Raw genomic sequence first — 72,089 nt, forward strand, 5'->3', positions numbered from 1 at the left:
GCCCCCTGGATCCCACCTTCCCACACCCTAGCATGCAATCAAGCCCTCCACCACAACACACACGCAAAAAAATAAAATAATCCACACACCTCGTAGAGTAGTAAACTTTAATAATGATGAGTGGCCACTAGAGGTGTTCCTTGGCAGTAATGTAAATACTGCCTTTTTATCTGAAAAGGCAGTGTTTACATTGAAAAGCTTGCAGAGACATGCTATAGACACCAGAACTACTACGTTTAGCTCTTGTGGTTCTGGTGACTATAGTGTCCCTTAATATACCGTAGAGAGAAAAAAAGAATCAGCACAAAAGTATCAAATAAAATGGCTCTATCATTATTCTAAAAATTAAAAAAGCACAACTTCTGACACAAATATATAGTATTTTGCAGATTACTTTTTTTATTTTTTTGAATCTGCAGATAGTACTGTACTACTAACCCCTCCATCCACCTCTACATACAGGGTAATACAGCACCACTTACCTCTTACATCCAGTGAGGTCTCTTTGATGTAGATGTTCTCTTTCCTCATCTTCTCCTTTCAGACCTTCAGACCAGACCACCATTTTTCATTTCTCGTCTCTGCAATTTGACAAACAAATTCTTAGTTTACTACTCTTCCATCATCCTTCCATCTTCTGGACAAATCATCCTACCACCCCCAATACTGTGCCGCTGTGCTCCCCAATACTATACTGCAGAAACAGATAAACCCCCTGATAATAGTAGTACCATGCAGATAGTGCCCTTCAATAATTATTGGCACACAGTGCCCTAAAATAACTGTGCCCTGCAAATAGTGCCCCTGACACTAATAGTGTAAACATAACGTCCCCCAAAAATAATTGTAGTAAGCTGATACTGTGCCAAGGTGCCCCCACAGTAATAGTGCTCCCAAAAGTCCCACCAATAGGAATAATTCTCTGCTAAAGCACACATGGTAGTAATAGTGCTCCCAACATGTCCCCACTGTGCCCCAGAAGTAATAATGCTCCCATAGTGCCCATACTAGTAATCATGTTCCCCATAGACCCCCAGTAGTGATAAAGCCCATCATAATGCCCCCAGTAGTCATATTTCTCCTTATAATGTGGCAGTGCAAAAAATACCCAATTTTAATACCCCAGTTGAGCTAATGTCCCCATAGTGCCCCCATAGTGCCCCCATAATGTGCCAGTATAAAATGCCCCTAAATAGTGCCCCAGTAAATGCCCCCATAGTGCTCCTCTCCCCCTTATTCCTAGTGCACCCCATAATGTACCAGTATAAAATGCCCCATATAGTGCCCCAGTAAATGCCCTCAGTGTCCCCCATAATTTGCAAGTGAAAAATACCCCTTCTTAGTGCCCCCCATAGATAAGCCCATAGTGCTCCTCTGTCCCCTTCCCCATAGTACCCACCATAATGTGCCCCAGTATAAAATACCCCTATACAGAGCCCACCATATAAAATACCCCTTTTTTGTTGCCTCAGTAGATGCCCCCATAGTGCCCCAAATAATGTGCCAGTAAGATGTGCCACCAATAATGTGCCAGTAAGATGTGCCACCAATAATGTGCCAGTAAGTGCCACCATAGATGCCCCCCAATAATGTGCCAGTAAGATGTTTCCCCAAAGATGCCCTCCCCAATCATGTGCCAATAACAAATGCCCCCATAGATGCCCCCCAATCATGTGCCAGTAAGAAGTGCCCCCATAGATGCCCCAATCATGTGCCAGTAACAAGTGCCCCATAGATGCCCCCAATCATGTGCCAGTAGCAAGTGCCCCCATAGATACCCCCCAATCATGTGCCAGTAACAATTGCCCCCATAGATGCCCCCAATCATGTGCCAGTAACAAATGGCCCCATAGATGCCCCCAATCATGTGCCAGTAACAAGTACCCCATAGATGACCCCCAATCATGTGCCAGTAACAAGTGCCCCCATAGATGCCCCTAATCATGTTCCAGTAACAAGTACCCTCATAGATGCCCCCCAATCATATGCGAATAACAAGTGCCCCCATAGATGCCCCCCAATTATGTGCCAGTAACAAGTGCCCCCATAGATGACCCCCTAATTATTTGCCAGTAAGAACTGCCTCCATAGATGCCCCCAATCATGTGCCAGTAACAGAAGCCCCCATAGATGCCCCTCAATCATATGCCAATAACAAGTGCCCCCATAGATGCCCCCAATCATGTGCCAGTAACAAGTGCACCCATAGATGCCCCACAATCGTGCCAGTAACAAGTGCACCCATAGATGCCCCACAATCTTGTGCCAGTAACAAGTTATCCTATAGATGCCCCCCAATAATGTACCAGTAACAAGTACCCCCATAGATTCCCCCCAATCATGTGCCAGTAACAAGTGCCCCCATAGATGCCCCCCAATAATGTGCCAGTAACAAGTGCCCCCATAGATGCCCCCCAATCATGTGCCAGTAACAAGTGCACCCATAGATGCCCCCCAATCATGTGCCAGTAACAAGTTATCCTATAGATGCCCCCCAATAATGTGCCAGTAATAAGTGCTCCCATAGATGTCCCCCAATCATATGCCAATAACAAGTGCCCCCATACATGCCCCACAATCATATGCCAGTAAGAAGTGCCCCCATAGATGCCCCACAATCATGTGGCAGTAATAAGTGCCCCCATAGATGCCCCCCAATCATGTGCCAGTAAGAAGTGCCCCCCTAGATGCCCCCCAATCATGTGCCAGTAAGAAGTGCCCCCATAGATGCCTCCCCAATCATGTGCCAGTAAGAAGTGCCCCATAGATGCCCCCAATCATGTGCCAGTAAGAAGTGCCCCATAGATGCCACACAATAATGTGCCAGTAAGAAGTGCCTCATAGATGCCACACAATAATGTGCCAGGAACAAGTGCCCCTATAGATGTCCCCCAATCATATGCCAATAACAAGTGCCCTCATAGATGCCCCCCAATCATGTGCCAGTAAGGAGTGCCCCTTTAGAGGCCCCCCATTTATGTGCCAGTAAAAATTGCCCCATAGATGCCCCCAATCATGTGCCAGTAAAAAGTGCCCCTAAAGATGCCCCCCAACCATGTGCCAGTAAGATGTGCCCCCAATTATGTGCCAGTAAGAAGTGCCTCTATAGATGCCCCCAATCATGTGCCAGTAACAGGAGCACCCATAGATGCCCCCCAATCATGTGCCAATAACAAGTGCCCTCATAGATGCCCCCCAATCATATGCCAATTACAAGTGCCTCCATAGATGCCCCCCCAATCATGTGCCAGTAAGGCGTGCCCCTATAGAGGCCCCCCATTTATGTGCCAGTAAAAAGTGCCCTCATAGATGCCCCCAATCATGTGCCAGTAAAAAGTGCCCCCATAGATGCCCCCCAATCATGTGCCAGTAACAGGAGCCCCATAGATGCCCCCAAATCATGTGCCAATAACAAGTGCCCCCATAGATGCCCCCCAATCATGTGCCAGTTACAAGTGCCCCTATAGATGTCCCCCAATCATGTGCCAGTAACAAGAGCCCCTATAGATGTCCCCCAATCATATGCCAGTAGGTAGTACCATATAAAAAAATAAACACTTATACTTACCTCCATCAGGCTGGCAGCAATGCGATACAGGCCTCTTCCGGCCTGTGTCCCGCGCTGTACGGCTCAGGTGGTGCGATGATGTCGTCATGCCGCTTGCATCGGCCTCTGATAGGTCCCGCCGCAGCAGCACATCTGTCTGTATCACTGTCGTGAGGACGGCGTAACAGATGACTATGGAGATGAACGCTTCCACAATGGAAGCGCTCATCTCCCTGCAGCCGCCCCCCCCCCCACTTGTCACCAGGGCCGCGCAGCCTGGGGCAATCGCCTCACTTTGCCTAATTGGAGGTACGGCCCTGCTAGCGCCCCCCTGGAATTTTGTGCCTGGGGCAACGGCCCCCCTACGCTACGTCACTGGCCAGCAAGGCTCAAGAGGCTGCTGCCTTGGGCCCTTCAGGAGCAACTGGGCTCGGGTAAGCTGCCCCTTTTGCCCCGCGTTAAAGACGGCCCTGACCATAAGTATTTTTCTATTCCAGTGGTTTAACCTCAAGGCATTATGCACTAATGTATGCAGGCTTCTCCTAATCTCATTTAGGGTGTATAGCCATAATGAGAGGGGAGTAGCTGACAATTTTGATGTTTTTATTTTGTATGGTAATACCGTTGTTTAAAAATAAAAAATAAAATAAATAAAAACATTGGGAGAGGGGAGGAGCCTTCCTCTGGTGTGTGACTGAGGCTAAGCATTGCATTTCCTGGTCTGAGGAGAGCAGACTGCAGCTGGAGCTATGCTTCCCATCTCTTGGCTGTTTTCTTCCTTCCTTGAATCACAGATCCTTGTATACTTATTGCTCTTTGGACTAGCCGCTATTGCCATCCATACATGGATGAGAAACAAACATGTTGTGTTGGATCCACGGGGAAGAGCGGTGCTCATAACAGGCTGCGATTCAGGGTTTGGAAACCAGCTGGCACACCGTCTACTTGATATGGGCTTCACAGTCTTTGCTACCTGCCTGTTTCCAGATGGAGAAGGAGCTCAATCCCTGATGACTCATGCATCCCCCGGGCAGGTGAAAGTCATCAGGCTGGATGTAACCAGTGATAAGGAGGTGGAACAGGTGAAACAGTACGTGCTGGATAACCTCCCTGATAAAGGTAAGAGATTTATTAGGCTGCTGTCACATGCTCAGGGTATTTGATACAATTTTTGAAGTCAGAGGTGGATCACAAAAGGAAAGACTGTACAAGTCTATGGGGGAGATTTATCAAAAATGGTGCAAAGGAACACTGGCTTAGTTGCTCATATCATCCAAGGAGCTCTGAAAAATGAAAGGTGGACTCTGATTGATAGCTATGAGCAACTAAGCCAGTGTTCCTTTGCATCAGTTTTGATAACTCTCCCCCTGTGTTCCTCCACTCCAGTCGTCAGGACTGACTTGCTGATCATGTTGTCAGGATTTCCTTAGTACTAAGCAAGCAGGTGATCTATTTAATGTCAGTGCGTCAGGACTTACCACAGGTACTCATTCTGTGGGTCCTGAGGACTGGAGTTGAGGTCTGCAAAACACTGATGAAGGCGCTTTCAGCTTTTCCCTGGTAGCCATTTTAGAGAATCTGGTTCAAGACTGTATTTTGTGTTTAAATTTCCTAAGTGAAAAGCAATGAGAAGATGGTGACTGGCCATCTGCCAAGTTCAATGACTTGCTCAAAGTGTAGAAGTTAAGTAAGGCTGTACTGGGCTTCAGCCTAAGGGGAGGCCCCATGATTAAATTTTGGTGGGGATGGGTGATGCAAGGGTTAACGTTAGAGGGAGAGGGGAATGTGTCACTAGGGGAGGGGTTGAGGCTTTAAAAAGGGGATGATTAGGGTGACGGGCGCCATTTTATAATCGCACATTGAGAGGAGAAGCTTTCTCTCGCCTATGGAGTCCATGGAGGAAATGGTCCGGGGTGACTGCAGGAGCAGGTGGCAGACTTATTGCAGGGGAAGGAGGCGGGTCCGTCAGGCCCACATTTAAGAGGGAGACGGCCGAGGTGGGTACGTCTGCCAGTGCACCTTAGCCCTAATGAGACCCCGGTGTTCTACGGCTGGAGGCAAGATAGATTTGCCAGGTTGCTTGGGGGCCAATAATAATATTTTGGGGCTTCTAGGACCTCCCTTGTCTGGGTTAATTTATTGTTAACCCCTTCCCCACCAGCGGTGTAATAGTACGGCGCAGTGGGATGTGACTTGCTGACCAGCGTAGTACTATTATGGTGAGCTGCTCGGGCTGTTCCCATTAGACGGACACGTGCTATATGCACCGGCATCGGTGAAAACACTGATGCCGGTGCATTAACCCCTTCTATGCCGCATTCAGCTCTGACCGCTACATAGTAGGGGTTTGCTGCGGGTGAGGGAGCCCATTGGGTCCCCGCGTTGCTGTGGCGGTGTCACGGCTGAGGATGGGGATAACCCTCAGCCGTGCGATGCCAGAAGATGTTAGGCTGCTCGGCCAGGACAACAGGATTAGGGAGCAGGTCACCTCCTAAAGCGTCCCTAACCTGACCCTAACTCCTAGCTGCATGGGCCGACCTTGAAGGTAGGAGGGCCCATACTAAGGAACCTCGGATCCCTAACTCACCCTCCGACCGGTCTCTGAACTAGGAGTCAAGGTAAGACGGCCTGTTCCTTCTGGACACGGAGGAACAGGGGTCTCACTGGCCAAGCTACAAGGAATGGGGAAACACATACAACATACAGATATGACAGGCGAACTACTAGTTCCACACGTACCTGTCACAGCCACGCTGACTGGAACCCATGCATGCACTACTAATGTCCACAGAACAACTAGAGGACACTGCACACATAACACACAGGTAACCAGGACATCCGTAGTTGCAAATAAACAAAGACAAAGGAAAACATCAACTGAACATCAAGACATAAACTTCACAGATAAACCTATAACCACAAGGGTGGCCCCCACTGGCAGATTATATACGCAGGAGGCTGCTCCAGCTAAGCATGGCTGAAGCAACACACTGACACATGCCAAACACTGAGGCTATATAGGCCTAAGAGGCCACACCCACACAGACACACCCAGTGTCTCACACACACAGAAAGGGAGTTAACCCTTCCTACACCAGGCAGGGTAGTGAAGCCACACAAAGGGAAAAGCACACAAACACACTCACCTGTTACCGCCGGCAACGGCATACGTGGCAACCGTGTCCTGAAGAACAGCCAGCAGGCCGAGACACTGCCACCACATGCATACAACACCAGACGTTGCCGCGGACAACCGCAAGTGAAGGGAGGTGTCTAAGTGCATACACACATGACCTCGTGTACAACAAACAGACAAAGGAAGTGCACACAAACACACGTTGCCAAGGGCAACCGCACGCATGCCTGTTGTCCGCGGCAACCGCACCTGAGGCAAACCACTAAGTGCCCCCAGCTGCGGTTGACACAACACCAAACCGCGGACAACTGCATGCGGCTCCTAAGGAGTCACGACCATGACCAAGGGTCGTGACAGGCGGGGACCCAATGGGTGAGAAGGCAGCCCGATGCCGTGCAGACGCTGCCCAATGCCTTGCACGGCATCGGGACCTGCCTTCTACAGGTGCCCAGGAGATCTAGCCTCAGGCTGGGTCTCCTAGGCAACCTGTTAGTGTATTACTCTGTGTAATACACTAACAGGCAATGCATTACAATACAGATGCATTGCAGAGGGGATCAGACCCCCAAAAGTTAGTCAGAAATAAAGTTAAAAAAAAATGTTAAAAACTGTTTAAAAAAAATAAGTTTTAAGTGAAAAAAAGAAAAACGCCCCTTTTCCCCTGATTTTATAATAATAAAAAAAACACACATATTAGGTATCGCCGCGTCTGTAACGACCAGCTCTATAAATATATTACATGATCCACCCTGTCCGATAAACACCATAAAAAATAAAAACTGTCAAAAAAAGCAATTTTTGTCACCTTACATCACAAAAAGTGCAACACCAAGAGATCAAAAAGGCGTATGTCCCACAAAATGATACAAATAAAACCGTCACCTCATCCCGCAAAAAATGAGCCCCTGCAAAAGAAAATCGCTTAAAAAATAAAAAACTCGCTCTCAGAACATGACACTAAAACATAATTTGTATACATATTAGGTATTTACACGTCCATAACAACCAGCTCTATAAAAATATCACATGACCTAACCCCTCAGGTGAACACCGTAAAAAATAAAAACTGTATGCCCCCCAAAAATTACCACTCAAACAGTCACCTCATCCCGCAAAAAATGAGACCCTAACTAAGACAATCGGTCAAAAAATAAAAAAAGCTATCACTCTCAGACAATGGAGACACTAAAATGTAATTTTTTTGCTTCAAAATTGCTATTATTGTGCTAAAGTGCTAAAGACCCTACCTAAGACAATCGGTCAAAAAATAAAAAAGCTATGGCTCTCAGACTATGGATACACTAAAACATAATTTTTTGGGGTTTCAAAAATGCTATTATTGTGTGAAACTTAAATAAGAAAAAGTATACATATTAGGTATTTCCACGTCTGTAACGATCTGCTCTATAAAAATATCAGATGACCTAACCCCTCAGGTGAATACTGGAAAATAATTAAATAAAAACTGTGCCAAAATTACCAATTTTTTGGGTCACCTTACCCCATAAAGTGTAATAATGAATGATCAAAAAATCATATGTACACAAAAATGGTACCAATAAAAACATCAACTCTTCCTGCAAAAAACAAGCCCCTGCACAAGATGATCGGCAGAAAAATAAAAAAAATATGGCTTTCAGAAAATGGAGACACAAAAACATACTTTTTTTTTCATAAATGCTTTATTATGCAAAACTGAAAACAAACAAACCTGTAACAACCTGCTCTATAAAAATAGCACATGATCTAACCTGTCAGATGAATGTTGCAAAAAATAAAAACTGTGCCAAAACATCCATTTTTAGGTTACCTTGCCTCACAAAAAACTTAATATAGAGCAATTAAATATCATCTGTACCCCAAAATAGTACCAATAAAACTGGCACCTTATCCCTTAGTTTCCAAAATGGAGTCACTTTTTGGAAGTTTCTACTGTAAGGGTGCATCAGGAGCGAACGGCTCCTGCCTAAGTATTACAATCAGCTGTGGGCCGCCCAAGGCACTTGCCCAAGTATATCGGGAAAACTGGCTAAGGCCTCGTCCACATCTCCGTTTAGAGAGCCGGCAGGCTGTTACGGCACAGAGCAGTTTGCCGGAACTCACGTATCCGGTGTTGCTGGGTCCTCTGTTTCATCGCCAGATCCCCATTGACTGCAAAAAAATCCGGGTTTTGGGCGGACATAAACTGTTGCATGCAATGGTTTTAATACGGCCAAATCCTGGGGACCTGATGGCAGGGAAGGCAGCCTATAGCCTTCCTTAGGCATCGTGGCTGCCTTCCATGTAAGCCTGTGAGATCCAGCCCCCTTATAGCCAATGCATTACAATACAGAAGTATTGTAATGCATTGCACAGGGGATAAGACCCCCAAAAGCTGTGAAAAAAAAAAAAGTTAAATTTTTTTTTTACATAATTGAGTAATAGTTATATATTTTTTTTTAATAGGGAAAAAAAAAACATACATATTAGTTATTGCCACGTCCGTATCGACCAGCTATATAAAAATATCACATGGTGAATGCAGTAAAAGAAAAAAGCCAAAACAGCCATTTTTGGTCACCTTCCCTCACAAAAATCGTAATACCAAGACATCAAAAAGGCATATTTAGCCCAAAATGGTACCAAACTGTCATCTCATCACACAAAAAATGAGACTCTACCTAAGACAATCGCCCAAAAAATACTAAAAAATAGGGCAGTCAGAAAACACAAAAACAAGATTTAATTCTGTTCAAAAATGCATTTACTGTGTAAAACGTAACAAAATAAAAATGATTGATATATAAGGTATCGTCACATCCTGCTCTATAAAAATATCACATTGTATGCCCCCTAAGGTGAATACTGTAAAAAATAAATAAATTAAAAACTATGCCAAAACATTTTTTGTCACCTTGCATAACAAAAAGTGGAATACCAAGCAATCAAACAGTCTTATGTACTCTAAAATGGTACCAATTAAAAGGTCACCTCATCCGACAAAAAATGAGCCCCCACTCAAAAAATAAAAACCAATGGCGCCCATAAACCAATCCATCAAAATCTGTGCTGCAAAAGCCATATTGCGCTCCTTCCGTTCTGAGTCCAGTCATGTGCCCCCACAGCAGTTTACCACCACATATGGGGTGTTGTCGTATTCAGGAGAAAATGGGTAACAAATTATGGGGTGCTTTTTCTCCTGTTACCCCTTGTGAAAATGAAAAATTTGGGGCTAAAGCAACATTTTATTGGAAGAAATGAAACTTTTCATTTTCACAGCCAAGTGTTTTCAAATTCCATAAAACGCTTAGGGGGTCAAAGTGCTCAGTACTCCCTTATTATATTCTTTGGTGTAGTCACTTCTTTGAGGGTTTCCACTGTAGGGGTACGTCAAGGTCTCTAGCAATTCTAGCAAAATTTGCCTCCCAAATCCTTATGGCGCTCCTTTCCTTCTGACCACTGCCACGTGCCCATAGAGCAGTTTACCACCACATATGGGGCATTTCTGTAAACTGCAGAATCAGTAATGCATATTGAGGTTCAGTTTGCTGTTGACCCTTGCTGTGTTGCAAGAAAAAATTTACATGAAATATCTGCAAAAAAAAAAAAAACATTTCACCTCCATTTTCCATTGTTCTTGTGGAACACCTAAAGGGTTAACAAAGTTTGTAACAGTTTTTAATAATTTGGGTGGTGTAGTTTCTAAAATGGGGTCATTTATGGGTGGTTTCCATTACGTAAGCCCCTCAAAATCACTTTAGAAAATTTGAAAAATGGCTTCTAAACTCCTAATGTCCTAAAAAAATAAAATTACATTTACAAAATGATGCTAACATAAAGCAGACATATGGGGAATGATAACTAATAACTATTTTATGAGGTATCACTAGCTGTCTTAAAAGTAGAGAAATTGAAATTTAGAAAATTGAGAATTTTCCAAATGTTGGGTAAATTTGGGATTATTTTTTTTAAGAAATAAAGGAAAAAAATATTGACTTAAATTTAGCACTGTTGTGAAGTACAATGTGTCACGAGAAAACAGTCGCAGAATGGCCTGGATAAGTAAAAGTGTTCCAGAGTTATTACCACATAAAGTGAAACATGTTGTATTTGAAAAAAATGGCCTGGGCAGGAAGGTGAAAACTGGCCCAGGGTAGAAGGGTTGTCTCACTTCAGCATATAGCATTTATTATGTAGAGGAAGTCAATACAAGGAAATGACTAATGTATTGCTGTTATCCATATTGCTTCCTATGCTGGCTGGATTCATTTTCCCATCACATTATACTCTGGTCGTTTCCATGGTTACAACCATCCTGTAATTCAGGTGGTCGCGCTTGCGACCTCTCTGGTAGTTGGGTCCATAGGAGTGAGCCAGTGCTTTCTCCTATAGTGTGTAAGCACAGCCACCGATGCTGGATTGCAGGGTGGTTGTAACCATGGAAACGAGCAGTGTATATTGTGATGAAAAAATAAATCCAGCCAGCAAAGGAAGCAATATGGACAATCACAATACATTAGTAAGTTCCTTGTATTAACTTCCTCTACATAATTTTGTGTCTGCGTCTGGAAATCGATTCTATTCATCTGAATGAGGCTCGTTCTCTAAACCCTACTCCAATGAATGAACCTCATTATCACTTGCAACTAAATCTGCCTCCTGTCAAGGCACCATAAGAGGTTAGCCATTATGTTCACAAATGTGGTGGAACCAGCATTAGGGCTCATGCACATGGCCATTGCCAGTTTTGTTGCCCACAAATTGCGGATCTGCAAAAAACAGAAACCAGCAGTGTGCACTCCGTGTGCACTCAGCGGCCGGACCCATTCAACTTGAATGGGTCCGTAGTCTGTCCGCACCACCCAAAAATTTGACATATATTCATTTGCGGTGTGGAACAATGTAAAGAAACACCACGGAAGCACTCCGTAAAAGAAATGTCCTATCCTTTTCCGTTTCACTGACAAGATTAGGACATGTTCTATATTTTTGAGAGCCCACGGATCAGACATACGGATGTGGACAGCATACGGTGTGCTGTCAGCATCTTTTGCTGCCCCGTTGAAGTATAATGGGTCTGCATCAGACCTGCAAAAAATGCGGCTCGGATGCAGGCCAAAAAACATTAGTGTGCATAAGCCCTTATAAGCATACCTGCACTTGATTATTACACTCAGATTTTTGTGCGTCAAATCCGCAGCCTAAGGCCTCTTGCACACGGCCGTACTGTGCATTGGGGACCGCAATTTGTGGTCCCCAATGCACAGGCAACATCTGTGTGCATTCTGCAGGCGGATCCAGACCCATTCAACTTGAATGGATCCGTGATCCGTCCTCACCACAAAAAAAAAAGAACATACAGGCATGGCCGGGCAACGGCCATGTGCATGAGCCCTAATACCTAACAAGCTAAGTAGATTTAATGTTGAATGGGTCCGCAATCTGGAATGTCTGGTGCGGAACCCCATGGAAGCACTACGGAGTGCTTCCGTTGGGCTTCGCTTCGTGCCTCCGCACAGCAAAAAAATAGAACTTCTTCTATTTTATTGCGGTGTGGGCGGATCACAGACCCATTCAAGTTTAGTGGGTCTGGAGCCGTCTGCAGGATCCGCACAGATGTTGCCTGTGCATTGGGGACCACAAATTGCGGTCCCCAATGCTTGGAACGGCCGACCAACAGGCGCGTGCATGAGCCCTTATACTGAGTTTTTCCAACTTTGGGTTCAGATACTCTTTAAAGGGAGACTATACACACCAGTATACCATATTTAATATATAATTATATTTTATTAAGGCAATAGTGAAAGGGCCCACAGGTACAGAGGGTACACGATGCCACACAGACAACGGTTCTTTCCCAGCAGTTGAGTTTACTTAACAATGTTATGAACAAGAAGCTGAGAATATATAAAACAGATTGGTACACAGAGAATAAACCAACAGTAAATGTAACACTGTCTGACAATAAACCATTAATTGTGATGTTTTCCCCAAAGTCCATTAAGCAGCCTAGCTGCACTTGCATGTTCCTGGACGATTTCCTCGTTGTGGTGCACCCTAAGTATTGCACAATACTATTTGTAATCCACAGGGAAATGATGTCTGTCTCTTGTAACTTTAATCCTTACTCCAGCTCACAGCATATAACAGCCTATGAGCAGCCAGTGAGATAGGAAGGTGTCAGCGTATGAGTCCCTTAGGGCTATGCATTAGCTTGTGTTATTGTATGTCCAAATGCCACTTTAACAGTGTGGTGTAATGTGACTTGGCAAAGCCGCAGTAACAGTTCCTTGAGCAGGTTCTTTGTGCTTTTTCTTATTTCCTGATCCACTCCAGAACTGGATCCTACAGACATGACACGACACTCCTGGGGTCATCGCTGCAAACCTCCCCTTCCTGCTGTCGCCAGTCTCAACCGTGAGCCTGTCCATGTCCTTCTAGATTCAGCAGAGATGATCCCTTGTGGTTTCCAGCAGCACCAAGCACAGCCTCCGTCTGCTCACTTCCTGCTTCTAGAGGAATTTCCTCCCCTTACACAGTGAGAGTGTGATGAAATAAGTCATTTGCTAAGTGCAGTGTCAAACCTGCATATTCAGTTTGCTATCACACTTGTAAGGGTCCAAAACAGCCCATAAACTAGCTATTTTTCAATGTTGCACACAAAGAATACTTTCATACTTGCGTTGTTGGATTCCGTCAGGCAGTTCCGTTGCCGGAACTGCATGCCGAATCCGGCAATCTGTATGCGAACTGATACCGTTTGTAGACTGATCCAGATGCGGATCCATCTCATAAATGCATTTCAATACCAGATCCATCTCTCTGGTTGTCATCCGGAAAAACGGATCCGGTATTTATCTTTTTCAAATTTTTAAAGCTCTGCACATGCGCAGACCGCAAAACCGGATTCGTTTTTTCCGGAACACTTGGGTCCGGATCCAGCATTAATGCATTTGGATGGAAAATAATGCCGGGATTCTGGCAAGTGTTCCGGAATTTTGGATGCACGCTGCGGTATTTTCTCTGTTCAAAAACCGTGCAGTGACTGAACTGAAGACATCCTGATGCATACTGAATGGATTGCAGGTGACTCTAGACAGTGCATCCGCATTTGCGTTGTCTTTACCGGCCCAGTATTTGATGGTATAATCAAACTTTGCCAGTCTAGCCATCCATCTCTGCTCCAAGGCGCCCAGCTTTGCATTCTGCAGGTGGGCCAATGGGTTATTGTCTGTTCTTACTAGGATCTGTGCCCCGGTGAGATACCCTGAGAATTGTTCAGTCATTGCCCAGACTAACGAGTTTGAAGGAGCAATAATTTTCCAGATTTTGCTCAGAGTCCAGTAGGGACCGACTAGCATACGCGACTCTTTCCTGCCCGTCTTGTTTTTGAGCTAGTACTGCTCCCAGTCCATGCAAACTTCCATCAGTGTAGAGTGTGAATGGTCTGTCATATTGAACATATGCCAGGATGGGGTGCTAATCAGGGCTTTTTTTAACTCGTCAAACGCTTACAGCTGTGGCAGCCTTCATGATATGGGCTGTGTCTTCGGACCCTGGGAAGTCCCTCTCAAAAGTTCGTGTAGCGGAGTGGCGATCTTCGCAAAGCCCTTTATAAATGTACGATAGAAACCAGGCAATCCTTGGAATGCTTTCACTTCTCGAAGCGTCTTAGGTTGCGGACACTTACTCACTGCCTCTACCTTACTCTCTGCAGCGTGAACTCCCTCAGCTGATACAAGGTGTCCCAGATACTCTATGCTTGTTTGGAAGAGATGGCACTTCGTTTGATCTTAAGGCCATGAGAGCGGAGACTACCTAACGCTGGGTTCACACCTTTACGCGCTGTAAAACGCTCAACAAGGAGAAACCAATGCTTCCGACGCCCCAAGAAGTACATGAGCTTCTTTGGGGCGTCTTGTCGCGCGTTCCCGTACATAGACTTTCGGGAACGCGCGACAATGGGCGTCCACTTGTCTCTGTATGCGCGATTGCAAACGCCGGTACAATCGCGCATACAGAGCGCTCCTGGTGTGAACCCAGTGTAACACTTGCCGAAGTCTCCTCAAATGTTCTTCAAACCTAGGTGCATGGACTATCGCGTCATCCAGATAGATCAGAATCGACTCAAAGTTCAGTTCACCCATGCAGTGTTCCATTAGGCGTTGGAATGTACCTGGAGCATTCGTCAGCCCGAAGGGCATTCTGTTTAACGCTTACAGCCCCATGGGTAGGATAAAGGCTGTCTTCTGTCTATCCTTCTCTGCCACAGGTACTTGCCAGTAGCCGATTGCCAAGTCCAGAGTTGAGAAATACTTGGCACGCTGTAGTGCCGTCAATGACTCTTCAATCCTAGGCAGGGGAAAAACGTCCTTTATTGTGGCAGCGTTTAACTTCCGATAGTCTACACAGAACCTCAAGGACCCATCCTTCTTCCGCACCAAGACCACTGGTGCGGCCCACGAGCTTTGGCTCTCTTTTACCACTCCACTATTTAACATCTGTGACAGCATCATTTTCATTTCTTGGTATAGAGTGGGCGGAATCTGCCGGTACCTTTCTCGAATAGGGGGTGTATCCCCAGTCGGTATTTTGTTTTTGATAGCCGTTGTGCACCCAAAGTCCTCCTCACATCGGGAAAAGGCGGATTGAAACTCCCATAGCACTGCTTCAATCTTCTCCATCTGATAGGCGGTGAACTGGTTTACATCAATCTCCATTTGTTCCAAGATCCACTGACCTTTCCACTCAGCCGTGGGTTCCTCCACAGAGTTCTTGTCCACTGCCAAAGTCCAGCCATCATTTTCAACAGCCCGTAGGGCAAACTTGTTCCTTGTGAGTTGTTCTCCTTGCAGCACATACAACTCAGCCACTTTCTCTTCAGCATGAAAGGTAACTTCATGATCATGTACGCTGACACACTGGACTAACACATGCCCCCCTGTGACTGTCACGATGGTCGTTGCGACCACTGGGACCCAGCTGGCTTCCGACACGCCCACGGGTTCTATCAGCATATATGTCCCATTCAGTTTCCGCCGGCTTCCGTCACGCATTCGTATTATCGTCTCCTGTCGTGGAGATACGGTGCAGGCTCTTCCATATGGGGCATACACTGCTCCAACCAGCTTACCCTCAGGAGTGCTTTTGCAGATACCGCATGTCCGGATCAACCTCTGGAATGCTCTCTGAGTAGGCTTATGGGAAGTCGTTTTCCTCCAATAACTTGGGCCCTCCTTTATAAACATGAGCTCATCCAATTCCTGCAAAGCGTTCATTCCCAATATGACGGGAGCTACATACCGAGCTGGTTTCTCTACAAGCACTCCCTTCTTGCCGAAATCTTGTCCGCATAGCTTCATTCTCATCCAAGCCACCCTGAACACAGGTACAGCCGTCTGATTTACTGCCGTCAGATTGATCACGGTACTCTTCATCAGGTGGTCGAAGTATCTCTTAATCACTGGCATCGTGGTTACTTCCGACCCTGTATCTGCAAGATATTTTACCATCTGTTCCTCAATCTGCACCTGTAAGTAGGGGCTTTTGGTCACCAGGTCCTGTATGTCGTTAGGGGTAACTTGGCAACTGGCCTTCCCTACGGTGTGCCCCACTACCGCGAGGGGTTCCTGTTTAACGGTGGCTGTTCTGAATTCAGGGCCTTTTGTGGGCATTGACTGGAGATATGTCCTCTTTTTCGGCAAATCTAACACTGCTTTCTGGGCTTTTGGAGGACCTACATCTGTAGGTGGTGACAGACCAGCCCAGTGCATGGGAGAGTCTCTCACTCCAGCCTCTGGGGTTGCTCGATATAGTGGGGAACCTATGGGTGCAGCACCCCTTTTCCAGTAATCTGACTGAACTGGGGCCATCTATGGAGCCGGTAACTGTGCCAACTGCCTCTGAATCTCTCCCAGGGATGCACTAAGTGACTTCACTGTCTCATACAGATCCTCCTCATCAGAGGGAGTTTTTCGACTTCCTGCAGCCGCCTCTTCCTTGTCTTGGGCCACAGCCTCAGCTTGTATCTTCTGAAACTGCAACGTAGCATCCACCAGGATATGTTACCTGAGAGCCTGGGGAAGAGGAGCGCTACTCAAACCAATGGCGAACTGGTCCCGGAGGATTTGATCTCCATATCCAAGAATGTTAGTACCGTTGGCCTCTCTCTTACGTACATGTGACCAGATCTCCTGGAGGGCGTTGGCAAACTGAAGAATAGTCTCATTTCTCTGTAGAAAGACTCGAGAATATAGCATTCAGTGTCTTCCTTTTCTCTTCTGGACGTAGCATGACAGTGCATCTAGCATCCCCTTCCAAGGCGTTCAGCGCCACATCTGATTGTAAATCCAGAGCCCAGTTGTACAACCTGAGGGTGCTCTTAAGGTGTGCGGCCCAGTCTTCTAACAGAATATTTTGACCATCAAACTGCACTAGCTGATTCAATATTACCCCTGTGGGCAAACACATGATCGGAGCTACTCCTACGTCAGGAGGGCTGATAGGGGCCACAGCCAAAACCGCCTCGGGTTCTGCAAGGCGATCAATATACCCTGCTCCCAGTGCCAAATGAAAGAAGACTGAGGGCTGGGCCCACAGGTACAGAGGGTACACAATGCCACACAGACAACGGTTCTTTCACGGCAGTTGAGTTTACTGAACAATGTAGTGAACAAGAAGCTGAGAATATATAAAACAGATTGGTACACAGAGAACAGTAAATGTAACAACCAGTAAATGTGATGTTTTCCCCAAAGTCCATTAAACAGCCTAGCTGCACTTGCATGTTCCTGGACGAGTTCCTAGTTGGGGTGCACCCTAAATATTGTGCAATACTATTTGTAATCCACAGGGAAATGATGTCTGTCTCTTGTAACTTTAATCCTTACTCCAGCTCACAGCCTATGAGCAGCCAGTGAGAAAGGTGTCGGCGTATAAGTCCCTTAGGGCTATGCATTAGCTTGCAGCCCGTACACCGCAATGTAACTGTACTTGGAGTGTTATTGTATGTACAAATGCCACTTCAACAGTGTGGTGTAATGTGACGCGGCAAAGCCACACTTGCAGTTCCTTGAGCAGGTTCTTGGTGCTTTTTCTTATTTACTGGTCCACTCCAGAACTGGGATACAGACACTACAGACACGATACTCCTGGGGTCGTCGCTGCAAACCTCCCCTTTGTGCTATCGCCAGTCTCCACCGTAAGTCTGTCAATTCCCTTCCAGATTCAGCAGATGATCCCTTGTGGTTTCCAGCAGCACCAAGCACAGCCTCTGTCTGCTCGCTTCCTGCTTCTAGAGGAACCTCCTCCCCTTACATAGGTAGAGTGTGATGCAATAAGTCATTTACTAAGTGCAGTGTCAAACCTGCATATTCAGTTTTCTATCATACTTGTAAGGGTCCAAAACAGCCCATAAATTTTGCTATTTTCCAGCTTTGCCAACTAAATAGGTTATTAGTATTCCTCTGATAGGCAGCTCCAATGTAGACTTTTATCATCTTATCCTTTGCTGCCATCTACTGACCAAAGTGAGATGTTGCAGTAATTATACAATTTACAACATAGCAGGCCCCTTTCATACGAGAGAGAATTAAGCGCGGGTGCAATGCGTGATGCAAACGCATTGCACCTGCATGGAATCCGGACCCATTTAAATGGGTCTGTGTACATGATCAGTGGTTTTCACCTATCACTTTTGGCGTTGCGTGAAAATCACAGCATGTTCTATATTCTGTGATTTTCAAGCAATGCTGGCCCCATAGAAGTGAATGGGGCTGCGTGAAAATCGCATCCGCAAGCAAGTGCAGATGCGATGCGATTTTCATGGATGGTTGCTAAGAGATGTTGTTTGTAAACATTCAGTTTTTTATCACGTGCGTGCAAAACGCAGTAAATCGCATTGCACCCGTGCGATAACAACTGAACGCGGTCGCAAACAAATAAGAATGGCTTTGTTTTGAAATCACACAGTTTTCACTGAACGCATCCGCAACGCATCCAGACATAATCCTGACACGCTCATCTGCAAGGGGCCTAATACATTTAGGGTCCCTTGCCCCACATCCTTAGGCCTCATGCACACGTCTGTTGTGTGTTTTGCGGTCTGCAAATCACAGATCCGCAAAACACGGATGGCGTCGTGTGCATTCCGCAATTTGCGGAATGGCACAGACAGCCATTGATATAACTGCCTATTCTTGTCCGCAAAACGGACAAGAATAGGACAGGTTATAATTTTTTTGCGGACCACTGAACGGAGCAACGGATGCGGACAGCACACGGCAAAAACTGCAGCTCGGATGCGGACCAAAACAACGGTTGTGTGCATGAGGCCTTACAATAGTAATCAAGTAGATGTTCCTGATTATGTTCCCACACAAGGCTTCCCCTCGTAGGTGAGCTTCTGACTACTCCCTGAAAAGTTCCAACTTTTAGGCCTCATGCACACAAACTTTATTTTTTTCCGTTTACGTTCATTTTTTTGCATTCCGTATACGGAACCATTCATTTCAATGGGTCCACAAAAAACCTGAATGCATTCCGTTTCTGTATTTCCGTTTTTCCGTTTTATTCAACATTCAAAGATAGAACATGTCCTAATATTGGCCGCATAACGGACAAGGACAGTACTGTTCTGTTAGGGGCCAGATGTTCCGTTCCACAAAAAACGGAATGCACACGGATGTCATCCGTATTTTTTACGGATCTGTTTTTTGCGGACCGCAAAACACTGAAAAAGCCATACGGTCGTGTGCAATAGGCCTTATACTGTTTAAAGAAAGAGCTTCATTGGAATGCAGCCAGCGCGTGCGCTCTATAATTGTCACTGTGTAAGTATCTATCTTCACAGACCTTGAAGCAGTCAATTCCCAGATCCGCAATGAATCAAAACGACCTTTACAAAATATGCAAACAAAGTCTAACTCTCTTGCACAAGTAAGGCCAGGTTCACATCACTGTTTCATTTTCCGTTCTTCTGATCCGGAAAAAAAAAAGGGTCCTGTAAAAAAAAAAAGGATCTCGAGCATTCGTTATGATGTGAACCCAGCCTAATTCCAAACACATCTTTTAATTTACAGGTCATGATGCCTCTAACATGGAAAATGGAATCCAAATGATCAGAAATTACATCTTTGCACTTTACATGTACGGTACATGGTGCAAATATTTTCCACTAGCAAATTCACCTGTGATGGGGTTTTTGAAATCTGCAGCATGTCAATTGCTGTGTGGATTTTATTTTGGACAATACAAAGGGTGAAATCTGGAGCAAATCAACATGTAATGTGCAGAATTCGATGCAGACTATTTGTGGAAAGGCACCCAAATCTGCATGAAAATCTGCTTCAAATGAAACTGCCTTATACTTGTGGCCTAAGTTTTGGCTTCAGAAACATGAATAAAATCTCAAGATGCAAATATATCCCAAATGTATGGCCACATGGTGTGGCTGTGATATGTTTAAGGGTAGGCGGCTGTGCAGGGGGTCTACGCGGTCATCACTGCATTGTTAATGACCATGTAGTTTACGGGTTACCGCCAATGAGCAGTGGATAAACATTTAGCGGTCTTGGCTAGTTGGTACCTGTTGTCAGCAGACCCTGTTGACAACCCATATCAGTGATGGGTTAGGTCTTCATTCCTAAAGCTTTCTATGGTGTGTTCCAAGCCAGATGTAACATACCATGGTTGTCCTGAGAACAGCCGAGCAACTAAAGTCAAACTTCTCCAACAGACCACCTCTTATGTAGAACAGATTTCCTGTGAATCCTTGTTGTATATATTATACATGTTTTTTTGTTGCTGTTGTTTCTTTCTTCCAGGGCTTTGGGGACTAGTGAACAATTCTGGTATATCCATGTGGGGAATGGTGGAATGGCTAACAATAGAGAAATACCAGAAAGTCCTTGATGTCAACCTGCTGGGAAGCATAAGGACCACCTTGGCTTTTGCTCCACTCATCAGAAAAAGCAAAGGTGAGATTTGTACAGTGTAAATAAAATTATATATAGTAATTAGCATTTTTTTTATGAATCTGAAGTAGAGATAAACGATTCGAAAATTCAAGAATTCTGTTTGAAGAGAGAGAGTGGAACACTGTTTTCCAGGCACTCGGAGCACTTAGCTGATTTAGGTTGAGTTTTTTTTGTTGTTTTTTTACTCAAATAAAACCCAATCAAATTTTAAGAAATTCACTCATACTTCTAATCCTTACAACCTAAGGTCAGGTCGTGCTGCCCTTCTGTTTTTATTTTTTTTGGGTTGGCAGAATATTAGACTGCCAATATTGATAGTGTAGAGCAGGGATGGCCAACCTGAGGCTTTCCAGCTGTTGCAAAACTACTACTCCCAGCATGTCCAGACTGACTACAGCTAGCAGCCTACAGCAGGGCATGGTGGGAGTTGTAGTTTTACAACAGCTGGAGAGCCGCAGGTTGGCCATGCCTGGTGTAGAGAATAGCTATAATCTAGGCAGCATTCTATAATATCATTAGCACCTGCATATTTATGGATTATCAGGCAGTAAGCGTATGGCCATATAGGCTGGATCTGCTGCACATTTACCGCAGTGGATCTGGCCAAAATCCACAGTGCCAAAAGTCGCACCAAATTGTGTTTTTGGTGTGGAAACTGTAGATTTGTTACAGATTTCACCTTTTACCTTGCAAAGGGTGAAATCTACAACACATGAATGCACCCTAGGATCGCAATACACAAGGCACTGGCCGTGTGCACTGGATGCAGACCCATTGACTTGAAGGGGTGCACCTTTTGCAAGGAACAGCGAAAAATAGGACATGTTCTATATTTTATGGAGCAGAGGCACAGATTGGAAGCCCACAGAAACGCTCCAAAGAGCTTCCATAGGCTTTCGGGTCCATTTGAGACAAGTCAGCAGGAGTCTGAAGAGGAGTCAGAGGAGGATGGTGGCTGGGGGAAAGAAAGAGGAGCAAGAAAAACAGGCTTTAAACTTTTCAGGGATCCCTGGTGTTGTCCGTGGTTTTTGGGAGGAGACCGAGGATGACATTCTTCTGGGCTATTAGCAGGAGCCAGGGCGCTCCACCGCTTCCAATTTAGTGCAAATGGGGGCCTTCATGCTCCAGTGTTTGAAGAGGGACCCCCGTATAAAAATCATAAAGGTCAAGGACCTGTACTGGGTGGCAATGTACTTAGACCCCCGGTACAAACACAAAATGGCGGACATGTTACCAGCATCACAGAGGGCTGTCAGAATGCAGAATTTCCAGGCCTCGCTGTGAGAGATGCTGCATTCTGTTGTTGCGGGCACTGGCAGAGGAATTTTCAACCACAGCGAAACAGGTGCAGGCACCAATCCTACCGCGCCTGCAAAGAGGGCGGTTTGAAGTTGTGTTGGTCACTTCGGATATGAGATCATTCTTGCAGCCAACCCATTAACAGCCTCCCTCCGGATCCAGTCTCAGGGAACGCCTAGACCGACAGGTGTCCGACTACATCGGGTTAACGGCCGATGTGGACGCTCTGAGAAGCGAGGAACCTCTTGACTACTGGGTGAGCAGGCTTGACCTGTGGCCAGAGCTGGCACAATTTGCTATGGAACTCTTGGCTTGCCCCCTCGTCGAGTGTCCTGTCCGAAAGGACTTTCAGCACAGCAGGTGGGATTGTCACCGATAACCGCACTCGCCTAGCTCACAAGAATGTGGACTACCTCACATATTTAAAAATGAATGAGGCATGGATCTCGGAGGGATTCAACACCTGTGATGACCATGTGTAATGGAACATCCTCATGCCAGCCCACACATATCCACCACAACTTAGAACAAAATATGGTCCTTGCCTTATGTATATACAGCGGCATAAAAGGCCTTTTATGTCAGGTGAATGCCTCATTTTTGGGGCCTGTGACCACCTAATGCACCTCCAGCCACAGAATCCAAAGTAATTTCTGTCAGGTGAATGCCTATTGGCTAATTTTTAGGGCCTGTACTGGCTGATGGTTACATATTTAACCTGTGATCGCCTAATGTACCTCCAGCCACAGAATCCAAAGTTGTTTGCTGTCAGGTGAATGCGTATTGCCTAATTTTTGGGGCCTGTACTGGCCGACAGTTCAATTTTTTTAATCTCTAGCCACATAATTACACCTCTGTCTCACTCCTCTGCCTCTCATTATGGTGGCATATGAACCGCATTTACAATAAGGACCTTCTAATGTCACAGGGTCATGTGACTGTGCCCCCCATCCCGTACTATGCCCCTTCCCCCTTATACCCTGCATTGTGCCCTCTTACCACACCCTGTGTAGTGCCCCTAGTCATTCCCTGTACTGTGCCCTCTTATACCCTTTTATCCGGTCACGGTATGGTGGTGTTATCTGGTCACTGTACAGAGGTATTATCCGGTCAATGTATGGCGGTGGTATCCAATAACTGTATGGCCATAACTGTATGCCTTTACCTGCCCACGCCAACTTTTTTTAGACCTGGCATGAGTAGGAAAAATATGCAGATTGTGGTGCTAAGGACCTTTGCGCCACAATCTGTGTCAGAAATACGCCTAACGTAGACGTATTTCTATATAATAAATGACCACCTAATTGTATTATTATTCGGGGGTAGGGCTAATATCTTTATTTTATATAGATTATAGTGTATTATACTGTGCCCTGTATTTCCCAGTAGAAAATGATCCTTGGGAAAAAGTCCTCATCCCTGACCACCAGGACCAGGTAGCGCTCTGTCAGTACATGGCGGCCTCCCCTCTCCGCCATGCTGCTCCGCTGTGTACTGGTGCTTATTCTGACACTAGGGCTGGGTTCACATCCTATTTTTGCCATCCATTTAATGCATACCAAAAATGCGTTAACAAATGCCTCAGACTTATGCTGTACAAGGGCGTCCGTTCACCATACAGTTCCATGGTAGAAAAACATTTTACGTTAATGTATGCATTTTTTTAATAGACTCTGCAGGATACAAAAACGTGGAGTGTTGCACATTTGTATACATCAAACCGATAGGAAATAAAAAATTTTGAGAGTTTCCCTTTTAAGACGCATAAAAATGGCCCCTAATTAAAATACATATTTTCTGTGGGAATTTTTGCCAATGATCCCCCTCTGGTATGACACTGTCCATGTTGTGGGACTATTTGTGCACTCATAGTTTGTATTTGGTGGCTGCAAATATGACCTGAAAGTTTTTCAGGTTCACCTGCTATTAAAGTCAATGGGCGCGATGCGAACGCGCGGTTCGCGAACATTCGCGAATTGTCCAGCCGATGTTTGTCCATCACTATTCCTCACCCTATCTTTTAGGTGTACCTACAGAGGCTTCCCCACCCTATCCTTCAGGTGTACCTGCTGTGTTACTTTAGAGCCAAAGTTTCACTGTGCTTCTGGCCCCTTCCCGTAGCTTTCTGACAAATTCTATGCACACAATGGACAATGACAATATGTAGACAGTTACTCCTAGAACAATCCCAAGCAATTCCAAGCTAAAATCCTGGTTTAAATCCATCCACCACTCATGCACTCGTCTGCCAGCCCTTTATCAGGGTTGCAGATTCTTAAACATAAATTAGGCACGACTGTAAAGTTACCTTATACTCTGCCGGACCCTCGAACAAGACAAATGCCAGACAGGGAGCTACAGACTACTTGTAAGGCCTCATGCACACGACCGTTGTGTGCATCCGTGGCCGTTGTGCCGTTTTCAGTTTTTTTTTCGCGGACCCATTGACTTTCAATGGGTCCGTGGAAAAATCTGAAAATGCACCGTTTTGCAGCCGAGGCCGTGATCCGTGTATCCTGTCCGTCAAAAAAATACGACCTGTCCTATTTTTTTGACGGACAACGGTTCACGGACCCATTCAAGTCAATGGGTCAGTGAAAGAACACGGATGCACACAAGATTGGCATCCGTGTCCGTGATCCGTGGCCGTAGGTTGCTTTCATACAGATGGATCCGAAGATCCGTCTGCATAAAAGCTTTTTCTGATCTAAGTTTTCACTTCGTGAAAACTCATATCCGACAGTATATTCTAACACAGAAGCGTTCCCATGGTGATGGGGACGCTTCTAGTTAGAATACACTACAAACTTTGTACAAGACTGCACCCGATCTCTTACAGGGGGATATGATAGCACAATTAACCCCTTCAGGTGCGGCACCTAAAGGGGTTAATTGTACTATCATATTCCCCTGTAAGAGATCAGGGCTGCCAGGCAGCAGAGGGCAGACCCCCCCTCCCCAGTTTGAATATCGTTGGTGGCACAGTGTGCACCCCCCATCGGGCCCCCCCTTCCTCCCTCTAATGTTAGAAATCGTTGGTGGCACAGTGTGCGCCCACCATCGCCCCCCCTCCCTCCCTCTATTGTACTAAATCGTTGGTGGCACAGTGTGCGCCCACCATCGCCCCCCCCCCACTCCCTCCCTCTATTGTAATAAATCGTTGGTGGCACAGTGTGCGCCCACCATCGGCCCCCCCTCCCTCTATAGCAGTAACAACATTGGTGGCAGTGTGCGGCCTCCCATTTCCCCCCCCCCCCATCATTGGTGGCAGCGGAGTTCCGATCGGAGTCCCAGTTTAATCGCTGGGGCTCTGATCGGTAACCATGGCAACCAGGATGCTACTGCAGCCCTGGTTGCCATGGTTACTTAGCAATAGTACAACAGTAGAAGATTCATACTTACCTGCTTGCTGCTGCGATGTCTGTGTCCGGCCGGGAGCTCCTCCTACTGGTAAGTGACAGTTCTTTAGCAATGCGCCGCACAGACCTTTCACTTACCAGTAGGAGGAGCTCCCGGCCGGTCACATACAGCGCAGCAGCAAGCAGGTAAGTATGAATCTTCTACTATTGTACTATTGCTAAGTAACCATGGCAACCAGGACTGCAGTAGCGTCCTGGTTGCCATGGTTACCGATCGGAGCCCCAGCGATTAAACTGGGACTCCGATCGGAACTCCGCTGCCACCAATGATGGGGGGGGGGGAATGGGAGGCCGCACACTGCCACCAATGTTGTTACTGCTATAGAGGGAGGGGGGGCCGATGGTGGGCGCACACTGTGCCACCAACGATTTATAACAATAGAGGGAGGGAGGGGGGGCGATGGTGGGCGCACACTGTGCCACCAACGATTTATTACAATAGAGGGAGGGAGGGGGGGCGATGGTGGGCGCACACTGTGCCACCAACGATTTATTACAATAGAGGGAGGGAGGGGGGGCGATGGTGGGCGCACACTGTGCCACCAACGATTTCTAACATTAGAGGGAGGAAGGGGGGGCACGATGGGGGGCGCACACTGTGCCACCAACGATATTCAAACTGGGGAGGGGGGTCTGCCCCCTGCTGCCTGGCAGCCCTGATCTCTTACAGGGGAATATGATAGTACAATTAACCCCTTTAGGTGCCGCACCTGAAGGGGTTAATTGTGCTATCATATCCCCCTGTAAGAGATCGGGTGCGGCCAGGCAGCAGGGGGCAGTCTTGTACAAAGTTTGTAGTGTATTCTAACTAGAAGCGTCCCCATCACCATGGGAACGCCTCTGTGTTAGAATATACTGTCGGATCTGAGTTTCACGAAGTAGCTCATATCCGACAGTATATTCTAACATAGAGGCGTTCCCATGGTGATGGGGACGCTTCAAGTTAAAATATACCATCGGATTGGAGAAAACTCCAATCCGATGGTATAAAAGAACTCCAGACTTTACATTGAAAGTCAATGGGGACGGATCCGTTTGAAACGGCACCATATTGTGTCAACATCAAACGGATCCGTCCCCATTGACTTGCATTGTAATTCAGGACGGATCCGTTTGGCTCCGCACGGCCAGGCGGACACCAAAAATCAAGGAAGACCCACGGACGAAAAAACGGTCACGGATCACGGACCCACGGACCCCGTTTTTGCGGACCGTGAAAAAAAACTGTTGTGTGCATGAGGCCTAAGAGAAAGCTCTTAACTCAGCGCTGATTTTCGTCTGTTTGTCCCGGTATGGCATGTCCAGGCGTCGGGGGTCTCAGCAGGAAGGACTTAGTCATGCCCCCACTTGTTTGGGCGGCAAGTTTCTGTTGGGGCAAACACCCCAATGCCGGATGAGCGGTGGACTCCGAATTAGAAGTTATGAGTACTCATAGAGAAAAACCAACACAGGCATAGAGCTGTGTATCAAGTATTTCTAACTTTATTATAAGAAAGCAGAGGTTAGTATAGCATTTTTCTGGATCATTTCCAACTGAAGGCATAGTTAACCATTCACAAACCTCTAACTAAGTAAAACTACAATCTGAAATGAGCATCTTTTGGCTATACGCCCGGAGCGTCTCCCTAATCTTAAGTGTGGGTGTTAGGCCTCATGCACACGACCGTGCCGTTTTTTGCGGTCTGCAAACCGTGGATCCGCAAAAAACGGAAGGCGCCCGTGTTGCCTTCCGCAATTTGCGGAACGGAACGGGCGCCGGCAATATAAATGCCTATTCTTGTCTGCAAATCGCGGACAAGAATAGGACATGTTATATTTAGTTTTTGCGGGGCCGCGGAACGGAGCCACAGATGCGGACAGCACACAGAGTGCTGTCCGCATCTTTTGCGGCTCCATTGAAATTAATGGGTCCACATCCGAGCCGCCAAAACGGCGGCTCGGATGCGGACCCAAACAACGGCCATGTGCATGAGGCCCAAATCACATACCAGTCTTCATAGCAATTATAGAAATTCCTTACTAGACCAGGTTGGTGGGGGCTAGGAGTGACCTTGAGGTTATAGTAACCTTAACAAAGACGTTCACAGTTTATAACATAAAATGGCAGTATGAAATACAATATGGAGTCTCAACCCTCACACAATCTGGAAGGTCGGTGCGGAATGAAGTGCTTCCATGGGGTGTCTGTCTGTGCCTCCGCACTGCAAAAAACAAGTTTTATTTTTTTGCAGACTGATCACAGACTCATTCAAGTTGAATGGGTCTGGGTCCGTTGCGGCAGCCGCACGGATGGTGCTCGTGCATTGGGGACAGCAAATTGTGGCCCCCAATGCATGGAACGGCCGAACAACGGCCATGTGAATGACTTCTTAAATGCAGAGAAATTCAAATTTCACATTTTTACCAAATTTCCTGTACATTTTGGATTTTATTGTAAATAAAGGTAAAACATATTCACATATTATCACTAACATGAAATGCAATGTATCACGAAAAAACAATCTCAAAATGACTTGGATAAGTAGCACATAAGTGACACATGTAAGGCTACTGCATGGGATCTCAAACCCACAACAAAACGCTTCCGTTATAATAATACAATCGGCTGCATCTGTTCAGAGCGGATCCGGTTAGGGTTGAGCGATATAAACAATATTCCCACGATAACTATATTAAGAAATGTAGCGCGATAACGATATATATCGCGATAAATACCCATTTAAAAAAATAATAAAACTTGGGGCCACAAGGAAATATTATACAGTATGGGGACTACAAGGATACATTATACTGTATAGGGGCCACAAGGAGATTTTATACTGTATGGGGGCCACAAAGAGAGATTATACTGTATGGGGGCTACAAGGAGACATTATATTGTATGGGGGCCACAAGGAGAGATTATACTGTATGGGGGCCACAAGGAGATATCATACTGTATGGGGACCACAAGGAGACATTATATACTGCATGGGCTGGTCGCTGGGCAGGCAATGGGCCACAAGGAGACATTATATACTGCATGGGCAGGCAGCGGGGCACAAGGAGAAATTATATACTGCATGGACAGGCAGTGGGGCACAAGGAGAAATGATATACTGTATGGGCAGGCAGCAGGGCACAAGGAGACATTATATACTGAATGGGCAGGCAGCAGGGCACAAGCAGACACATACTGTATGGGCAGGCAGCTGGGCACAAGGAGACATTAATAACTGTATGGGATGGCCTCTAGGTAGACAGAGGGCCACAAGGAGACATTACACACTGTATGGGATGGCTGGGCAGGCAGTGGGCCACAAGGAGACATTATATACTGTATGGGCTTGCCGCTGGGCAGGCAGTGGGCTACAAGAGTCACTATACTGCATTGGGCCACCAGGAGACATTATACTGTCTGGACTCAGGAACTATACTGTAAGGAGGCCATAAGGTGACATTATACTGTATGGGAAAACAGTTTGTAACCCCCCCCCCCCCCCCGACCCCATCAGTTTATCAATGTCTTGTGGCCCACACAGAAATGTCTTCTTGCTTCTACACAGAAATGGAAGCATTGCAAAAATGAGTAAGAATAAAAATCTGGTGATTAAGCCCTCAGATAAGGGTGGGAATGTACAGTCATGGCCAAAAGTTTTGAGAATTACTTAAATATAGAAAATTGGAAAAGTTGCTGCTTAAGTTTTTATAACAGCAATTTGCATATACTCCAGAATGTTATGAAGGGTGATCAGATGAATTGCATAGTCCTTTTTTGCCATGAAAATTAACTTAATCCCAAAAAAACCTTTCCACTGCATTTCATTGCTGTCATTAAAGGACCTGCTGAGATCATTTCAGTAATCGTCTTGCTAACTCAGGTGAGAATGTTGACGAGCACAAGGCTGGAGATCATTATGTCAGGCTGATTGGGTTAAAATGGCAGACTTGACCTGTTAAAAGGAGGGTGATGCTTGAAATCATTTTTCCTCCATTGTTAACCATGGTGACCTGCAAAGAAACGCGTGCAGCCATCATTGCGTTGCATAAAAATGGCTTCACAGGCAAGGATATTGTGGCTACTAAGATTGCACCTCAATCAACAATTTATAGGATCATCAAGAACTTCAAGGAAAGAGGTTAAATTCTTGTTAAGAAGGCTTCAGGGCGTCCAAGAAAGTCCAGCAAGCGCCAGGATCGTTTCTTAAAGAGGATTCAGCTGCGGGATCGGAGTGCCACCAGTGCAGAGCTTGCTCTGGAATGGCAGCAGGCAGGTGTGAGCGCATCTGCACGCACAGTGAGGCGAAGACTTTTGGAAGATGGCCTGGTGTCAAGAAGGGCAGCAAAGAAGCCACTTCTCTCAAAAAAAACACATCAGGGACAGATTGATCTTAATAACCATAAGGCAAAAGTGATAACTAAGTGGCTCGGGGACCAAAACGTTGACATTTTGGGTCCATGGCCTGGAAACTCCCCAGATCTTAATCCCATTGAGAACTTGTGGTCAATCCTCAAGAGGCGGGTGGACAAACAAAAACCCACTAATTCTGACAAACTCCAAGAAGTGATTATGAAAGAATGGGTTGCTATCAGTCAGGAATTGGCCCAGAAGTTGATTGAGAGCATGCCCAGTCGAATTGCAGAGGTCCTGAAAAAGAAGGGCCAACACTGCAAATACTGACTCTTTGCATAAATGTCATGTAATTGTCGATAAAAGCCTTTGAAACATATTAAGTGCGTGTAATTATATTTCACTACATCACAGAAACAACTGGAACAAAGATCTAAAAGCAGTTTAGCAGCAAACTTTGTGAAAACTAATACTTGTGTCATTCTCAAAACTTTTGGCCACGATTGTAGTTGTCATGACATACCAACAATATAGGGACATGTGTCTATCACTATTGTCAGACAAAAAGAGTTATGAGATATTGAGATATGACCCCACCAGTTTATATCAACAGGAACTATCCCAGATAATGTGGGAGGCCCTTAAGGAGAAACTCATAGACCGGAAGGAGTTTCAATATCTTGTACCCTCCCACCCCTAGGTGGCTACATTTTATGGTCTTCCTAAAATGCATAAGGGTACTAATCCCCTCAGGGGCCGATCGATAGTATCTGAGATAGTTTAACTCAGCATGCAGGGACCTACATTGATAATATTCTCTGCCCCTTCATTATTGCCCTACCATCATACTTACAGGATACAACAGACCTCCTTAAAGGCCTTGAAGACATCACATTAGAACCAGATACTTGGCTAGTGTCTATCGATGTGGAGGCACCTTATACATCCATCCCCCATAATAAGGGTCTGGCAGCGCCAAAGTATTTTTTAGACACTAGATCTAATGACCTGAGTAAACACAACTATTTTGTTATCCAACGCTTGGATTTTGTACTCGCCCACAACTACTTTGTATTCGATCGCCGGTTCTACCACCAGCTCAGGGGCACAGCGATGGGGAGTCTGTGCGTGCCAACTTACGCAAATTTGCTCCTGGGCTGGTGGGAGGATACGGTCGTCTTCTCTGAATCCATGTCCCACTGGACCAGATTTGTCACTCTATGGTCCAGGTTTACAGATGACATTCTGTTATTATGGTCAGGGAGTAAAGAGGACTTTGGATTATTTATGGATGACCTTAACAAGAATCATATAGGTCTATACTTTACCTTCGAGCTGCAGAAGGATGCGATAACCTTTCTGGACACACAAGTTGAAAGAGATGACAATAATTCTACTGTATAAAGACCACCTTATTTGGCAAAAAAACATCTACCAACAGCTTGTTAAGGTGGGATAGCTTCCATCCAAGACCTCTTAAGAGGGGGTTCCCTAAGGGGCAGTTCCTTAGGGTGCGCAGGAACTGCTCGGTATACCTATTTAACTGAGGAAGCATCCCACCTTTTCCATCTCTTCAAGCAGAGGGGATACCGTGACTCCTGTTTGTATGAAGCCTGAATGTATGCAGATTCTGTGGATAGGCATACTCTACTTCAATCCAATAAGAGAGATGACCCACTAGGGGTGATCAGGATCATTGCCACCTTTGACACCGCATCCCTAAAAGTTCGCGAGATTTTAGGGAAATACTCGTCATAATTAAAAACTGACCCGGATTTGGAGAATATTCTCCCAGATTACCCAGCATTAACATTTAGGAGTTGACGCAGCATAGGGGATGCATTGGTACATTGGCCATTTTAAAACTCCGAAAAAAAAGTATGTGGTTGTCCAATCGGAAACTAGGGACCTTTTTAGATGTGGAAAATGCAAGGCATGCCCCTTTGTGGCGACACGGGATACCTTCACTGATAGTACCCAGGGACATACTTATAAAACTCGCTCATTTGAAAACTGTAATACGATGGGGGTCGTATACCTGGTCCAATGTGAGTGTCGGTATAAGTATGTTGGAAAAACGTGTAGGATGTTTTAAAAATCCTTGAGCATGTGGGAGACATCCGTAATAAGCATGACAAACCACTTTCTAGACACGTCTTATTATATCATGGGTCAATACACGATCACTACAGTTGTACATGATTGAGACAATAAAACAATCAATTAGGGGTGGAGACTTTGATAGAATCCTAAGACAAAAAGTCTAAATGGATTTACACATTAAATACCGTTATACCTGATGACTATACGTGTTTTTTGTGAACGGCCAACCAATGAATTATACAATGGGCATCTATCTCTTTACCGTCCTTGGTACATAATCTTTGATGGGAATGTGTAGCTAATTCCTCTAGTACCAATAATGGTTTCGATTTGGTATGTTAAATGTAGAGGTTTATCTTCTTCATCAAGGCTTGACCCCCTCTGGTTTAGCTGAATATCATCTTACTACCTTTATATTTATAAAAAAATAATTATTCCCCCAGCTTTTGATTTGTTTCTGATGAGGTATAGAGGACCTTTCTGAAATGGTCATGTTATACGTCACATGGTCGCTCCTGAAAAGAGTCATGTGACTGATTAAACCAGGCTGACTCTTTTTTGACTTTTTTTTTTTTTTCAGCCAATCACATGACACACTGCATGACCTGGTCATTTGATGCAGCGAGAGGGGGCCTTCCGTTCATCATTGGAGGAATTAGCTTTAGAGATGCGATAAGCTGGGCTATTTATCAGTATAGCAGGAGTCTGATGTATACATTTGTGTCTGCGTTGGAGGGGGGGGCCAGATGACTTAATGACCATGGTTTTCAGTGATTCATGTATTGGTACACCTGTGCTTATTGCATAATAGGGGGTCGGATGATTTACTGGCCACTATAACTGGTTAATTATTTCTTGCAGTTTTGGTCACACTTGGTAGTAGTATTCTGTCGGATAAGTATATTTTGGTTACCACTGCTTGAGGGCAGCACTATTGACAGTGATATTTATTTTGGGGCCCCTGATGAGCCCTTAAACTGTATAGAGTGAAACGCGTTGGAACTATGAGATCATAATACAGGACATTACATAAGATTGATTCGCAATAAGTTGCTAATATTGGTGACTGTATATTTTGCTGAATTGCGAGTGGAAAGAGTATCCGACATTTTATGAGTGAATAATCTGTATATCTATAATTATTGTTTTTTATTTTTGCCATTTAGGTTAGGTCATCAAATAGATTTGCTCTAGGTCATACCACCACAGTTGGCCGCCCCCCTGCTATGTTCATCTAGGGGCTTTCAGGAGGTTCCTGAATACGGGGTTGCCCCTGTCGCGCAGCTATTCTGTTTGCAGGAAGGGCCGAATAGGGTCAGGATTAGGGAAAGTCTCCATTCAGGGACTCAAACTTAGTATGTGCAAGACTATCCTGACTACCCAGTTGTTAAATTATGTATGTTTATTAACTTCTTTATGTTGATTGGGGGGGGGGGGGGGTACTTTTTAATGTATATTTATTAAAGGCTACATTTTATTTTGGTGGTAGTCTGTGAATTGCCCTAGTATATGTACTGCCTACAATAACAATATCATTTGACGGGTGATAGTCATAGGTGTGACTTTTTTGCTCCTGTATGGGGGCAACAGGGAGACATTATACTGTATGAGACTATTATACTAATGGAACTCATGATGACCTGTGTATTATTCCCTAATGCCTGCTATGAGAGATCAAGTGCCATCACCATGTGCAGTGCAGCTTGCAAGCAGGGCCAGGGCCGTAGAAGACATAGACAGACAGTATAACCCTTATTTATGACACCCGGGCCGTTAGGGTCCTCACTCCTCTTCTCCCATCTTGGCTTGGACATGGACTGCTTACTGACTTTGCCCGCCTCACTACTGTGCTCCGCCAGTGGGCCGAGACATGAATATGGGAGCGAGAAAAAACGGATCCGGTGCCCATTGACTTACAATGTTTTTAGTGCTGGTCTGTTTTTTTCATGTCCAGTTTACCATGCCACACACAAAAATGCTGCTTGCAGAGGTTTTTTTTATGTCTGGCATGGGAATGCATTCTGGTGCACTCTGTTCCAATTTGTTCAGTTTTGTCCTCATTGAAAATGAATGAGGACAAAACTGGAAGATTCAATGTCATTTAAAAAAGGGCTTGTTGCTTATCTAATAGCAAACAGCATTGAGGGCTATAATAAGGATGTGGATACTTTTGGGGGCATTTTTTATCTGCATTGTACTCATTTTGAGCTAAACGTTTTTTTTTTTCAGGTGGGTCTCTGTGTTTACACTGTGTCCCACCAGGGAACTGATGGCTCATGTGCAGATCTTGTCTGTGAACTTCTGAGAGCTGATAAAGACTGATTATAGCACAGTTCCTATCTTACTGGTAAGAATACAGCTTAGGCTACTTTCACACTCGCGTTTTGGCGTTCCGTTTCTGAGATCAGTTCTGGGCTCTCACAAGCGGTCCAAAACGGATCAGTTTTGCCCTAATGCATTCTGAATGGAAAAGGCTCCGCTCAGAATGTATCAGTTTGCCTCCGATCAGTCTCCATTCCGCTCTGGAGGCGGACACCAAAACGCTGCCTGACGAAACTGAGCCAAACGGATCCGTTCTGACACGCAATGTAAGTCAATGTGGTGGGATCCGTTTTCTATGACACAATTTGACACAATAGAATACGGATCCGTCTTCCATTGACTTTCAGTGGAGTTCATGACTGATCCGTCTTGGCTATGTTAAAGATAATACAAACGGATCCGTTCTGAATGGATGCAGACGTTTGTATTATCTGAATGGATCCGTCTGAGTAGATCCATGACGGATCCGCACCAAACGCGAGTGTGAACATAGCCTTAAGGCTACTTTTACACTAGCGTTTTGCAGATTGTGTCAGAGAAAACAGATCCGTCCCCGTTGACTTGCATTGTGGGTCATGACTGATCCGTCTTGCTCCGCATCCCAGAACGGGAAGCAAACTACAACATGTTGCGGTTTACTCTCCGGTATGGTAACACAGCTAAACGGAACGGAATGCATTTTGGAACATTATATTCTGTTCAGTTGAGTTTTGTCCCCATTGACAATGAAAGGGGACAAAACTAAAACGCTAGTGTGAAAGTATCCTAAATAAGTGTTTATGATCTGTTGGTAGTTCAGAGATAGGGGCTATACATAGCCATGGCTCACAGTGAAAGTAAGATTGAAAAAAATGACTTTTAGCCCCCAAAAAGACACTCCCCTTGACCTGCCAGCTTGATATAAATCTATCAGTGCAATAAATGGGGAGATCTCTGGACCCATGTGAGGTACAGGGCTGGTTCTAGCTTTGTTAGAAAGAGATTGTCATGTACTATATGATGCCTGATTATTATTTTTTAACATTAATAATGGGATAATCCCTTTAACAATTAATGTTGTATAATTGATTTGAGAAAGGTTGAGCTTAATGCACTTGTGTCTTTTTCCAACCTATGTAAAAATGTAAATCTGTTACTTAGGTCATATTCATAAACTTTATAGTCACCTGTTATTGCAGGTTTAATCATGGCCAACTTTTTTTGTATCAAGTATGTGAATAGTTTAACCACATGCAACATATTTCAACTTCAAAAATCAGTTTGACAGCGTACGCCAGCTGCAACTAATGGTAAAAGAAAATTTGGCACAAAGACACTTTATCATACTTGCACCCCAGCCTTCGAGCACTTGTTCTCCTATTTCAGAATTGTTCATTTATTTTCTTACAATAATTATAGGGCGTATGGTGTTTTTATCGAGCATGAATGCATACGCAACTGCCTTGAATGGAATTTATTCAATGACTAAAGCTGGGCTGGAGAAGTTCTGCGATTGCCTCCGTCTAGAAATGAATCAGTTTGGAGTGAAGGTAAGATTCCTGCATTTCTGCTTTCTGTTATTCACCAGCAATTGGAAATGGAAACCACTATACACCTTACAATGTTGCCTAATGTATACTTCACCATGGCGAGGCTATGATTAAGAACCTTAGGGTTCGAAACATGTCAACCTAACAGGAGGTGGTGGGAGAAGATGTCCACTGTACATATTATGCATTGTGAATATGAGAAATAAAGACATGGCAATGACAAATTTTCCCAGGGCCGGATCGTTTTCCTTTGGTTTCTATGTACTGTACGTGGAGTTGGCCTGGGCTCGTACCGTGCACAGAGGATATTGGGTGAGCTGGACTTATATGCTATGTATTAGGACTGTTACTTCACCATGCCATAGGCATCTCAAGGGGCTTTTTCACTGTTTCAGGATGTAGACATTGTACAGAAAAAAAAGTCGCCATTAGACTCAAGGAGAAGAAATTTATGATCATCTCCAGATGGTCCAGGACCACTGTGATACTACATTAATTTTACCCCTCATGCTCAGACCTATGCTGGCGCTGCGGCAGAGAAATACGGATGTAGCAAGGTTAACACATACGCTTTATGAGACATGTTATCTAAACTAAATGCAACTAAACGCATTAAGCAATTGCTGGAGTGCTAACCCTGCTATATCTGTAGGTGATATGTCCCACATCTGGTGGCAGTGTGTTCGTGTTGCACCCTTCTGGAGGGCCCTGAATGATTTGTACAACCAGATGAGTGGAAGCGCTCTGCAATGGACCTTTAAGGAAGCTGTTCTTTCTATTCTCCCAGGATCCATCTCTACCCTGAAAAAGGGCCTCCTCTGATTTTTCTTTCTACAGGCCGCTCGCCTGGTTGTATCTAGATATTGGAGGTCCTCTGTTACACCACCCCTTAGAGAATGGTTAGACACACTCGAGCTGATCTGTAGAATGGAGGAAATCACTGATTTGGACCCCTTTGATTCTATTCAAGGGTTCACAAGCAGGGGTGGAATTCAAATTTTTAACAGCAGGTTCCCTACTCAATGGCAGAAACAAGGAGTCCCAACACTTGTTTACAAATGCATACACCATATGTATGCAACACACATAAATAAACCATATACATGGTACACATACATACAGTAAATACACCATATATACACTACACACACACCACCCAACTTTTAAAAAGCCTAAGGAGTAGTGTTGATCGAGCACCAAAGTGCTCTGGTGCTCGAATAAAACACTTTGGGATGTTCAGGTGCTTTACAGAGCACCAGAGCACAATGAAAGTCAATGGGAGAACCCGAGCATTAAACTGCTCTGAAGAGGGGAGAGTGTCTGGTTCACATGAAAAGGGCAGAAATTGATGGAAACACCACTGAAGTCAGGAACAGCATGGGGAGGATGTCTGGATGCATCTTGGACTCCCAGGTCGCTGCTAGGAACGATTTTGTCCGAGTAGTATTCCACTTTTACAGACTGACAATAATACGCACAAAACCGAAAATGAAATTGATTTTAGAGGAAAAATTGTTAGGAAACATTATTTCCTATATATTCACTTGTATATAAAGTGCAAGTGCTGCCAAAAATTTGAAGGAAGAGGCACTCAGATACCACCTGTATATCACATAAAGGAGGGCCTCATTCACATTGTGGTACAATTGTTCAGGTAGTGGGACTCCTATATATAAACTACAAATTAGCGTGGTAATAAAAAGTAGGAAGTGCTCAACCCCATATGCAGTGGCGCATCTATAGCCGGGGGCAGATCCTGCACTTGTGGTCCGCTGCTAATGACGATCCCCAGCAAAAATGCATACGATGGAGAATGCCCGCAGCGGACCACAAGTACCACAATAGACATCCTACACAGGATAGCAAATATGTGGATGTAATAAACAATCAAACAAAATAACAATAACTTTTACAAAGACAGGTGCACTCTGCGGTCTTACTAAACCCTCATACTGATGTAAAATTGAGAGATTAGCCAACATATCCTACATATGTTGGCTAATCTCAATTTTACATCAGTATGAGGGTTTATTAGGACCGCAGAGTGCACCTGTCTTTGTAAAAGTTATTGTTATAGTGGGACTCCTACACTCATAAAGCCTATGCACTAAGCGAAAGGGCTGCCAAAAATTACAAGGAACCGGCACTCTAATACACCCTTTATTACACATAAAGGAGGGCATCATACACACCCTTGAAAAATTATGATTGATGGCCTGCTGATCTGACCATCTAAAACATTAGTGGCGAGGGCCTGCTGCTGATCTGGTGTTCAAGCGGGCTTGGCGAGAGGCCCAAAACAAGGAATGGCGCTGAAAAGAGCTCCTCGGAATATCCAGACTCTTGGCTACTGAGACTGGACTTTGTGGAAGACTTAACCAACTGGTCGCACTGGTGTGAATTTGAGAGTGGTGTCCTGCGCTGCCCTGCAAACTGGGACATGAATGAAGCTAGGTATCGTGAATGAGTGTGTTTTCTTCTGCTCTGGCAGCAGGTTCAGTTTCACTGCACCCAGGGACACGGTCTCTGTATGCACCATCAGCAGCACAGCCACCAGTGATGGCTAGTTCGCATTGTTCGCCCGCGAACATATGCGGGCTGCCATCTTTTTTAACAAGTCCGGCGAGGCACAGGTAAGCCCTTACCTGTGCGGCGAGTCGGTCTGAAAATATGGAAGCATATAAAAGAAATATGTTCGTGTATGTTCACTTTGACATGGGTTGTTTGTGCTCTGGCGTACTGGCTGCAGTGGATTCTGTGTATGCTGATTGCCAGGGCCAACGTTCAGTAACTGCAGCCTGTGTGTTCACTTCTTTATGCAGACTCTCCTCCCTGTTAGGTTTGTGTGGGGTTAATTGTCTTGATCTGGGTGTGGTCACTAGGTGCTCTTTATATACCTGTGTGCCTGGGTTTGGGGGTCAGGCTGTCTCTAGCCTTGCTGGGTGCAGGAGCTATGCACCTGACCTGGATGACTCAATCTGCCCTGTTTGTGTGGCCACCTACTATGTCATCGAGGAAGCCTAGCCTGGTTCTATGTCTTGTTAGTCTGGTTCTGTGTCTGCTCTTTGACTGCCATGTGTCCTCTTGCATGAAGTCCATACATTTGCATGTCTGTGCCATGTCTCGTCTGTGGTTCCGTGTCTGGTCTGTGACTGCCATGTATCGTCCTGCATGGAGTCCAGACATTTCCCTGTCTGTGCAGCTCTGTCTGTTCGCCCATGGACTGTCCACATGAGGTACAGGCATTTGCTTGTCCTGTCTTTGCCTTGGTGAGAGGGCTCCTGGGTTCTCCGGAGGGAGGACATTGAGTTTGTGTGCAGCTCTGCCTGTGACCACCATGTGTTGTTCTGCATGGGGTCCAGGCAGCTGCTTGTGTACTGGTTCCTGTTTGTCCTGTCTTTTTGGTCCTGTGCGTACTGGTACCTGTTGTCCTGTCTTATTGGTCCTGTGCAGTTGTTCAGGTTCCAGTCTTTGTTTGTTTGGACTGCTGGTGCTTTTCCAGCAGTCTCTGCAGGTAAGTGGCCAAGTGCACCAGGAGGTGCAACTAGTGAGTCTCGGCTAAGGTCTTCCCCACCATCTGGGGCTCTGTGAAGAACGGGGCTTGCTGTATCTCTGCTCTCTAGATTTGGCCCCAAGTAAAACCGGTGTACTTGGTCCAGTGATATTTCTTGCCACTGATCTCTTACCTGCTGATCCAGTTTATAGCTTACTGTCATGTCTTGTTTTTGCTTGCTGCGTGTCCTTGGGTGGTTCCTCGTTAGAACATGTCAGCTTCGCTATCTACTGTAGCTTTGTTTCTAAACAAACCTAACTTGTGCTGCAATCTGTGACTTCTCCCCATTCACCAGAAGACCCGTCTCATTTGCCAACTTTTACGCCTGTTTCAGGTGTAGAAAAAGGTCTAAATGTAAGACAGCTAGGAAGCTGTCTTACATTTAGAAGCAGCGATGGATCAGCTAAAGTTATGAAGAGGCCTAAAACGTGCCACTTAATATTTATATTTTTTTTTTAATTTCTTTTACTTAATAACTTTTAGCCCTTTTAGGGGGCTAAAACCTGGGATCTTTTGATTCCTTGTCCCGTTTACCATAATAGAGAACTATTACGATGAATAGCAGTGGCAACTAGAAATGACTAGGCCCCAGAGCAAATTTTTGGTTGGGCCTAACCTCCAGAAACCCCCTCCTCCCTTGCAACCCCCCCACTCCTCTGGCTAGTCAAGATCAAGCTCTCAGATAAGGCCCAGCAGCCGCTCTGTCCATTTCCAACAGTGTCACTGTATATAATACTGTTGAGGGGGCCCTGACAATAAAATATCTTAATCCTCATCCTGGGTGAGCCCCTCCTGAGTTTAGGCCCCAAAGCAGCCGCTTCCTCTGCTTCTCCTATAGCTATGCCTGAGAGGTTAATTGACCATTTTTGGCGTGATCACCATTCCCCGTAATTGTAACGGGTTGCCTGCTGTATTATACAGCCAGCACCTACCACGTATGGGGCGGGCTCACTGCAGCAGTCCGCTCCATACAATTTCCTGCACAAAATGCCATACATTTACAGCATTGTCCATTATAGGGTTAAAAGGAGGCACATGGTGTTAATACTTCCATGTACCTCATGTTACTAGTAAGTGACACCATCATTAATCCCATTTTGCCCATTATATAAGGGAATATGATTGGGTCACTTTTACTATTAATATGAGACACATGGAGGTACTAAAGTAATACGACCATGTGCCTCACATTAATACATGCACACAGCTGGAGGCACATACCTTTAAAAACTACAGGAAACCTCCTGCAGCAAGATCTTCCTGGATGCTGATAAGTTAAAGGACCATTGATGATGTCATCACCATGTGACCAGTAAGGCCCCTTTCACATGGGCGAGTTTTCCGCGCGGGTGCAATGCGTGAGTTGAACGCATTGCACCCGCACTGAATCAGGACCCATTCATTTCTATGGGGCTGTTCACATGAGCGGTGATTTTCACGCATCACTTGTGCCTTGCGTGAAAATCGCAGCAAGCTTTATTTTGTGCGTTTTTCACGCAACGCAGGCCCCATAGAAGTGAATGGGGCTGCGTGAAAATCGCAAGCATCCACAAGCAAGTGCGGATGCGGTGCGATTTTCACGCACGGTTGCTACGAGACGATCGGGATGGGGACCCGATCTTTATTATTTTCCCTTATAACATGGTTATAAGGGAAAATAATAGTATTCTGAATACAGAATGCATAGTACAATAGCGCTGGAGGGGTTAAAATAAAAGAAACATTTTATAACTCACCTTAATCCACTTGCTCGCGCAACCCGCCTTCTCTTCTGTGCTGTGTACAGGAAAAGGTCCTGTGGTGACATCACTCCGGTCATCACATGGTCTATCACATGATCTTTTACCATGGTGATGGATCATGTGATGGACCATGTGATGACCGGAGTGACATCACCACAGGTCCTTTTCCTGTACACAGCACAGAAGAGAAGCCGGCTGCGCGAGCAAGTGGATTAAGGTGAGTTAAATTATTTTTTTCTTTTTTTTTAACCCCCTCCAGCCCTATTGTACTATGCATTCTGTATTCAGAATGCTATTATTTTCCCTTATAACCATGTTATAAGGGAAAATAATACAATCTACAGAACACCAATCCCAAGCCCGAACGTCTGTGAAGAAGTTCGGGTTTGGGTACCAAACATGCCGATTTTTCTCACGCGCCTGCAAAACGCATTACAATGTTTTGCACTCGCGCGGAAAAATCATGCATGTTCCCGCAACGCACCCGCACCTTTTCCCGCAATGCCCGTGTGAAAGAGGCCTAAGAAATGCGTATAAGGATCCAGCACCTCGAGGCCCGCAGTGAGTTTTCCTCTTCCCTGCCCTCCTCTTCAACCCCCTCCCTCCCTGCCTCCCTGACATCGGTCTACTTTGATATATCATTGTTGGACGGACAAGTGGACGGACTCTCTCCCTTCTCCACTGTGTGGCTGGTTATGAGAACACAGTGTGCGCTGCGCTTTGTGTGCGTCATGTTCTTTTGATGGCGCAGCTTAGTATTGCACAAATGGAAAACCTGGTATTGTTTTGAAATGGGTATCGAAAAAATATCGAGACTTCGATACCCGCTTTACCCTAGTATCTCCTGTCTTGCAGGTTTTCTCCACGCTGCCAGAAAACAAAAGCATTGCATGCTACCAGAAAACAAAAGCATTGCTTTGTGCAATCTGTGCAAGAGCAAATTAAAATATGGGCAGGCAAACACATAGGCACCACAGCTCTATTAAACCATCTGAAGTGGCATCACCCCATACCATGGGCAAACAGACATGACAGCCAACCACCGCGGCAGGAGTTCCCTCCTTCTCCTCATCCAGCTTGCGGCAGCCAGGCTGCATCCACGAGCATCACATTGTCATCATCTTTTTGCTTCTTCCGTTCAGACTCCTCTGTCTCCTCTGCTCCATCATTAACCTTCGATAACGTAATGCATGGCCAGGAAACAACTCTATGCACCCAACAATCCGACTGTGTGTAAGCTTAATTCCCACCTTGTAAAGTTGCTAGTCGTGAAGTTGCTGCCGTACCATTTAGTAGAGTATGCTGCCTTTAGGGAGTTAATGTCATGCGTTCAGCCCTGCTCGAAAATTCCTAGCCGACATTATTTCTTCCAAAAAGCCATCCTTGCCTTGTACTCTCACATGGAGAATAATGTGGGCCACTCCCTGCGATTCTGTGTGGAAAGGTTCACATCACTGTGGACACCTTGAGCAGCTCTTATGGGCAGGGACAGTACATGTCTTTTACAGCCCACTGGGTCAATGTTTTTTCTGGCAGAGGTGAAACAGCATCCTGGCAACGAGGCCAGGTCCTTTTGACCTCCTCACAATTGTGTCGACCCGTCTCCAACACCAGGTACTTATCCACCCCTTCCTTGGACACTTTCCCGTTCCCAACAGCAGCTGGGCACAGGGTCACTTGCACTACCCCTCTTTCCTATCACATATTTTAGATCAAGTGTTGCCACGTCGTGTTAGAACTGATTGGTCTGGGAGAGAGTAGCCACACCGGCGAGCAGTTGCTCAAGTACATCAAGCAGCAAACATCTTACTGGCTGTCACCCCACTGACTCCAACTGGGCAAGATAGTAAGCGACACTGGGCGCAACATCATGCACTTCATCCATTCTTACGTGTTGAGGAACGCTCTCCTGGACCTGCAGCTACAGAACAGCATGCCGCTAAGGGCTCTTTCACACTTGCGTTCTTGTCTTCCGGCATAGAGTTCCGTCGTCGGGGCTCTATGCCGGAAGAATCCTGATCAGGATTATCCCAATGCATTCTGAATGGAGTGAAATCCGTTCAGGATGCATCAGGATGTCTTCAGTTCCGGAACGGAACGTTTTTTGGCCGGAGAAAATACTGCAGCATGCTGCGCTTTTTGCTCCGGCCAAAAATCCTGAAGACTTGACGCAAGGCCGGATCCGGAATTAATGCCCATTGAAAGGCATTGATCCGGATCCGGCCGATGTTTAGCTTTTTTAGAGTGGTTACCATGGCTTCCGGGATGCTAAAGTCCTGGCAGCCATGGCAAAGTGTAGCGGGGAGCGGGGGAGCAGCATACTTACCGTCCGTGCGGCTCCCGGGGCGCTCCAGAGTGACGTCAGGGCGCCCCACGCACATGGATGACGTGATCGCATGGCACGTCATCCATGCGCATGGGGCGCTCTGGCGTCACACTGGAGTGCCCCGGGAGCCGCACGGACTGTAAGTATACCGCTCCCCCGCTCCCCGCTCCTACTATGGCAACCAGGACTTTAATAGCATCCTGGGTGCCCTAGTAACACTGAAAGCATTTTGAAGACGGATCCGTCTTCAAATGCTTTCAGTACACTTGCGTTTTTCCGGATCCGGCGTGTAATTCCGGCAAGTGGAGTACACGCCGGATCCGGACAACGCAAGTGTGAAAGAGGCCTAAACCGCTTAATCCGTGACGTGCGAACTTGCTACATTTTGACATTGCACATGCTTGGGCGTCCGTACAAGCAGTGGAAAACCGTGAACAAGACAACCTCAGCAGCAGGAAGCATGTGTTGCTTCGAAGTCAGGCAGTGGTAGCTCATCCGAGACACCTTTCAGATGCTGAAGACCTTCGAAGAACTTTGAATTTTGTCAGCAGGGACAACAGCGTCAAGAAGGACGTCATCTCTCCTATTTATCTTAGAACAGATGCTGACGCTCAAGCAGCAAGGGACCATGGCGCAAGAAGAGCAGCTGATGCATCTTGATTTCCGCCTTATAGCTGTTGGTGATACACAAAGGGAATCTGCCATGGAGGAGGATGATGAGGATGAGGAGCTTCCACTGCAAGAGAACGAGTCGGATGTGGAGGAGTAAGAGGACAATGGTGAGGATGGCACCGGCCAAGACACCCAGTCGTCTCAGTGGGGGGCAGAGCCAGAAATAAGTGGCTCCTCAGGCATGCTGGCCACAATGGCCACCTAAATTCTGGCATGCTTATACAGTGACAGGCGTATCGTTGACATCAAGCAGTCTGATGATTACTTGATAGCCATGCTTTTAGACTGTTTTCCTCTGGCAGAAAGGGAGGACAAATTATGTTATTACCAGGAAACACTGTTTTTGCAGCTTACAGTGAGCAGATGTCTGCCGCCAGCGTGTCTGAAAGGGAGGACTCCCCCCGCCCCCCCGCAGAGTCAATCCTCTCACACCGCCATGAGTAGCAGAAGCAGCAGCCATTTCAGTCTCCTCAACATGATGGAGCAGCCACGCCCGGCTGAGGCCTGTCAGCAGGCTGACAGCTCCCTGCTCAACGCCCAGGTTGAAGCCTACCTAAAGTATGGCCAGTCTCTGTAACATAACCAGTTCCGTGAAGGAATTGGATTTCTGGGAAGGCAGACTGGAACAGTGGCCTGAACTGGCACAGCACACTCTCTATCTTCTTTCTTGCCCTGCCCCCAGTGTCATGTCAGAGAGTGTTTTTAGCACCACAGGGGGTATTGTGATACCAAAACAGACCAAGTTGTCTTCTCTCTGCCAATGTCCAAAACACCAATTTTGTTAAAATGAACCAAGCCTAGATTCAGGAGGATTTTCAGACTCCTCCTGCTGATTCCGCTGTATAGACCTCTCCCACCTCGCCTTGCTAGTGGTGCCCCACTTTCTTGCATGGGAAGGTTGGGGTTTTAACACGGTTGAACTTAATGTGGCGGCACATGTACATATTTACTGTATTAAAACAGAATTTTCTCACAGTTCAGGCAGGCTGAATGCGATCAATAGACCTCACCTTGCTGCCGATGCCCCATCTTGCTATCTGTCTGTCTGTCTACCTACCATCACATTATGTATGGCTGCTACATGCTGCGACCCCCATCATGCCACTTATGGCACTTTTCAACCATCATGCTCTGTCTTTCTTAAATGTTTGTAAAAGCATGTTGACTGCATGACTTGGTGCTGGATTTTATAAACCCGTGAATTCAATTCAGTGACTAAGAGGTGTGGTCCAATACTTTTGCCCACTAGTATATTAGTGGTTACCCTGACTTTAAAAAGTTGCAGTCTGAAATCTCCATTCATTCACATTCAGACCCCCTCGTTTTCAACTTGATCCTAGTTTCAGATTTTTCACATGTGCATACTTGCAGGATATGAGGTCTGTTATCCAGGATGCTGCTGCCTTCACTAGCTCTAGTGTATCAACACTGCTTCATTCCTGGAGTGATTGCTCCTTCCACAGCCATTGAGGGATCTCTTATTACCTGTACTGACGGTTGCTGATACTGAGGAGTGTGCTTCCTCTCTCCCTAAGAATGTGCTGTAGATGCTATGCTTAGCTTCCTCTCTACTCTTCAACGCAGCCCATGTCATTCTACCACCTTGTGCTTTCCTCCCTATCTGAATCCTGTGTGTTCTGTACTCCTTGAATGCTTTCCATGGTCTTCACACTAAGATCTGTTGTTTACAACCTCTTCCCTTTCCTTTCTGCTGTCTTTAACCCAGACAGTAGAGAGCAAGAGACCTGACAGAAACAGGAACAAGAGTGTGACTTTCATTTCATGTGACAACTGTATCAATCAAACAAAACACAATTCAGGGATATACCCCATTACAGTCTTAATCGGGGAACCACGGTGTATAAAAAGCTGTTGGCGGGTCACGGTGAGCAGAGACTCCTGAATCAAAGACTGAGAAAAAAAAACAGCACCGCCGTATTCCAAACCGGTCACTTTATTTGTAGAAAAAAGTAATGTGGCCTCCTTGAACTCCAGCATACCGCGTGAATTAGCATTACAGGCTGTCGCATCATCTGAACAGTTAGAGCTCCTTTAATGGGGTAAACAATTTGTTTTCTCCTCAGATTTTTTGTTAAAACACAATTATTTTGTTTTTGATGGTGAGTTTTTCTCAAGTGCTGTCCGCATCCGCATTTCTGGAGCACGGCCCCGATCTTTGGGTCCGTGGCTCCTGAAAAAAAAAAAGAATATGTTATATTCTTGTCTGCAATTGCAGACAAAAATAGGCAGTTCTATGTGGGTGCTGGCCGGGTGTATTGCGGATCCGCAATTTACTACGGACGTGTGAATGGACCCTTACTCCAAAAAAATTCAAGTTACTGCCATAAATTAAGGCTCATGCACAGTTTGTACAGGACCAAATAGGACCATAGAGGTGTATGAGGGCTCTCCTTCCACACTATTTTGCCCCCAAAAAAACTAAGTATGGAGCGAGTAGTGTAGGGCATAGCGGGTTAGTTATAAGTAACTGTGCTGGATCCGTGCCAGTGCACATTAGACTGCTAAGCTATAGTTTAAGTATGAAAGTGACCTAAAACTTTAACCATACGCACTGTCATAAAATATTCTAGAGCTACTATAATTCTCCTATTTGTTACATTTGCTTGCAGGTATGTATTATTGAGCCTGGCAATTATGCTCCAGCCACAAATATCCAACCCCGTGATAATGCAGAAAAAGTCTGGGATTCTCTTCCTGCAGAAGCAAAGAAGATCAACACTAAGGAGTCCATTGAAGATGCAACAAAACTTCTAAATGAGAAACTTGCTGGTGGCAGCAAAAACAGCTATGAAGTTGTGGACGCCATTGTAGATGCTCTCACATCACCTACTCCCAAAGCTCGTTATCTCATTGCCAATTTTGCAGACAAAGTTGCTGTTTATTTATATTTATGGCTTCCAACACTTCTTTTTGATCAAATTATATATTTGTCGTTAAAAACACTTAGGAACAGGTCACATAATGATTAATGTCTTGAGATGTCCATGTCAGGAATAGTGAACCTTTTCATGGGTTGCCCTAAAGTTCAAGGGTTTCTGTCATCAGAAAAATCGTTATGTAGCGATGTGCTAATGTCAGCAGAACATAACTGTATGACTTATATCTCCCTGCCTGCCGCCGTTCGCGCTAAATAATGACTTTTATAATATGCAAATGAGCCTAGAGGCTCCGTCCTCTCACCGTTTGGCATGCCCTTGTAAAGGTGATTGACATCCACGGCCTGCTCCGTGCCCCACAAATCCCACACCTGCGCCGTCTATTTTAGTATTAGGCGCAGTGAGTGAAGGACGGCAGCAGGCAAGCGTCCTTCACTCACTGCGCCTGCGCCTAATACTAAAATGGACGGCGCGGGATTGGCGGAGCACAGAGGAGACCGAGGATGTCAATTACCCTTACCCTAAGTTCACACCTGAGCGTTTTACAGCGCGTTCAAACGCGCTGTAAAACGCTCAACACGTGAAAACCAATGCTTCCCTATGGCCCTGGTTCACACTTGAGCGTTTTACAGCGCGTTTGAACGCGCTGTAAAACGCCCGACGCATAAACAAGTTCTTGAGCTTTTTTTTGGGCGTTTGTCGCGCGTTTTGGCCCATAGACTCATTGGACAACACTGCAGTCAATCACACAAACGCGCGTTAAACGCGCGTTTACTATTGCAAAAAACATGCATAAAAACGCGCGACAAATACGCGCATCTCAGAAACGCTCAGGTGTGAACCCAGGGTCACAAGGGCATGCCAAACAGTGAGAGGACGGAGCCTCTAGGTGCTGCAGCAACGCCCCACTAGCACCTAGAGGCTATGTTATGTTCTGCTTACATTAGCACATCACTAATGTCAGCCAGCTACATAACGATTTTTCTGATGACAGAAGCCCTTTAAATTGTAAAAGAAAATTAGGTTAGGTTGGGTTCACATATCCTCACCTCTGCAGCACATCCACCTCCTCCTCAAACATGAAAATTAAATAACCTACGTATTTCTATATCTTAGAGTTGATCTCGGCTTTTGGGGTGGAGAACCTGATGATCAACATGCCTTCTTTTGGATGACATTTTCTGCCAACTGTAGGGGCAGGGTTGTTTGGAGTAGTAGACCTTTTAAGCAATGAACAGCCACCCATGAGCCAGGATCTCAACATCACTGAATGTGTCTGAAGTTGTAGCAAGCAAGAGATGCCCTCAATTTCCAAGACTAAATTTGGGAGAGGTTTTCAGTACACAAGGAAACATCCAAGTCTTGTAAAAGAATGTAAGGCTCCTTTCACATCTGCGCTTTCCATTTCCGCTATTGAGATTTTTTTTTTTCACTTTTTTCATTGTCACATTCCAAGGGCTATAATTTTTTTACCTTTATGCATTGATGTAGTCGTATGAGGGATTATTTTTTGCAGGTCAAGTTGTAGTGTTTAATGGCACAATTTTGGGGTACACTCATTGATTAACTTTTTTGGGAGAATGAAAAAAGAAAATAAATTCGCCATTGACTTTTTACATTTTTAATTTTACATTGTTCACTTTTCAAAATAAATAACATAACTTTACTCTCTGGATGACTACGATAATTGTAATACCAAATATATGTTTTGTTTTGTTTGTTTTTTTACTATATTTGCACAATAAAACAGCTTTAAAAATAAATAAATATGTTTTTGTATCACTATATCCCAAGACCTTTAATGTTTTTATTTATTATGACAAAGCGGTGCTAGAGCTTGATTTATTTGAAGGACAACTTGTAGCTTTCATTGTTACTATTTTGGGGTGTAAAGGCATTTTGATTACATTTTATTCTGTTTTTTTTTATGGCATATAAGCGATAAACTGAAATTCTGGCTTTGTTTTCACCCTTTTTTTGTTTTACTTGTTCACTGTATGGGATAAGGCTACTTTCACACTTGCGGCAGAGTGATCCGGCAAGCAGTTCCGTCGCCGGAACTGCCTGCCGGATCAGGCAATCTGCATGCAAACGGACAGCATTTGTAGACGGATCCAGATGTGGATCCGTCTCACAAATGCATTGCAAGAACGGATCCTTCTCTCCGTTTGTCATAAGTACAAACGGATCCGGCATTGCGGTATTTTTAATGCCGGATTCAGCACTTATACATTTCAATATAAATTAATGCCGAATCCGGCATTCTGGCAACTGATCCGGAGCATGCTACAGTATTTCCTCCATCCAAAATGCCGTTCAATGACTGAACTGAAGACATCCTGATGCATCCTGAACGGATTTCTCTCCATTTAGAATGCATTAGGATAAAACTGTTCAGTTCTTTTCCGGTATTGAGTCTCTATGACGAAACTTGGTGCCGGGAAAGAAAAACGCTAGTGTGAAAGTACCCTAAATAATGCGATAATTGTATAGTTCAGGGTGTTATGGATGTGGTGATACCATTTGAAATGTGTATCTTTACTTGGGAATCTTTCTGGGGTTCTCCAGGCATTTCATCTAATTAGGGTATGGTGATAACCTGTGGGGAAAAGTTCTTCTACATAGTACTTACCCGGCCACGAATGTGGCCACTTTTTTTTCTTGTCATCTGCTTCCCTCCACAGGATAACACCATATGCTAACTAGACAAAATGCCTGGGGAACCCATCATAAAACATTAATTCCTAATTTTACCACTTAGTAGTCCGACAAGGGGACTATGACATGTATTTATTTGATAATTTACACAATACACTGTATGATCTATGTGGTACAGTGTATTATTATTATTTTACTCACTTATATAGCGTTGACATATTCAGCAGCACTTTACAGACATTATCACATGCTGTCCCCAATGGAAATTATCACAATCTAAGTTCCCTATCAGGCCTCATACACACGACCGTGTGCGCCCACCATCGGCCCCCCCTCCCTCTATAGCAGTAACAACATTGGTGGCAGTGTGCGGCCTCCCATTCCCCCCCCCCCCCATCATTGGTGGCAGCGGAGTTCCGATCGGAGTCCCAGTTTAATCGCTGGGGCTCCGATCGGTAACCATGGCAACCAGGACGCTACTGCAGTCCTGGTTGCCTATGGTTACTTAGCAATAGTACAATAGTAGAAGACTCATAGTTACCTGCTTGCTGCTGCGATGTCTGTGTCCGGCCGGGAGCTCCACCTACTGGTAAGTGAATGGTCTGTGCGGCGCATTGCTAAATAACTGTCACTTACCAGTAGGAGGAGCTCCCGGCCGTTCACAGACATCGCAGCAGCAAGCAGGTAAGTATGAATCTTCTACTGTTGTACTATTGCTAAGTAACCATGGCAACCAGGGCTGCAGTAGCTTCCTGGTTGCCATGGTTACCGATAGGAGCCCCAGCGATTAAACTGGGACTCCGATCGGAACTCCGCTGCCACCAATGATGGGGGGGGGGGGGAATGGGAGGCCGCACACTGCCACCAATGTTGTTACTGCTATAGAGGGAGGGGGGGCGATGGTGGGCGCACACTGTGCCACCAACGATTTATTACAATAGAGGGAGGGAGGGGGGGCGATGGTGGGCGCACACTGTGCCACCAACGATTTCTAACATTAGAGGGAGGAAGGGGGGGCCCGATGGGGGGCGCACACTGTGCCACCAACGATATTCAAACTGGGGAGGGGGGGGGGGGGTCTGCCCCCTGCTGCCTGGCAGCCCTGATCTCTTACAGGGGAATATGATAGTACAATTAACCCCTTTAGGTGCCGCACCTGAAGGGGTTAATTGTGCTATCATATCCCCCTGTAAGAGATCGGGTGCTGCCAGGCAGCAGGGGGCAGTCTTGTACAAAGTTTGCAGTGTATTCTAACTAGAAGCGTCCCCATCACCATGGGAACGCCTCTGTGTTAGAATATACTGTCGGATATGAGTTTTCACGAAGTGAAAACTTAGATCAGAAAAAGCTTTTATGCAGACGGATCTTCGGATCCATCTGTATGAAAGCAACCTACGGATCACGGACACGGATGCCAATCTTGTGTGCATCCGTGTTCTTTCACGGACCCATTGACTTGAATGGGTCCGTGAACCGTTGTCCGTCAAAAAAATAGGACAGGTCCTATTTTTTTGACGGACAGGATACACGGATCACGGCCTCGGCTGCAAAATGGTGCAGTTTCCGATTTTTCCACGGACCCATTGAAAGTCAATGGGTCCGCGAAAAAAAAAACGGAAAACGGCACAACGGCCACGGATGCACACAACGGTCGTGTGCATGAGGCCTCAGTAGCATATTTTAGCACAGGGAGGTGAGGGAAGTGCTGCGCAGGCTGTAGTTACGCTCCCTAGTCTTCTTCTGGGTCCTGCTGTGCAGTGTCTTTGCAGCATCAGGACGTAGTACATGTAGGCGCACAGTATGACATGACGTCAAGTCGCAGAAGAAGCTGTGCGGTGAGTCTTGGATCTGCAGCGCCATCCAGAGCAAGCAAAGTAAGTTTTTTTTTTTTTTAAGTGTGACAGGGGTCCGATCTGAGGCTGATGAAGGCTGGGGGTCTAATGGGGGGGGCTGAACTGAGGCTGGGGGATCTGATGGGGACTGATGGAGACTGTGGGGCTGATGGAAGTTATGATGGGAGGCTGATCTGAGACTGATAAAGGTTGGGGGGATCTGATCTGAGGCTGATGGAGCTTGGGGGTCTGATTTTCGGTTTTAATCTTAGGTCTGATGAAGAATGGGGTCTGATCTGAGGTCTGCTGTAAAAAAAAAAAAATCTTGTTTTCCGCCTCCAAATCCTAGGTGTGTCTTATTGTCCGGGGCGTCTTATAGTCTGAAAAATATGTCTTTGCGGTGTTGGAGGAAAGACAAAGTACCAGGAGAAAACCCACGCAAGGACAGGAGGAACAAGGAAACTCCATGCAGATGTTGTTGGTCGGATTTGAACCAAGGACCCCATCACTGCAAAGCACCACTGTAAACCACTGAGCTACTGTGCTGTCAGTAGGAAGCTAACAGGATGTCTATCAGTCTGTGCCTCTGGCATTCACATAAGGCAGACCTGAGCACCTTCCCCCTGCTGCCAAATAAAAACAGCAGCACCCCATGATCACATTCATGTGGGGCCAATGGATAACAGAGGGAGCTTCCAGCTTCTGAAACCAGTTAGATGCTGTTGTCACTATTGACTGCAGTATCTAAGAGGTTAAACAGCTTGGATATGAGGTTTCTCTCATCCTGACCATTATAGCAGACACCTGCCTCTCACTAGAGAGCTGGGCACCTGCTCCACCTAGCATAGGACACATGTGCCGAGCTAAACCTGTCCCATATCAAGGCATATGTGCAGGTTTAAAGTCCATTGGTGACCGCCATAAAAACACATATGGGTTGTCAGAATCAGTTAATATGTTTGAATATTGTGGTGCCCTTCTCACATCCTGCAACCTCTTTAGCCTTCATTTTGTCCCATCCTGAGTGTCCTCCTGTGGACCCATCCTAAGGGCCCATTCAGATGGCCGTATAAACGGGTCTGCACCTGTTCTGCAGTTTTGCGGAAGGGGTGTGGACTCATTCATTTCAATTGGGCCGCAAAAGATGTGTACGGCACACGGTGCATCCATAGTTCCGTTCCGCTGCCCCATAAAAAAAGATGGGATGCACTGCAGTCAGCATGGCTCCACATACCTCTGACAACCTACTAGGACCTTATTGAGTCACTCCCAGCCTGTCTATCTGCTGTCCATGCTGCACACGGCGATTACTCTCGATATTAGTCATAATAATGTGACTCGACCATGTATATGCAGCTGCTATGGACCTAGGAGAAGATGGGGCTTAGTTCTGGATACAGTAGCTATTGCAGCAATCCTATCAAACAAGACAGGGGAGTCTACACTACAAAGCTCATACTGCTTTATATTCTTTCAAGTGATGTGAAGGCGGTGGTGGTAGGCAATAAGCACAGGACTCCAGCATGCAGAACCAGAAACAGCAGGGGGACCCATTTTGATTTGCCATGGTGCCCCCTGGTCATTAAAGATGGATATGCAATCATGATCAGTGGACATCTGACTACTGGGTTCCACATGGACTATGAGAATGGGGATCAGAACCTTTTAGTATTTCCTCATATCAGCACCATTCCCTTTCAGGCACTGTATACAGAACTGCACCACAGTACCATTCATGTCAATGTATTAGTCAGAGTTGCAGTACTTGGTCATGGCTGGGGTAGTGCTGTGCAAGAAAAAACTCAAAGGGCTATGAGCCCTTTTATTCATAATAATGTTTGGGGCTGCTTTATTCTAGTGAGTTCCAGCAATTGGACCCTATTGTGTAGCAAGTGATGGAATATCCTACCTTTACTGGAGCCAGAACTCCATCAACATTTACAGGCCAATGAGCGACTGACCGGTCGTGCTTTTGACGACTGGTTCCTGATCATTGCCCTGTGCTAGTTTGTCATCAATTTCATCATTAGTTTCCGGCACCACACATCGCCTTGTGTAAACAGGGACGTGCTGCCGACAATAATGAAACTGTATGTGCAAGAATGATCGCACTAATGATTGTTTGGACTCGTAGTACAATGATTGCTCCAAGTAAATGGGTCTGATCTGATTTTCCTACTCTAAATCCTAGTTGCGTCTTATAGTCTGAAAAACATAGTAGTTAACACAGTATGATGTAAAATAAAGACCCATCACAAGGGATTTTATAAAGTCAGTATGCAGGTGTTTGCATTGCTGTGGTTTGTGTCAAATTTATGAAATGTCATAGGATGTTTGATAAAGTTGGTGCCTCTTTAAAGGGGTATATCAGTTTCATGATACTGATGACCTTATCAATGTTTACCTGCGTACTATATACATTGTAGTGGCGGTGCAGGGTAAACACCGTGCCTGTGCCCATCACCGCCATGCCCGGGCATAGTGTATCACAGTGGGTTGTGCACTGTCCCTGCCTGGGCATGGCAGAAAGGTGCACAGGTGTGGGATTTCGGACACAGAAGAAAGTTAAGTCGGAGAGATACAGGAATGGCTGTACAGGGGAGTAGTTAGCTACAAGTAACGCCGGAGGGCCTGGCTGCTTCCTGCAAAGACACTGCCTCTGAGAACTTACGATTTCTAATTGGCATATACTTCACATGTCATTTATGATGCTTTACGGATTTACTGAAGCCAAACAAAGTTACCATCAACGTCAGAGCAGTGTGAGCAGTTTAAACATGTCAAGTTGGTTTCAGACTCCATGATAGTTCAACAGTAGACCAGCGCTGCTCCGTTCTCCCGTTATGTCCTCCAGTATGTTTGGGGACTTGGTTATAGTAGGAGGAGACTGCCCTTGTTCTGCTGGGTGTATCCTTCTCCCAGGCTGTAGCGCTGGCCAATCGTTTTGCAAAGCTCACAGCCTGGGAGAAAAAAACTCCCAGGCTCTGAGCTCTGTGCTGCGATTGGCCAGCGCTACAGCCTAGGAGAAGGAGATGCCCAGCAGAACAAGGGCAGACTCCGCCTACTATAACCAAGTCCCCAAAGTCTCCGCCTACTACAACCAAGTCCCCGAACATACCGGAATACATAACGGGAGAACGGAGCGCCGCCCAGGGATAATAGTAAGTGCAGTGAGATCCCTGGGCGCCGCTGTATGTCATGATACTTAGTTCACAATGCTTGGACCGATGAAAGGTCCTCTTTAAGGACTCGGCCCTATTTCACCTTACGGACTTGGCCATTTTTTGCAAATCTGACCAGTGTCACTTTAAGTGCTGATAACTTTAAAACGCTTTGACTTATCCAGGCCATTCTGAGATTGTTTTTTCGTCACATATTGTACTTCATGACACTGGTAAAATGAAGTAAAAAAAAAAATCTTTTTTATTTATAAAAAAAATACCAAATTTACCAAAAGTTTTTAAAAAATAGCAAATTTCCAAGTTTCAATTTCTCTACTTCTACAATACACAGTAATACCTCCAAAAATAGTTATTACTTTACATTCCCCATATGTCTACTTCATGTTTCGATCATTTTGGAAATGATATTTTATTTTTTACAAGGGATGTTACAAGGCTTAGAAGTTTAGAAGCAAATCTTGAAATTTTTAGGGACCAATTTTTAGGGACCAGTTCAGGTCTGAAGTCACTTTGCGAGGCTTACATAATAGAAACCAACCAAAAATGACCCCATTCTATAAACTACACCCCTCAAAGTATTCAAAACTGATTTTACAAACTTTGTTAACTCTTTAGGTGTTCCACAAGAATTAATGGAAAATAGAGATACAATTTCAAAATTTAACTTTTTTGGCAGATTTTCCATTTTAATAATTTTTTCCAGTTACAAAGCAAGTGTTAACAGCCGAACCAAACTCAATATTTATGGCCCTGATTCTGTAGTTTACAGAAACACCCCATATGTGGTCGTAAACAACTGTACGGGCACACCGCAGGGCGCAGAAGGAAAGGAATGCCATACGGTTTTTGGAGAGCAGATTTTGCTGGACTGTTTTTTTTTACACCATGTCCCATTTGAAGCCCCCCTGTCCCTGATGCACCCCTAGAGTAGAAACTCCATAAAAGTGACCCCATCTAAGAAACTACACTCTCAAGGTATTCAAAACTGATTTTTACAAACGTCGTTAACCCTTTAGGTGTTCCACAAGAATTAATGGAAAATAGAGATACAATTTCTAAATTTCACTTTTTTGGCAGATTTTCCATTTTTATATTTTTTTTACTTTTACAAAGCAAGGGTTAACAGCCAAACAAAACTCAATATTTATGGCCCTGATTCTGTAGTTTACATAAATACCCCATATGTGGTCGTAAACTACTGTACGGGCACACGGCAGGGCGCAGAAGGAAAGGAATGCCATACAGTTTTTGGAAGGCAGATTTTGCTGGACTGTTTTTTTTGACACCATGTCCCATTTGAAGCCCCCCTGATGCAACCCTAGAGTAGAAACTCCATAAAAGTGACCCCATCTAAGAAACTACACTCTCAAGGTATTCAAAACTGATTTTTACAAACGTCGTTAACCCTTTAGGTGTTCCACAAGAATTAATGGAAAATAGAGATACAATTTCAAAATTTCACTTTTTTGGCAGATTTTCCATTTTTATATTTTTTTTACTTTTATAAAGCAAGGGTTAACAGCCAAACAAAACTCAATATTTATGGCCTTGATTCTGTAGTTTACAGAAATACCCCATATGTGGTCGTAAACTACTGTACGGGCACACGGCAGGGCGCAGAAGGAAAGGAATGCCATACAGTTTTTGGAAGGCAGATTTTGCTGGACTGTTTTTTTTTACACCATGTCCCATTTGAAGCTGGTGTAGGGAGCCGGTGGTCGTGTCCCCTCACTATTGTAGGGTGCTCAGGGGTTATATAGTCAAGGTACGTGGATATGCATACCTCCACCATTCGGATCTATGCATAGGCTAAGCAGCCAGGGAAAGTGCCAGGTCTTCTACAGGGGTCTCCCTTTTGTTCCTTAGCTGTTGGATCCAGCGAGTCATTTATGCATGTTGTTTTGCCTTGTTACCTGTACACATTCTGTGACACTGAGAGCCATAATGTTTTCAGTTTTTAGGCGATTACCTTGGGTAGGGTATGATTTTTGCGAGATGAGATGACTGTTTTATTGGCACCATTTTGGGGTGCGTGTGACTTTTTGATCGCTTGCTATTACACTTTTTGTGATGTAAGGTGACAAAAAATTGCTTATTTAGCACAGTTTTTAATTGAAATTTTTTACGGTGTTCATCTGAGGGGTTAGGTCATGTGATATTTTTATAGAGCTGGTCGATACGGACGGGGCGATACCTAATATGTATACTTTTTATTTATTTATTTATGTAAGTTTTACACAATAATATCCTTTTTGAAACAAAAAAAAATCATGTTTTAGTGTCTCCATATTCTGAGAGCCATAGTTTTTTCAGTTTTTGGGCAATTATCTTAGGTAGGGTCTCATTTTTTGCAGGATGAGATGACAGTTTGATTGGCACTATTTTGGGGTGTATATGACTTTTTGATCGCTTGCTATTACACTTTTTGTGATGTAAGGTGACAAAAAATTGTTTATTTAGCACAGTTTTTTTTTTGTTTTTTTTACTGTGTTCATCTGAGGGGTTAGGTCATGTGATATTTTTATAGAGCCGGTCGATATGGACGCGGCGATACCTAATATGTATACTTTATTTTTTCCCCTATTTTTTACCAATTTTTTTTCACTTTATTTGGGGAAAATGCCGTTTTTGTTTATTTTTACTTAAAACTTTAAATTTTTTTGGGGAAAACTTTATTTTTTCACTTTTTTTTTCACTTAATTTTTTTGTCCCACTTTGGGACTTGAACTTTTGGGGGTATATTCCTTTACAATGCATTCCAATACTTCTGTATTGGAATGCATTGGCTGTATGAGTTAGGCCTCATGCACACAACAGTTTTTTTTTGCGGTCCGCCAAAACGGGTTCCGTAGTTCCGTGATCCGTGTCAGTTTTTTCTTCTATGGGTCTTCCTTGATTTTTGGAGGATCCACGGACATGAAGGAAAAAGTCGTTTTGGTGTCCGCCTGGCCGTGCGGAGCCAAACGGATCCGTCCTGACTTACAATGCAAGTCAATGGGGACGGATCCGTTTGACATTGACACAATATGGTGCAATTGCAAACGGATCCGTCCCCCATTGACTTTCAATGTAAAGTCAGGGTATATTTTAACTTGAAGCGTCCCCATCACCATGGGAACGCCTCTATGTTAGAATATACAATCGGATTTGAGTAAGATCGTGATAACTCAGATCCGACAGTATATTCTAACACAGAGGTGTTCCCATGGTTATGGGGACGCTTCAAGTTAGAATATACTAAGAACTGTGTACATGACTGCCCCCTGCTGCCTGGCAGCACCCGATCTCTTACAGGGGGCTGTGATCGGCACAATTAACCCCTCAGGTGCCGCGCGGTGAATGGAACTATACATGACGTACCGGTACGTCATGGGTCCCTAAGGGGTTAAATACACTATATGATGGTGAATGTGCTGAGGGATACAGCTTTTTGAACTGGCATGTTCCCCATGGAGAAGTCAGCCCCCATATCCCTTCTCCCCCCCCCATACACACCCTACTAACAGTGCTATAGATGAGATTTCTGGGAATGTTCTGGACTCTACAAACAGGCTCGGTTTCCCTGTAACTTATCTTCCTCCTTCAAGACTGAACAGGAATGAGAAATACTTCCTTGTGCCACCAGGTTGTTTCTTGGCTCCTGACAATGACTACTTGCACCCCCCCACTCAGGTACTGTATTTTATAAGTTATCAATTCCTGGTTGGCCGTCAGAGATGGGATGTAACCACACTCTTTTAAATGCACTTTGATATACATGCAATTATTTTATAACAACAATACATGATTAAGAATATGAAAATATAAAAGTATTTAAAAAAGTTACATAGATACTGATTCATAAGAATACACTTGTCACGGCGGGTGTGCACTCAGACTCACAGATAACCCACCAACCAGGCTCTGGGCGAGAGACAGGGGAAGGGTCACCTCCTAGCTAATCCCTGACGTCTTTCCCTGCACTGCTCAGCCCACATGCAGACCTTTATGGTAGGTATGATGTGTCCCCGTGCCTGGGCTGAAAACACCCTAAATTCCCTGAGATAGTGAAGAGGGGAAATAGGAGCAGCCTGCTCGCACAGAACCTGGATGGGAGAGATGACACAAAACAACCAAACTTGAAATCACACTTATCTTTCTGAGCTAGAACAGACAACCTTCCTTCCTAGCTTCCAAGACCACAATGATTCCTATAATCCGCTCAGAGCACTGGGATGGTGTGCTATTTAAACTAATGACCCCACCTAGTGCACCTGTTGAGAGGCGGATCCAGCACGGCTCCAAAACAAAGACTAAACTCGTGCTGCTATCCTGGCCAACCTCCGCACATTGTCAGAGCGGGGCATGACAACACTGAAATTACAAACATTGTTCAACCTCTTCGGTCCCAGTGTTTCCCATAGTTTCATGGTGCAGCAATTTACGTTTGTTATCCTCAGGTGTCTTGGGCTACTTTCACACTCGCGTTTTGGGTGGATCTGTCATGGATCTGCAAAAACAGATCCGTTAAAATAATACAACCGCATGCATCCGTCATGAACGGATCTGTTTGCATTATCTATAACATAGCCAAGACTGATCCGTCATGAACTCCATTGAAAGTCAATGGGAGACGGATCCGTTTTCTATTGTGCCAGATTATGTCAGAGAAAATGGATCCGTCCCCATTGACTTACATTGTGTGCCAGGACGGATCCGTTTGGCTCTGTTTCGTCAAGTGGACAGCAAAACGCTGCAGGCAGCATTTAGGTCTCCGCCTCCAGAGCAAAATGGAGACTGATCGGAGGCAAACTGATGCATTCTAAGCGGATCCTTTTCCATTCAGAATGCATTAGGGCAAAACTAATCCATTTTGGACCGCTTGTGAGAGCCCCGAACAGATCTCACAAATGGAAAGCCAAAACACGAGTGTAAAAGTAGCCTTAGTTATGCACTTTGCCCCAACAAATTGGCTTTTTGGTATACTTTTCGATATATATGTGGAGCGTGATACATTAATAAATTGTTTCGATCTATGGGTTTTGAATATAAAGTGGTATCAAATCCTCCGTTTTCATTTTTAGTACTTTCTAAATCCAGAAATTGTATTACTTTAGGGTGATAGTGTAACTGATATAATAATAGTAGCAAAGACAGGTGCACTCTGCGGTTTTACTAAACCCTCAAACTCATTTTAAAATTGAGAGATTAGCCAACATGTCTTACTATGGAGAACATGTCTGAGCCCGAGCACCGCACCAAGGTTTCTCAAGTAGCTCGGGTCCTAACACTCACCTACCTGTGCCGTATGGGCAATACCAGGGGCCAGTGGGTGAATTACAGACAACTCACCAGATAGTGTAACTGAAACGTAATATTTTCATGGCATGAGTTCAGATATTCAATAAAATCTATTAGGCATTGTTCAGTATCTTTCCAAAAAGTGGCTTCGCTACGTGGAAGATGTCTGAAGTTTTCCTGGTAAAAAAAAAAATTCTCTTTGAACGCTGCCATGAAAATATTAGCAAAACTTGCTGCTGTGGAGGACCACATCGAAGTTCCCAGCAGCTGCAAGCAATAGTCATCATCACATTTAAAGTAATTCTTCGTGAGTACAAATTCCAATAGAGTCCTGAGGAATAAGTAGCATCCTGCATGAGTGTTTCCCTCACACATTAAAGACCTTCATATTGTGGAATGTTCGTATAGAGGCTTTGTACGTCCAATGTACATAAATACGTGACTGGATCACTGTTCGCATTTTCTAGATGTTTAAGAAAATCTGTAGTATCTACCAAACATCTATTTAATTGTTTAACTTATTTTCTGTAAAAAAGAATCTACATAAATAGATAAGGTTGCAATCAGGAACCAATGCAAGAAACGATAGGACTAGCGCCGTCTTTAGCGCTGTCTTTAACGTCTCCAACATCGTTGGCGAACATCATTTCTGCTCCACGTGAACCAGTGGCGGATCCAGGGGGGGCAACGGGGCAATTGGCAATTGCCCCCCCCCCCCCCCCGAGCTGGCGGCGGCGGCGGCGGGGCACAGCGAGATGAGCGCTTCCATTGTGGAAGCGCTCATCTCCAGTCATCTGTATCGCTGTCCCCAGCGATACAGATGGCTGTGCTGCGGCAGGGAAGGGAGAGGCGTGTCCCTTTCCCTTCCTATGATAGGATGCAGGCACTAGGCATCGCGCTGCCTGAGCCAAACTGACATGGAGGTAAGTATGTTTGTTTTTTTTTTATATATGCAATACTTTTACTGGCGGGGGGGGGGGGGGGGTGGATGTTAATACTGGCACAGGGGGGCTGTTAATACTGGCACAGGGGGGCTGTTAATAGTAGCACAGGGGGGCTGTTATTACTGGCACAGGGGGGGCTGTTATTTCTGGCACAGGGGGGGCTGTTATTACTGGCACATGGGGGGGCTGTTATTAATACTGGCACATGGGGGGCTGTTATTAATACTGGCACATGGGGGGCTGTTATTAATACTGGCACATGCGGGGCTGTTATTAATACTGGCACATGGGGGCTGTTATTAATACTGACACATGGGGGGCTGTTATTAATACTGACACATGGGGGGGTGTTATTAATACTGGCACATGGGGGGCTGTTATTAATACTGGCACATGGGGGCTGTTATTAATACTGACACATAGGGGGGCTGTTAATACTGGCACATGATTGAGGGCACTATAGGGGCATCTACTGAGGCCACAAAGAAGGGGTATTTTATATGGGCGCTCTGTACAGTACAATTTTATACTGGGACACATTATGGTGGGTACTATGGGGAAGGGGGGAGAGGAGTACTATGGGGTCATCTACTGGGGGGACTAAGAAGGGGTATTTTATACTTGCAAATTATGGTGGACACTGAGGGCTTCTACTGGAGCATTTTATACTGGTACATTATGGGGTGCACTAGGAGGAAGGAGGGTGTGGAGCACTATGGGGGCATTTACTGGGGGCACTATATAGGGGTATTTATACTGGCACATTATGGGGGCACTAAGGGACATTAGCTCAACTGGGGGCATTACAAGGGGGTATTTTTTGCACTGTCACATTATAAGGAGAATTATTTCTATGGGGGGGCATTATGGTGAGCTTTATTACTCCCCCATGGTATGAGCCCCCTAGTAGCAGCACAGCCTCTCCCTGCTCTGCTATTCCTCTGCCCCTTCTCCAAATCCTTATAATGAAATCTTTCTCATTAGGATAAAACACAACATCAGCTCCGCCGAGCCCCCGGCCAAAGTGTTGAAGTGGCGTCCGAGATCCCCAAGGGTCAAGCCAAGTAATTGTAAGTTTTCATATGAAATATGTTTATGTTATACACATATAGCCTACACTGTGCCACACAATATACAGTATACCGCTACACTGTGTAGTCTGTTCTATAAGCACCATTGTTTTGTGGCGGCGGACAGAAAATAATCTGAAAGTGCCCCTCCCGAGACCAGGTTCTGGATCCGCCACTGACATGAACCGACTTTCATCAGTGAACAGCACTGAGGCCCACTGGTCCCTCGTCCAGCATAGATGCTCCCTGGCCCATGCAAGACGATGATGGTCGTCTAGCACGAAGATCATGCTGGTGTAAATTGTTTCGAATGGTCTGACATGACACTTGGGTGCCTCTCACCTCCCTTAAATGTGCCTGGAGTTGTGTGGCATTCATCATCTAGTTCCGCAGGGCATTGTTCACAATGAAGCAGTCGTCAGTGTGGGATGTGATCAAAGGACATCCACTTCTATGCCTTTCTCTAACTCTTCCTGTATCTCTGTTGCATACCTGCTGATGACACTCTGTGACACTGTAAACCCAGTGGCCACTTCCATCTGAGAACATCCTGCCTGAAGTCTAGCGATGATGGCGAGATACTGTTGATCAATGGTTAGATGTCGCCTTGGTCTCATGATGTCAAAATGTGAACAGCATGATGAGGAGGACTGTTTAAATACCAATTCTAATTGAACCAGGAAATGTATTCCTGTTGTGAATTTTGCCGTTAAGCCCCTTGTTAGGGAACAGCAAGTTGTGCAAAAAGTACTTAAATATTGAATAGTCGGACATGTGCATTTAAAAGTTTAGAGAAGGTCACATTAATCCTAACCCTAACCCTAACCTGTAAAGGTTAGAGTGCATTTTAGATTCATCCAGAAATGTCACCCACAAGCCAAGTATCCCTAAATTTTTGTGAGCAGTGTACCTTTGCAAGAAAAAGTATGTGAACCCTTTGGAATGATATGGATTTCTGCACAAATTGGTCATAAAATGTGATCTGATCTTCATCTAAGTCACAACAATAGACAATAACAGTCTGCTTAAACTAATAACACACACAAAGAATTAAATGTTACTATGTTTTTATTGAACACACCATGTAAACATTCACAGTGCAGATGGAAAAAGTATGTGAACCCCTAGACTAATGACATCGCCAAGAGCTAATTGGAGTGAGGTGTCAGCCAACTGGAGTCCAATCAATGAGATGAGATTGAAGGCATTGGTTACAGCTGCCATGCCCTATAAAAAAAACACACCAGTTCTGGGTTTGCTTTTCACAAAAAGCATTGCCTGATGTGAATGATGCCTCACACAAAAGAGCTCTCGGAAGACCTACAATTAAGAATTGTTGACTCGCATAAAGCTGGAAAGGGTTATAAAAGTATCTCCAAAAGCCTTGCTGTTCATCAGTCCATGGTAATACAAATTGTCTATAAATGGAGAACGTTCAGCACTGCTTCTACTCTCCCTAGGAGTAAAGATGACTGCAAGAACACAGCGCAGACTGCTCAATGAGGTGAAGAAGAATCCTAGAGTGTCAGCTAAAGACTTACAAAAGTCTCTGGCATATGCTAACATCTCTGTTAGCGAATCTACGATACGTAAAACAATAAACAAGAATGGATTTCATGGGAGGATACCACAGAGGAAGCCAGTGCTGTCCAAAAAAACATTGCTGCTCATTTACAGTTTGCACAAGAGCACCTGGATGTTCCACAGCAGTACTGGCAAAATATTCTGTGGACAGATGAAACCAAAGTTGAGTTGTTTGTAAGAAACACACAACACCATGGGCCAGATTTATCATTAGCTCAAGTCAGAATAATGGAGTGAAAAAGTCGCAAAAAAATGCGCAAACGCTAAAACTGCGCACAAATTTGCGACTTTTTTCTGCTCTGCACTATGCTCGACAGTTTTCTGAAAGTGGGCGTGTTTTCTTATGTAAATTAATCTCTAGACAGATTTACTATTGGGACTATTTAAAAAGTCCCCAAAAAGTCCCAAAAAAATGCGCAATTTCACTCCATTGAGGGCCATGCTTATCTTATGAGACTTTTTAATAGAACATGCGACTTTTTCGTAAAGATGTGCGACTTTTGTAAAGCTGCTTACTGACAGATAAACTGCTACCGTCAAACCACATTTATTACAGTCTTAAAGGGCCGTTCATAAATCTGACTTGGCTAAAACTGATGTGAAAGTGGAGTGAGCTGTCAGAGTAATGATAAATCTGGCCCCATGTGTGGAGAAAAAGAGGCACAGCACACCAACATGAAAACCTCATCCCAACTGTGAAGTATGCTGGTGGGGGCATCATGGTTTGGGGCTGGTTTGCAGGGCCTGGACAGATTGCTATCAGAAAAATAAATTCCCAAGTTTATCAAGACATTTTGCAGGAAAACTTAAGGCCATCTGTCCACCAGCTGAAGCTCAACAGAAGATGGATGTTGCAACAGGACAACGATCCAAAGCATACAAGTAAATCAAGAAAAGAATGGCTTAAACAAAAGAAAAAAACCTTCTGGAGTGGCCCAGTCAGAGTCCTGACCTCAACCCGATTGAGATGCTGTGGCATGACCTCAAGAAAGCGATTTACACCAGACATCCCAAGAATATTGCTGAACTAAAACAGTTCTGTAAAGAGGAATGGTCAAGAATTACTCCTGACCGTTGTGCACATCTGATCTACAACTACAGGAAACGTTTGGTTGAAGTTATTGCTGCCAAAGGAGGTTCAACCAGTTATTAAATCCAAGGGTTCACATACTTTTTCCACCTGAACTGTGAATGTTTACATGGTGTGTTAAAAAAAACCATGGTAACATTATTTGTGTGTTATTAGTTTAAGTAGACTGTGATTGTCTATAGGTGTGACTTAGATGAAAATAAGATCACATTTTATGACCAATTTGTGCAGAAATCCATATCATTCCAAAGGGTTCACATACTTTTTCTTGCAATTGTATATATAGTTGCGGCTTCTTATTTGTGGCAGAGGTTGGCAAGGTCATATCACAGACTTTAGTAGTTAAATGTCCAAATAATATTTATTTTCTCAAAAATTCATCAAAATAGTGGCATCTAAGTTGTATATTCACTGGTATGAATTCCACAGAAAAAGGGACACATAAACATAAAGAAAATACCTTGCTAGTCTGTGCTCTAACTAAACATAGGTTTCCTCACCCAATACGCTCAGCAACACATGAAAGATCAGTCTTTACACAGCAGATCATTTAGCTTTCAAGATTCTGACACTTGAATGAGGCTCTCAGCCCTGTATTTATTCTGCCTGTAATGATCCCAGTAGCTACACCTGGGTTTGCCTTGGGCTAGAGGAAATAGTTATACTATAGTGGAGAGGGAATGGCAGGTCGCTCCATCAACCTGCTCACCATTCTATGAAAAATCCAGGTCCATAAAACACTTTAAGGCCTCTTACACATGACTGTATCCGTTTTGCAGTCCACAAATGACAGTTCTGCAAAATACAGATGCAGTCCATGTGCATCCCTCAATTTTCATAGGACCCACTGTAAATAAGCCTCTTCTTGTCCGCAAAGTGGACAAGAGTAGGACAGGTGCTATAATTTGCGGGCTATCCCCACAGATGCGGACAGTATACAGATGACATCCGTGTCCTCTCAGTGAATGGGTCTGTGTAAAATATGCAAAAAAATTGGACACAGATCAAAAATACGGTTATGTGCATGAGGCCTATAAATGTTGCTTCAGCTAACTACACTGTGCTGAAATCACCCAGCTTTTGTGATTCTTTTACCTCATCCAGTACGTAAGGCTGTACCCTAATTCTCCTGAGTATAGTGATATAATGATACACAGGTTGTCACTAGATGTAGTAATTACAGCCCAGAACAAAGATCCCTATTAAGCTTCTAAGCCTGCCTCCCTCCTATAACATGTGATTAGCATCTGTACATGGACATAGAGTAGTTGGTATATTTTATATTGTTAGGTGTAAGGATCCATTCACATGTCAGTATTATGAATGAATTTTAAAACTTATTATTTTTCTTTTTTTTTTTTAGATTCTTTGCAACCGGAAACTCATTTGCATCCTTGCATTTCGAGTTTCTCCTTGGGATCTCAACAATCTCTGAGATCATCTGTCATACCATATCTGCAAAGTCATCTAGCAGCGACTCAGCGAAGCAGTGATGCCCACCCCCAAGGCGGAAGATTGGCTTCGTATCGCCAAGGGATTATACCAATCAGCGCAAATTTGTGTAAAGAAGCCACCACACTGTGTCCCAGTACTTTAATTACAAGTAGTATTTTTCTGTAGTGCTGACGGCCTTGGCTGACACTAATTACAGGTTTGTAATTGTTGATATCGGGGCCTATGGGAGCACTTCAGATGCCCACATCTTTAGTGCTTCCAGAATGGTCAGATCCTGGACATTAAGGAGAGATCCACATGGCCATATCAGCATTGTCCCATGTTAAGTGTCTCCTTCACTGGCTGTGGTAGATTTCTGCCCCGTGATTAAGATACTATTTTTAGTATGGGTTTTAGGGGGGTTCAGTAGTGGGGGGGTTCAGTAGTGGGGCTATAATTGTCTTGGCTCCGCGGGCTGGCTTGCCTTTTGTCCGCGGCAGCTCGTGAAACCTGGACCCACGCGCCACTCGGGGAGATGGATGCCATTCTGGCCGAATTTACCAGCCGTGCTGCGGAAGATGGTGCCCCGTCCTGGATTCGGGATTCTCTTCTTCGTGTCAAGACTGTTCCAGTCTCTCCTGCCCTGTGTGTCCGGCGGCCCCCTCTGGTCCAGAAGTTTGTGTGGAGGGTGATGCAGAGGCATCCCTGGTTTTGGAAGTCCCTGGTGTGGCAGGCCGAAGTGTCCAATGTGGAGTGCGCATCAGGATCTCGCAAGAGGAGCTGGAGGCAGCGAACGCAGGAGCAAAGATTCTCCCCGTCGCCTTCTGCGCATGCACGGACGCACATTGATGACGTTAGACGCTCCTGCGCTGCGTTCCAATGAGCCGGAGGTCTGGATGGATCATTGGGACCTAGGCAACAGTACGCCAGGTTGGTGCAGAAGCCATCCTCCTCCCTGCAGATGCCAGGCATAGTGTCGCAGGGAGTTGTGGAACCTGCACCTGGATTCCATGCTTATCTTATGAGACTTTTTAATAGAACATGCGATTTTTTCGTAAAGATGTGCGACTTTTGTAAAGCTGCTTACTGACAGATAAACTGCTACCGTCAAACCACATTTATTATAGTCTTAAAGAGGGCCCAGTCAGAGTCCTGACCTCAACCCGATTGAGATGCTGTGGCATGACCTCAAGAAAGCGATTCACACCAGACATCCCAAGAATATTGCTGAACTAAAACAGTTCTGTAAAGAGGAATGGTCAAGAATTACTCCTGACCGTTGTGCACGTCTGATCTGCAACTACAGGAAACGTTTGGTTGAAATTATTGCTGCCAAAGGAGGTTCAACCAGTTATTAAATCCAAGGGTTCACATACTTTTTCCACCTGCACTGTGAATGTTTACATGGTGTCTTCAATAAAAGCATGGTAACATTTAATTCTTTGTGTGTTATTAGTTTAAGCAGACTGTGATTGTCTATTGTTGTGACTTAGATGAAGATCAGATCACATTTTATGACCAATTTGTGCAGAAATCCATATAATTCCAAAGGGTTCACATACTTTTTCTTGCAATTGTATATATAGTTGCGGCTTCTTATTTGTGGCAGAGGTTGGCAAGGTCATATCACAGACTTTAGCAGTTAAAAGTCCAAATAATATTTATTTTCTCAAAAATAAATCAAAATAGTGGCATCTAAGTTGTATATTCACTGGCATGAATTCCACAGAAAAAGGGACACATAAACATAAAGAAAATACCTTGCTAGTCTGTGCTCTAACTAAACATAGGTTTCCTCACCCAATACGCTCAGCAACACATGAAAGATCAGTCTTTACACAGCAGATCATTTCGCTTTCAAGATTCTGACACTGAATGAGGCTCTCAGCCCTGTATTTATTCTGCCTGTAATGATCCCAGTAGCTACACCTGGGTTTGCCTTGGGCTAGAGGAAATAGTTATACTATAGTGGAGAGGGAATGGCAGGTCGCTCCATCAACCTGCTCACCATTCTATGAAAAATCCAGGTCCATAAAACACTTTAAGGCCTCCTACACATGACTGTATCCGTTTTGCAGTCCACAAATCACAGTTCTGCAAAATGCAGATGCAGTCCATGTGCATCCCTCAATTTTCATAGGACCCACTGTAAATAAGCCTCTTCTTGTCCGCAAAGTGGACAAGAGTAGGACAGGTGCTATAATTTGCGGGCTATCCCCACAGATGCGGACAGTATACAGATGACATCCGTGTCCTCTCAGTGAATGGGTCTGTTTAAAATATGCAAAAAAATTGGACACAGATCAAAAATACGGTTATGTGCATGAGGCCTATAAATGTTGCTTCAGCTAACTACACTGTGCTGAAATCACCCAGCTTTTGTGATTCTTTTACCTCATCCAGTACGTAAGGCTGTACCCTAATTCTCCTGAGTATAGTGATATAATGATACACAGGTTGTCACTAGATGTAGTAATTACAGCCCAGAACAAAGATCCCTATTAAAGAGGACCTTTCACTACTCTACAAACGAAAAACTAACTATACCTGTGGGCAGAGCGGCGTCCAGGGGTCCCCCTGCACTTACTAGTAAGTCTGGGCGCCGCTATGAGCTGTGCGCTGTGATTGGCCAGCAGTGCAGCAAGGGACACGCCTCCTACAAGAAAACAGTCAGAGGGAGCGCAGACACCGGAGCCTATACCGGGCGAACGGAGCGGCGCCCAGACTTACTAGTAAGTGCAGGGGGACCCCTGGGCGCCGCTCTGCCCACAGGTATAGTTAGTTTTTCGTTTGTAGAGTAGTGAAAGGTCCTCTTTAAGCTTCTAAGCCTGCCTCCCTCCTATAACATGTGATTAGCATCTGTACATGGACATAGAGTAGTTGGTATATTTTATATTGTTAGGTGTAAGGATCCATTCACACGTCAGTATTATGAATGAATTTTAAAACTTATTATTTTTCTTTTTTTTTTTAGATTCTTTGCAACCGGAAACTCATTTGCATCCTTGCATTTCGAGTTTCTCCTTGGGATCTCAACACTCTCTGGGATCATCTGTCATACCGTATCTGCAAAGTCATCTAGCAGTGACTCAGCGAAGCAGTGATGCCCACCCCTAAGGCGGAAGATTGGCTTCGTATCGCCAAGGGATTCTACCAATCAGCGCAAATTCGTGTAAAGAAGCCACCACACTGTGTCCCAGTACTTTAATTACAAGTAGTATTTTTCTGTAGTGCTGACGGCCTTGGCTGACACTAATTACAGGTTTGTAATTGTTGATATCGGGGCCTATGGGAGCACTTCAGATGCCCACATCTTTAGTGCTTCCAGAATGGTCAGATCCTGGACATTAAGGAGAGATCCACATGGCAATATCAGCATTGTCCCATGTTAAGTGTCTCCTTCACTGGCTGTGGTAGATTTCTGCCCCGTGATTAGGATACTATTTTTAGTATGGGTTTTGGGGGGGTTCAGTAGTGGGGCTATAATTGTCTTTGCTCCGCGGGCTGGCTTGCCTTTTGACCCACGCGCCACTCCTGGAGATGGATGCCATTCTGGCCGAATTTACCAGCCGTGCTGCGGAAGATGGTGCCCCGTCCTGGATTCGGGATTTTCTTCTTCGTGTCAAGACTGTTCCAGACTGTTCTGGCCCCCTCTGGTCCCCTCTGGTCCAGAAGTTTGTGTGGATGGTGATGCAGAGGCATCCCTGGTTTCGGAAGTCCCGGTGTGGCAGGCCGAAGTGTCCAATGTGGAGTGCGCATCAGGATCTCGCGAGAGGAGCTGGAGGCAGCGAACGCAGGAGCGAAGATTCTCCCCGTCGCCTTCTGCGCATGCGCGGACGCGCATTGATGACGTTAGACGCTCCTGCGCTGCGTTCCAATAAGCCGGAAGTCTGGATGGATCATTGGGACCTAGGCAACAGTACGCCAGGTTGGTGCAGAAGCCATCCTCCTCCCTGCAGATGCCAGGCATAGTGTCGCAGGGAGTTGTGAGACCTGCACCTGGATTACAATTTGCTGAGCAAGTGGATCCTGTCAGCCCGGCTGGACTCCCTCCTTCTGGATCTCCTGGAGCCATCGCAGCTGCAGTGCCTCAGCCTGGACCAGGTCTACACTTGGGTGAGTTCTGCTGTGCAACTGGCCCCTGTTCTGTCCTCTTTGTCTACTGTCCTGTCCTTTCTTCAAGCTCTATTCCCTTTGTCTCCCCCCCAACCCCCCTCTCAGTCGGCTTTAGGTGATCCTGTCATTACTGATGTGTCTGCTGTGTGGCTTGACGCAGGTGGAGGGGGGGGGGGGGGGTAGGTGATGCGGACAGCATTGCGGAGCCGTTATTGGTTCCACAGTGTTTGCCCGTGGTTGACTGGTCTAAAGGTCTGTCTGAGACTTGTTTGAAAGAAGTTCTTCCCTGTCCTAACTCTCCTCTGTGTTTTCATCTTTCTACATCTGTTAAGGAAAAAATATGCAATTCTGAATATGTAGATATTTTATCTCTCTTGCCTGCATCCAAGGACTTTGTTTCGAAACTGGATCTCAGGGAAGAGAGATCTGAGGAGGATAGGCGCTGTCCTGTTTCTCGTTCTTTTAATAATTGTCTCCAGGCATTTTGTATTTTTGCCAGCGTAGCTGGTAAGAAACATCCTGAGAAGTTTTCGGGCTTGTTTCAGCACGTGGACATTTTACTGGAAGCTTACAAAAGCTTTGTTGGCTTTGGTTGGTTTCAGTATGATGAGGATTTCAGGCAGAAATTGGCGGTTTATCCTCAGTAGAATCACTGACGTTAACCCAGAATCCTTCCCCTTCTGGGGGTTTGTTAAAACCTGGTCTTTGCTTTGCTTACAATGAGTCGCAGTGCAAATGGCCTGCAAGTTGTAAGTATAAGCATGAATGTGCCTTTTGCAGCGGGAGTCACCCTCTTTCCAGTTGTTTTAAGAAGGAAAATTTGCCGTCGCAACTGACGGTGAAGGAATTTCTTTCCAAAAGCTTGGACGCCAGTAAGCTTAGCGAAAATGGTTTCCAAATTGGCAGATAGCCGATTTGTTGATGGTTGGTTTTTCAGACGGCTTCATTCTGCCTACATTTTCGGGACAGGGCTGTACGATAGTGGGTAATTTACCGTGCAACGTTTCCTGGAAGTGGTTAACTCTAAGATACAGAAAGAAATTAATGCTGGCAGGATTTCTGGTCCTTTTTTGGTGCTGCCTTTTGAGGATTTTCGTTTATCTCCTCTGGGGGTGGTACCAAAGAAGGAGCCTATTTCTTTTCGGATTATTCATCATGTGTCTTATCCGTTTGGTAATTCACTGAATGATGAGATTGATAAATCGCTGTCGCTTGTTTGTTATTCCCCATTTGATATGGCGGTTTCGGTTGTTAAATCATTTGGTAAAGGGGCCTTGGAGGCTAAGGCTGATATTCAGTCTGCATTTAGGCTCCTTCCAATTCACCCTGCTGCATTAAATTCATTAGGTTTTTGTTTTGAAGGCGCTTTTTATTTAGTTAAATGTTCACCTATGAGGTGTTCAATTTCATGTTTTTATTTTGAGTCTTTTTCCACCTTTTTTTAATGGGTTGTTGCAGTGCGCTCCATGAAAAGAGGCATGGTGCATTATCTGGATGATTTGTTATTTGGTCCAGCGGATTCATCTGTTTGTCAGAATGTTCTTGTGTTTGTTCAGAGTTTGGCGTTCCCTTAGCTTCTGAGAAGACGGTGTTTCATTCTAGTTGTGTTGAATATTTAGGGATAGTTATTGATTCATGTGTTGGGGAGTTTCGTTTACCGGAAGAGAAGATTGTAAAAGCAGTTTTGTTAATTAGGATTTTTTTTGTTGCGGCATAGTGTTACTGTTAGTGAAGTTCAATCGTTGCTAGGTATATTAGCATTTTGTTGCAATCATGCCTATGGGGCGAGTTTTTTGTAGACAGCTATCAGGTCGTATTGCGGGATTCCGCAATTCTTGTTTCCATGTATCTTTATGCAAGGACGTCAAAGATGACCTTTTAGTCTGGTTGAGTTTTTTGCAAGATTTTATTGGTAAGTCTTTGTGGCAAGATGATTTTATAGACGCGGTACAGCTGAATCTATTTACAGATGCTGCAGGTAGTTTTGGTTTTGGCCCTTTTTGGGAAGGTCACTGGTCCGCAGCTGCGTGGCACAGATTTTCTTTTTGTCTTGTTGATTTGGAGAGTGG

General features: G+C 45.0%; 1 protein-coding gene across 1 annotated transcript; it reads left to right on the forward strand.

Annotated features, from left to right (window-relative positions):
• The first annotated feature begins 4,256 nt into the window (after positions 1–4,256).
• On the forward strand, positions 4,257–47,336 carry LOC122936129 (D-beta-hydroxybutyrate dehydrogenase, mitochondrial-like). The gene is made up of 4 exons (XM_044292155.1): positions 4,257–4,666; positions 20,486–20,638; positions 35,510–35,640; positions 46,564–47,336. The coding sequence occupies exons 1-4, from the start codon at positions 4,297–4,299 to the stop codon at positions 46,921–46,923; spliced, it is 1,014 nt and encodes a 337-aa protein (XP_044148090.1). The 5' UTR covers positions 4,257–4,296; the 3' UTR covers positions 46,924–47,336.
• Positions 47,337–72,089: the final 24,753 nt, after the last annotated feature.

This window comes from Bufo gargarizans, chromosome 4 (assembly GCF_014858855.1).
Source record: "Bufo gargarizans isolate SCDJY-AF-19 chromosome 4, ASM1485885v1, whole genome shotgun sequence".
NCBI lineage: Eukaryota > Metazoa > Chordata > Amphibia > Anura > Bufonidae > Bufo > Bufo gargarizans.

Excerpts from the sequence above, each read along its gene's own strand:
- LOC122936129 (XM_044292155.1), top strand. The coding sequence starts at position 4,297 with ATGCTTCCCATCTCTTGGCTGTTTTCTTCCTTCCTTGAATCACAGATC. Across the intron at positions 4,667-20,485 it reads GGATAACCTCCCTGATAAAG|GGCTTTGGGGACTAGTGAAC; the intron begins GTAAGAGATTTA and ends TCTTTCTTCCAG. Across the intron at positions 35,641-46,563 it reads TGAATCAGTTTGGAGTGAAG|GTATGTATTATTGAGCCTGG; the intron begins GTAAGATTCCTG and ends ATTTGCTTGCAG.